This window comes from Cryptomeria japonica, chromosome 8 (assembly GCF_030272615.1).
Source record: "Cryptomeria japonica chromosome 8, Sugi_1.0, whole genome shotgun sequence".
Lineage (NCBI taxonomy): Eukaryota > Viridiplantae > Streptophyta > Pinopsida > Cupressales > Cupressaceae > Cryptomeria > Cryptomeria japonica.
Window position 1 is genome coordinate 93,331,138 of NC_081412.1, and position 72,089 is coordinate 93,403,226.

The window sequence follows — 72,089 nt, forward strand, 5'->3', positions numbered from 1 at the left end:
CTAGTTTCTTGGTTGAGTAAGAAACAAAGTTGTACATCTTTATCAATAGTAGAATCAGAATATGTTGCAGCAACAATTAACTGTACATAGGTACTATGACTTAAGCAAATGTTGAAAGACATAAAGGTAAAATGCAAGGAACCTATTACAATCTATTGTGATAACACTACAACAATTGATATATCTAAGAATTTGGTATTACATTCTAAAACCAAACATGTTTCTATCAAACTGAATTTTCTAAGGGAAAATGTTGAAGCAAAGGAAATAAAACTGGTTTATGTGAATACTAAAGAGCAGATTGTAGATATCTTTACTAAACCTCTACCTAAGAAGACTTTTGAATATCTCAGAGATCAACTTGGGGTCATACCCCCATCGGTAGAGACTTAGGAAGTTGATGATTTTCATCAACCGACATAATTAATAGAGAAATCTTTTTTCCGACTTTGATGGGAGGCTACTTCTCAGGGGGAGTAGTTGGTATACTAAATTGATTGGTATTTTGTATATGAACTTGATTTTGTTGTAACTTTGGCATTTGATGTCAAAGGGGGAGAGATTGGTATAGAAAAACACAAGGAAAACACATGTTGCTCCCAGGGAGAGAGATTATTACTCTTTGTATATGTATTTTGATTTCTGGTTATGATCTCTTTTTGGAGATTGTTGGTTTTTGGTATTTGGCATTTCTATTTTGGCACTTTGATGGTTTTTCCATCTTGTGTTGCCATCAATGCCAAAGGGGGAGATTGTTGGTATTTTGGAATGGTTTTCTCATTGATGTCAACACCTACTAAACACTTATCAACTCTGGCACTTTGGAGAATCAACAACATTCACTGGCAAGTAAGTGACTCATACACAGTCACTAGTATCTGGTACACCAACAAGATGTAATGATCACCGACACTTGGAATGATATGGAAAACACTTGGTAATGTTGAAGACATCATTTTGGATATCTTGTTTTGGAGAATTGTTTTTTGGTATATTCATATTTGCATATTTGCTATTACTAACAAATAGGTCCAGGTTACACCGGCAGGTTTATCTTTTCCAGATCAGCACGACATGCTACGAAGATGATTAATTATTATTGCAAATGCATTAAGCTGTCATGTTCAATCAGTTATTGCATCGGATATTGTATTATTTGTAAAATGTTTTTATTGTAATATCTTGTAGAGCCGACCTACTAAAATTGGTCTTAGCTTATGGTATAAATATAAGATCTTATTTGTAAGATCAAATGTGAAAATGCAAAAAAGGATTGTGTGAAGGTATATGTGAGAATAAGCAGAGCTATACACACAGACATCATTTGAAGATTGAAGGAGGGTTTTTGTGAAGACAATCATAACTACACCGGTACTGAATCCAGCATATGAAGATGCTATTTTGTGCAGTACATTCTTATTGGATTTAACCATCCAACTGTAGTCAGTGTGACTCCCATTTTGTGTTTGAGTAGTGAGCTCTAGGCGCTTGGCTTTCCTGCATGTGTAGACCCCATTTATGTACACTTACTATCTGCAGTAGTATCATCTGATTGTGGGTAAGGTTTCCCACCGTGGTTTTTCCCCTTACAGGGTTTCCATATACAAATATTGGTGTTATGTGTTGTGGATGACTTTGTCTTTATGTTTCATGCACTAATCCTTATCAGTATAGCAATTAACTATTAAAACTGTCTACCGGCATATTAAACTGGTTTACCGATATTAAGCATTAAGTTGGTTAAGTTGTTTTTGGTTTGAATTTATTTGACAACTAATTCACCCCTCCTCTCAGTTGTCTCTGGGACCTAACACTATCAAGCTATCACGAAGTCAATCTAAGCACATCACACACTTTTTAGTGGATAATATCTTTTGAATAATGATTGTAACATGATTGTTCAAATTTTCTATATTGCTTTTTGCTATCATGATTTCTGAGTGACTCCAGGATGTCATTGACTAGAGGAACAAGGAAGAAACATGATATTTTTCTTGTTTGCTGTCTGAAAATTAATCATTAATATTTGCAAATTTGTCTTGGGACATGATCATCAAAATATCATTGAAGACATTTCCGATTTGCGTATTGAAATGATTAATACTACCTGTTTTACACAAACAACACTCAGGTCATCTCGGTTCAATTATACCTCGATGCTTGTGTTAACTTGCCATATACAAATCTAGGAAAGAAGTGCTCAGGTCATCATGGTTTAATTATACCATCGATGTTTGCACTCACTTCCCACATTTCAAAAGCTCAATGATGACAAAAACACAAAATAATCCAGTGACTGGTCCAGTCATAGTTTGCATTCCTTTTTATTTTCATTTGCATCTTAGCTTGCATTTCATTCTTGCATGTGATCCCTACCAACTCCTTTTATCCAAAGTTAAATCTATCACAGGAATCATCAAAGTATCATCACAAGTGTATACGTAATCAAAATAACTCACATCTCTCTCATGATATTATGGACCCAACGAAAATGTTATGCTATCTTTCTCAACAGAATCAACAATCAACATATCCAAATTTTTGCAACTTGATATCAACAAACTGTCAGTTCTTTATCTAATCAACCTTATCAAATCAAATCAATCAATCAAACCTAATCAATTATATCATGTCTTATATAGGATGAATCCTTCCTAAAAACAAATGACCTAATTCAGATTCATGTCTTATACAAGATGTATCCTTCCTGAAACCAGATGTTTTGATCATGTCTTATACAGGATGAATCCTTCTTGAAACTAGACGCTTTGATCATCGTTGTCTTATACAGGATGAATCCTTCCTGAAACCAGACTGAATCTAATCAATCAAGAATTTTCAATCTTATCAATCTACGCAATCAAGCTAATCGAAGAACTCGCGTTTTCATCAAACCACAGTTACAAAAATCAAATCAAATCTATTGGGATATCAATCTTGCAAAACTCCAAAGATCAATTATCTCAATTGATCTCCTGAGGGGGCATCATCATACCAGAATTTAGCAATAAAAAGCTGGGGCATCCTATCAAATCAATATCAACATCAAAATGAGATTATTCTTTGAATCAACACGTCATCACACCTCGCTTCAAAGAGGGGCAAAATGTATACACCTAAAAATGGTCCGAAGATAATTAATTAAATAAGCAATTATTTAATTAATCTCCTTTTCCCCAATTTAATTGAATTCACTAAGCAATTTGATTGAATTCATTGACTTATTAATAAATCTAAGGATTTATTTAATAGGTTCATTTCATCCCCTTTAATTAATTAATTCAAATTAATTAATTCCCTTATCCAAATTCATTTCTTCTAAATCCCCTAATTAATTAAAAAAAATCAATTATGAGTTAATGAGATTAGTTAGCCATTTTCATATTATTTGAATTTTTAAATTCAAATTCTCCTAACTTCTACCACTCCTAAACCTAACCATTCCCAAACCTAACCCATTCTACCTACCACCATGTCCCCTTTCATCCAACATCTTCTAGAATCTTTGTGACACTTGTCACTAAGTGTTCCCTTTCATCCAACCCTTCTAGAAGCTTCTTGACACTTGTCACCATAGAGATGACAGATGTTCCCTTTAATCCAACCCCCTTTGCCATCCTCCTCCAATTTAACCATTGATATCTTCAGATCAATTTTGACTGTTGATTCTTGCCACATCACCCCTAGCCTTGAAAATCCTATAAATAGACCTCATTTTGGAGCTCAAAGGGTCCCAATTTCATGTCCCAATTTCATATCATAATTGCATCCCATCTCATTCTCATCTTCTGCAGTGTTACTATAGGCATCTAGCTTATAGTTTATCATCTTAGCAATATTATCATGCTCATTTTAGCTTAAATCTTAGCTTAATTTGCTTATCATGTAGCTTAATCATGCTATTATTACTAGATCATGCATTTTCATCATTCAAATCCTCCATCTAAGTGTAGTCAAGTCACTGGAATTTGCATAATCAGATCTGAGAGCATTTTCCATACTCACATTTACTAGGAGGCAATAAGTTGATTAGCTATGGTTTTGTCTTTCTTTGATTTAAATCTTCTAACAATGCTTGTAATGATTTATTGAGTGCATTGTGGTTGCAGGTACATGTACACTTCACAGAGCACGACAAAAAGAAGTCTCGCTGACTTACAAAAATGGATTATACAAATCCAATGTCTTGTACTACTTCAGATCAGCATCTACTATGCTAGATTCAGTACTGGTTTAAGCTCTGCTACATACATAAACCCTTATCCAATATCTGCCTTACAATTCACATATTAGGTCTTCATTAATTCTTCCATCTATCACACACTAAATGATCTACAATGATCTCATACATATATGAGTCATATTAGAATCTGCCAAGTTAGCTTACAAAAGATTTTACAATTAAATACAAAATACATTTAAACAAAATTCCTATCGGCCATGGTGCCGGTGATCTATATGCTGGCGTTGAGTCTGCCGGTGCCGGTGCCTACCGGTATCATAGGATTGCAAGGTTGCCATCAATGACAATACCTTCAGTCACTTACAATTTCTCATTGGAGTGTGCATTTGCCAACATATATAAGGGTAAGTTATGATGTACCTAATTTTATTCACTATGATAATACTACTGCTATTGATATGCCAAAGAATCTAGTATTTCATTCGAAATCAAAACACTTTTCTATAAGGTACAATTTTCTCAAAGGAAAAGGTTGAAGCGAAGGAATTCAGATTGGTTTATGTGCCTACTAAGGAGAAGATTGCAAATATTGTAACTAAATTATTGCCTAAAGATACTTTTGAATATCTCAGAGATCAGTTGGGGGTTACCAACCCTCCAAAAGAGACTTAGAGATGCAGGAATTCATCAATCCGATAAGCTTATCATATATTTTTCTTTGATCTGGGTTGATGAGATGATGCTACTACTCAGGAGGAGTAGTCAGCTATTTGGTTGAGTATTTTTGGCTTGGTATCCATCCTTTGTCATTGATGTCAAAGGGGCAGAGGTGGTATTCATGTGAAAATCAGTCATATCTTTGAGGGAGATTGTTGGCATTCCTTGGCACTTGGATGTTTTTCACATTCAGTGTTGCCATCAATGTCAAAGAGGGAGATTGTTGGCAATATAATAAATTTGGTTAAGTGTTGTCATTGATTTCAACACTGTATCCTAGTTGGACCTGTCCCAGTTAGTCTTGGTGATCATCTTAGTTTTGGCTATGATTCTAATCAGGTATGATCAGATCTCTGGAATTGGTTTTGGATGCTTTCTTTGGATGATTATATGCTTGCTATATTCTATTGGTTCATGATTTGGTGCTTTGGTTATTATCACTTTTGTTATTTACCAGTACCAGTTAGCTTCTGGCTTTCCCAGTTAGCTTCACTGGTGAGAGATATTTGGTGTTTTGGTTAGGCGATTTTGGTGTGACTTATGGAATCAGTTTCTATCATGCTAAAGGTGCTTCTTGATTATATTCCAAGTGTTTGGTGACTTTTCATTGGCTGGCGTGCTATTATGGTGGTCCTATTTGGATCCGATTAGACTTTCTGTGTTGCTTCACTAAGGGTTTCTACCGGTTGGTGAAGCGTGTTGGATTTTGGTCTTAGCGGAATTTTCTGTGGATGGAATTGTTTGGTTACTTGATTTACGTCCATGCTATGTAATGTAAATCATAATATTGGTCTGGTGATATCGTGTAATGTAATTTTTTTGTCATGCCCAAATTTTTGGGCAAAAACGGAACAACAATTTTTTTTAAACAACATAAATACATTAAATAATCTACATTTAAAATGGAATAGATAAGTTTTGTCTTAACTAAGGGTTAACTCTGAGTTGAATGGAATGGTTTACTAAGTTGGTTTAATTCAACTCTGTCATTATAGCATTAATCTTTAGAGTAGACTAATTATTCCCAAAAAGGGTCATCACTACTTAGTTAATTAATTAACTAAATTAGTTAATAACCCCTAATTAAAATTTCTCCAACAATTGTTCAAGAGACATTAATTATCTCAACAATATTAAAATACTCAAGACTAAATAATGTTAACTCATATTAAAAATAATTAATTGAACATACGCGATTACACTTTTAAATATAACTAATAAAGTTAACCAAATCAATTATAATATTTGCCAATTAAATTCATTTTATACTAAAGTCAAATTTTATGTCCCCTTAGACATTTAAATTTCAACTATTAAATATTCGGTCAATAATGACCTCATAGGCTAAAATTTTACATTATACATTTAATAAAATTCCATTAATAAAATTTCCCAAAGGAATTTTAATCCCAACATCCATATTTAATTAAATATGAAAAATAACTATATAAAATTCTCATTAATAAACTTTGTTAATAAAATTTAATCAATTATGAGAATAATATTGCTATTAAAAAATTAATCCCCAATTTCAATTATAATCCCTAAAAAGTCTTTATTAAGAACAAATTTTACCCTAGTCCATATTAGGGGTTAATTAATCCTACATATTGACTATAAATAAATGGGGGGAAATTCTTTTTCAAATTTTAAAAAGAATTCCCCCTCTCATTTTATTATTATTTTATTACAAATCTTGTCTAGAGTTGATTTATTTTTCTTAATACACCAACCCTATTCTTTTCATTTCCTTATTATCAAGCTAACCCTAACCCAAAATTGCTTGTTTATCTCTTCTCTTTTTTTTTTTTTGTGTGTGTGTACAGATGACGAGGGGGGGTCGAACCAGGGCTGCTTGCATGGGAGGCCGAAGGGTTCATGGAGGCAGAGGAGGGAGAGAGGTGGCGTAAACGATGAGAATTGCTAGAGATAGGAGGTGGGGCGACGGGTTTTAGTGGCCGTCGGTGATGCCGTGGCGCCCACAATGGGACGCCCCACTAGGTGGGTCGCGGCCCACTGTGGGAGTCACAGACCATTGGGTGGCCGTGACGCCCACTAGAGGGATGACCCACTGGGTGGGTCATGGTCCACATGGTGGTCGTGGCCTATACAGTGGCACAACCCACTATGGGGGTCACAGACCACCCAGTGGCTGCGACCCATGGGGTTTCCAATACCCATTTTTTTGTATATTTTTTTACAACTTTATTTAAAAATAGAAACATTAGATTTTTATTCTTCATACATACATACATACATACATACATACATACATACATACATACACACATATATATATATATATATATATATATATATATATATATATATATATATATATATTTGAATATATTTTTAACTGTGAGGGCAAACATAACTCTGGTAAGAACCAGAAATCTAAAAAAATGATAGTATTTCAATTCCAGATTATAATGTATCAAATAAATCTATATATATATATATATATATATATATATATATATATATATATATATATATATATATGTACATGAGCATGTTTATTTAATCTATTTATTTACTTACAACAACATACATGTCTATTTGATATCTTTTTTTTTTAAAGAACATCAGCTTAGTTTTATCTATAAAACCGTAGGCATTATCTCTTGTAAAAATATATATATGTACATATGAGAATATATATATATATATATACATATATATATATATACATATACATATATATATATATATATATATATATATAGATATACATATATGTATATATATATATATATATATATATATGTATATATATATATATGTATATGTATATATATATATATGTATATATACATATGTATATATGTATACATATATATATGTATATATGTATAAGTTTAAGTCTACATTTACATTTTTTTAGAGAAGGTTATTTTCAATAAACAGAGTAGATTAATTTTTATTTCCATTCATTAACATGCAATTTTCTTTTGATATGAAATAACAATATCTAGATCAGCCTATTTTCCACTTCACATGCTTTTTCCAGATTTAAAGGAAAATATAAAACAAGAATAAATGTATTTACATAATAGTAAATATAGTAGAAATGATTTTATTTACAGCTGCAATTAACCTCTTCTAAAATCCATTTATTTATTAACAACAAGATGCATTTGCCTAATAAATTTTGATGTTTAACTATAGACATAAATACTTTTTTTTTCTTATTTATTATTAACTACATTTTCGAGACTTATATTTGCAGAATAATAAAAGAAAACAGAATGGAACAACTTAGATATACCACTATTTATTTCCTTTTCAAATAGCAATAAGAACAACTATAACTTTTATACTTAATCTTTTCCTATAAATACATATCATTAAAAAGATAACTTCAACAATGCATTCTTCACTTTGCAAGGAAATATACTTCAAATAAAATGCATTTTATTTCATGGTAAAACTTAGTCAAATAATTACATTTTCTTTTCTGCAACTAAAATACAATAAGAAACTGTAATGCCTCGCCAGGAAACCCCGAAGGGATTAAGCCATAACACAAGAATAGAGTGCAATTTTTTTTAAAAAAAAGTTACACCACATAAGATACAACGAGATATCAAAGATTCAGATTACAAAGCGGAAGACTTCAACTAACTCCTAAAGAGTTTCCCAACGAGATTACTTAAATTTCACAATCCATTTAACTCACACGATTAATCCAATAAGCTAATTATCTTAACAACGAGATAATTCATAATCAGGATAATTTCTTTCAAAAGATGGAAATATAAATCACAAGCAAGGATTCATCATTAAGATCCATTCATAATCCTCATTCAATCTTTTCATTTAAAATTAACAAGTCATACATCTAACATTCTAATACACTAGGATTTCATCATAACAAAAGAGATCTTTCCAAGCATATTTAAATTTCTTAACAACAACTGAGTATTATTCATTACTCTAAGTTACATTCTTTCATAATCCAACTTATTGCATTTTAAAGGATGATTACCTACATGCATCTACGACACATCTCATCTAAACCACTTATGCATTCAATCAACATGGTATACCAGAAGGAACTGCATATAAGCATTTAAAGTTAATTCCATTTATCCACTTAACCATTCTAACATAAGCTAATCATACATGATAAAGTTGAATAAAGGAAACACAAGAGAATGCATCACATAACACCATAATGATCTCGGAGTTCACCCCTAAAGGGCTACATCTCCGGGTCTGCGCAACTGCAAGACCCCTCTGATAATTAATAAAGTTAAGAATACAAGAGGTTACACCATACAATCCAGCCATCAAGGCGATACATAAACAATATACAAACGACCACATCGGTCCATTAATACATAAACGATCCTTGAAAAGAACAGGATCCAGCTGAACATAATCAAAGCTAAAATAAAGGTCCAGAAGAGCATCCATAAAACTGAGCCATCACCACCCAAGATCTAACATGAAACCGACACTCACAAGGGCAGAGACAAAAGGACGACTCACAAAAGTACTCCTAACAGGACAAACAACAACACACTAGCGAACGTAGGGACAAGTGTCATCACACGACCTGGTATGGATACCATGGCAAGTCTTCATAGGTTCCGGCCCCATACACTGGGTCACCCTAGCAACCTAATCCGAACTTCCGGCCCATCCAAGCCTCATGTGGACCCACACATCCTCTCGTGAAGACAAGGAAGATGGTTTGCCATTTCAGGCCTTCTCACAGCATGTCGAATCTATGATAGCACTCGTCTCATGTGTGAGGCACATTATCTTATTTAGAGATTATTTTCTAATCTACTTAGGTTATCACTTATTAGACTCACTTTCGACGGGTTACCCAGCAGCCACTTTGGGCACGGCCCCCAATCGAAAGCCACTTTCCCATACGACACTAGACTAACTCAGACGAACTCAAACCAAGGAATACACATGGTCAGACGAACGGAGTTCAAGAAGAGAGAAACAATCATCTGGTCAAACACGACTCAAGATAATCACTTACTGACGATACTCTAATCTAGAGACCTGACCAACAACGGTCAACCACAATCATCATTCGACTCACACACAAGGAGGATATGATCAAGATGACACTACCACAATACAACAGCCAACTCAGAAAATAGAGGACTGGAACGGGTACCCTAAGTCAATCCATACGACAGGGTCCTATCAAACAAAGCACTCTTGCCATTTCATAATTAAAGGCGAATACAGAAATTAAACTCGCAAGGCAATAATCAGAAAAGACAATATTTCCTCAAATTGATTTAATCATTACAAGTCGATCAAGTTTTCTACAAGATCTAAAACAGATTACAGTTATCTACCTCATCAAGGGATAAGTTGTTCTTGGTTTTATAACTCTCTAAGTTTCAAAGCATAGAACAGACATATAAAGTCATAACGAGTTTTTTTTTTTTTTTAAACCAATTCATATTAATAGAATCCAGACAACCATTAATCAATTAAACAAGGTATTTAATCTCCAATCAAAACGTCATAGACATACTGATTCAAAATCAATCTCTACAGATTCATATTTTCAATTCCAGTTACATAATACGGATTACGGAATAAAAATGTAGAAAGAGAATCTAAATGGAGATAGTCATTCCCAATGCATATCGTTAAATTTCTAATGCCCAACGATAAATACTTCACTACTTTACAATTACTCAAATGATTTGTTCTACGATAAAATTTAACATCATCAAGTAGTAATTACATCGTATTTCAATGATCAAGATCTAGATTCATTAATCCAAGATCGATCAGAATATAAGCAACAATATTCAATTGCAAAACTCAACAGTTTTAAAACTTAATTAGGGAAGTGCATAATCCACAAAATGAATTTGAATAGTAATTAACTTATAAATTCCATTATAGAATTAATTAATATCCAAATTAACATATATCAAGGTATTGCCTTCTTAATCAAAATTAAGATCTAATTAAGACTAAGCATTAAAATAATATTTAAATAACATATGCATTTTTTTATTTTTTTATAAAAAAAATACATAAAAAAAAACGTTTAACAACGATGTTTTTAAACAAAACACGCATTTAAAAATGAACAAGGCGAGGGCTGGGTCGTGCCCTAGCCGCAACGCCGAAAAAGCACCACGGGCGGCGCTCACGGTGGTGCCTGTAGGTGCCGCGGCGCCTTGCGGCCACCGCGGCCCCTGCGGCCACCGCCGTGAGCCGCAGGCCACGCGGTTGCAAGCAAAAGGGAAGGGCGTGCGGGGGAAATGCGCGGGGGAAGGGGGGAGGAGCGGGTGGAGCTCCGCTCCCCGCCCTCCGACCCCATACCCACAGTTAGAACACATAAAAACGCCCAGTCCGAAATAAATAAAAAAAACGCCCAGTCCGAAAATTGCTAACTTGGTTTAAAACGCACAGACCGGGTTTGAACAAAAAGCCCAGTTCGATATAATCCATAATATTTTAAACACACAGTTCTCTTTTTTTTTTTTTAAAACACATAAAACGTTAAACAAAGAAACCCTTCGAATTAATATTTCGATATGCATAAATTCCGGTTCCAAAGAAATTTGTTTTGGTATCCCATTTTTTTTGGTGATTAACATTCTCTCCAAACACAAAGGGGTTTTCCCAACACCCAACAGCAATGAGGAAAATACACATTTCCATTTCAAACCAAAAACTAACATTGAGAGTTTGATCCTACCTGATCTCGCATTCCTGGCAAGATCGGCTGAAGAATCCCAATCTCCAGCTGCCCAAATCCTTCCTTCTCCATCCAAAAATCCTCCAATTTCATCTCCCAAAATCTTTTCCAACCAAAATCCTCCAAAAATGTCCATTCTTTTCAATTTTCCCCCAAATTGGGTTATATGGAAGAGTTGACCCAAAATTTCTATTTTTGGAATAAAAATTCTTATTTAAAAATAATACTCAAATTTAATCCATTTCTAACTTTAGCAACTAATTAACTTGCTATTCCAAATCCAAAAATCGATTTCTTTCATTTAATCAAATATAATCTTTCTAATCTCAAAAGCCAACAGGATACAGTTAAGTTTATCGCAATAAAATACAAAGCTTTCCTTTTCAACAGCATATATAAATGCATTTAATATTCAAAACCAGTTATTTGATCGAATTCACTCCCAATTTAAAACGAGCAACCCAATATCAACGAAAATCACATAACGGAAACCAGATTAATTTAATCCATTAATCATCAATGCACAAACGCATATTTAATCAAGATAATTACTAAGGACTAATTAATCAATTTAACCAAACACACCAAGCACGCAAAACGAGAAAGTCAACCAAACAGACGACTCGCAACCCAAACAAGAAGGGGATTACCGACGACGACCGACGATGCTCACTGGAGCACGACTAAGGTCGACTAGGGTCTTACGACCACCTAATCCAACTCTAAGGATTAACAAAGGTACATTCAAACCTGCACATCCAGGTGAAGGCGAACCTCGCACTCATGCGACTTCGTACCTGAAATCTCCTGCAACCAAAGATCATACATGCATACATATATAGAATTTAATGAAAGCGTCAGCTCGATGTAATACCACGAAATAAGAACACTAAACAACTAGCATAAAACTAGTGTGAGAACCACATCAATAGCTATGCGTAAAATCAACATCTGACTATAACATAATATTACGATAAACTAATCAAGATAAAACCAAGGTTAGAGATCGATTACGATAGGGGTACTACATTCTCCCCCCCTAGGTTCTGACTTACTCCTGGAAGTCGTAAGGCTAGATGGAGAACATGTCGTACGCATCAGCCCTGAAACTCATTCAACAAAGATCAAATTGCACATAGAAATATTTTCATAAATAAATGAAATATTATTGCAAATCCTTTACAAACGCCATTATCAATTGGCAAGATACATCTAAAACCATACATTCCTTAAAATATTCTAGGAATTATCCACAATCATAGCAGAGAAACAGGAATTTCTTCCTTTCATTACACCAAATTAAAGCATTACAAAGAGGTAAACAACAATTACCATGATCATCGACCAAAAATGACAATAAAACATGCCATAATGATCAATTTCCTTTACCAATCCATCTTTATCATAAAATTTTATTGAATAGAACTAGCTTCAAATATCAATTTCTACAGCCAAAAAAAATTTCATGAAATAAGAGCAACAAAAATAACTCAATTGATTACACTTGCCAGGCATAAGAAAACCTTTCCAATGACTATGTCCCATAACATAGCGACAAGCTAATACAATTTACTCCATGATACAAATAATAACCATCCACATAACTGGAATGCATAACAGAAAAGGCCACATGTGAGCATGTCTAATGCTTGGTCAAAGATAACATGCACGATCAACATCTCTATGCCTGATCTCATAACAACAATATGATCATAAATATCCAATATCTCACTCAAGGGCTCGATGGTGCTAGGCACACCATAGCAGTGCTACCTTCCATACAAGACCTTTGTGAATATCCCTTGTTGAACAAGGTGGTTAGCCTCCAAGAGATAGTCACCACACATAGGTAGGTAGTGGGTACTAGCTGCGTCACAGCCTCACATACCCCCTATCCTCACGGTTCCCTATATCAACTTCCTCGCACACACTCTACCAATTCCGTATCATACGTCCTTGGAGAGGAATTTCACATTTCGACACAAGACCAGCATCCAAAAACAATAATGATAAACCAGTTTAGCCACCAAAGTACAGATGAATAAAGATAATAAATCATCAATTCCAACAATAAGGTAAGAAAATAATCCAGAATTTCAACACCAAATCAAAGTGCAAAAGATCACAAGATCGTGGCCAAACCTTCAAAGTCAAGGTAAAATAAATTGCTGATCCCCAAAGAAATATAAAGAATATCACAACTGCACATAACAACACTGTGTGACTAGCATCTAGCCACCAACGAGGAAGGAAGGAACAACTGACTAGCTATTGCAGTAGCTCATCATGTGGTGCGACATAGTCACACTATCCACATGGCATGGCAGTATGCACCTCGACATCACCCCGCATCACGTCGTCACGTGGCATGGCAATACCCCAAGTGGAGAAAACACACAATGGACGTATCCTGCATGGTAGTGCACCTCGCGAAAAAAGCACGCGCAAGCCACATCCCGCATAGTGACATATCTAGAAGGATACTCGCCGTAAGTCAGAGGTATACATGACTATGGTCCACCCACATGCCCACCAACACATACTAACTGGCAGCACATGTGAATAAACCTACCTTTCATGAAGACAAGGCAAAGGATCCTCCAAATCATACCATCACAAAACACAAGAATCACCATCCAAACTGCTCAAATAAGGAAGAGGAATAGGCTGACACACATAAACCTATAAATAGGTTCATCAAAGGGAAAGTATTGAGTACACCTTGATACAGTTTAGTAGTACAACTATATCATTCCTCGAAGTAGAGAAGCTAGAGTCGCTTCACGCCGACATTACTCGTACGCCAATCCATACTATTCAAGGAACGGTCGCTTCGAATACTACCCCTTAACATACTGAGTTACCCACAACCCGAGGTTTGGTACTCAGTAGGGAAACAAATAAGCAACATCACATAAATAGTATGGTTTCCCATACTCATAAGCTACATATCCTCCATGGTTGATTACTTCACCAATCCATGGGCACAATTAATAAGCACTGGTTTCTTACAATACACACAATTACACCAATACTGGTTTAGTCACATTTACGGGGAGTACTTTTCAGTACGCTAACATCTATTCAAGGAAGATTTCAATTATGCTTTCTATATAAATACTAAATCAAGTTTACTCTAGATACAAGTACTGAATTATTAACAATTCACAATTACATAAGGAAATAACATCATTCCTATATCTTTCTCGAATCTCACTAAGCATTCATAATTAAATTACTAGCTAAGCAAATTTATTTCTAAAGCTTAAGACTTTCATCTATCACTATGAAGCCAAAAAGCAACATACAATCTCACATGTTTTATAGACATTTTATTTAAATCAATGCATTCTTAATACCATTTCTAAAATTCTTATGATTAGGCAAGGAGAAGGGAAAGAGAGTTTGATAATCAAACTGTTCCCTACAAAGACACAAGATCAATCAAGATCACACTATAATATTAAATTTCTCACTATAAGCCTATCATTTCAATTATACAGTTTTCATTTCGCTATCGTTAAAAGGATGACAATCAGTCTCACAAAACATTTTCCAAGAATTATGGTTGCAACAGGAGGTTCTAGTTTTCCAAACAAAACAGAGATCAAGAGAAGCAATCTTTTCGATAATGCAAGGCCTCTAAGAACACTCACTTAAATAATACAATATAGACACATGTCATAATTTGCAACCTATTAGAAAAGATCACATTACGATCAAAGATAAGCAAAGAGTTATTACCCTAAATAACACATATTAATGCACGCACATCAAACAAGCTTTTCATTCGCACTTTCTAAGCACATTAAGGTAATTACATATACCCAACAGCGAGTTCAATGGAGCATTTGCTAAAATAATTCTTCAATCAAACTGGTTTAATAAAACACATAAGACAATCTTTCGGAAAACACATGGAGAATTCTTTAAACATACACAACAGTTTTCTCCCAATCACCAAATAAATTTTCAAACCCATAGCCCCTTAATAATCTAAAAACATAAGCTTCATAAGGCTCGCACCAGGGTTCAAGGAGTCACACCCTTTTCTCTCTTGCAAACAAGGAAACTTGAATCAAAGATAATTACTCATATCCTAATCATTTCAATTTCCAGAAAGAGAGAGGGAAAGAGAGGAGAATGGTGATAATCATTTAATTTTCTTCAAAATAAGCATTCAACAATTGCCATATTAGTCCTTCAAGTGGACAACACTAAGCTAAATCATAATCTTTAAACAAACACAATTCGCACTTGCAGATTCTAGACAAGCACGGACCAATCCAAATGGATTAGTCTAACGAGCACAACACTCAATAAGGGAAGGTACATATGACTCTCTTCAGAATAAGAGTAATCGTAGACCCAGACATCAATAAGCACACAATGCGCATAAAAACACTCAAAAACACCAACATCAAGAAGGTGAAAACAAGGTGTGAACACACACGTTACACACCAGCTAAGGTCTGCTCAATCACTCACATGCAAAAGGAGGACAAGCATACACATAAGGTCGATACACCTCACACCAATAGAGGGCACACGTGACACCAGAGATCCCAATGTTTGCAACATGGGCTCTGATACCAAATGTAATGCCCCGCCAGGAAACCCCGAAGGGATTAAGCCATAACACAAGAATAGAGTGCAATTTTTTTTTTTTTAAAGTTACACCACATAAGATACAAGGAGATATAAAAGATTCAGATTACAAAGCGGAAGACTTCAACTAACTCCTAAAGAGTTTCCCAACGAGATTACTTAAATTTCACAATCCATTTAACTCACACGATTAATCCAATAAGCTAATTATCTTAACAACGAGATAATTCATAATCAGGATAATTTCTTTCAAAAGACGGAAATATAAATCACAAGCAAGGATTCATCATTAAGATCCATTCATAATCCTCATTCAATCTTTTCATTTAAAATTAACAAGTCATACATCTAACATTCTAATACACTAGGATTTCATCATAACAAAAGAGATCTTTCCAAGCATATTTAAATTTCTTAACAACAACTGAGTATTATTCATTACTCTAAGTTACATTCTTTCATAATCCAACTTATTGCATTTTAAAGGACGATTACCTACATGCATCTACGGCACATCTCATCTAAACCACTTATGCATTCAATCAACATGGTATACCAGAAGGAACTGCATATAAGCATTTAAAGTTAATTCCATTTATCCACTTAACCATTCTAACATAAGCTAATCATACATGATAAAGTTGAATAAAGGAAACACAAGAGAATGCATCACATAACACCATAATGATCTCGGAGTTCACCCCTAAAGGGCTACATCTCCGGGTCTGCGCAACTGCAAGACCCCTCTGATAATTAATAAAGTTAAGAATACAAGAGGTTACACCATACAATCCAGCCATCAAGGCGATACATAAACAATATACAAACGACCACATCGGTCCATTAATACATAAACGATCCTTGAAAAGAACAGGATCCAGCTGAACATAATCAAAGCTAAAACAAAGGTCCAGAAGAGCATCCATAAAACTGAGCCATCACCACCCAAGGTCTAACATGAAACCGACACTCACAAGGGCAGAGACGAAAGGACGACTCACAAAAGTACTCCTAACAAGACAAACAACAACACACTAGCGAACGTAGGGACAAGTGTCATCACACGACCTGGTATGGATACCATGGCAAGTCTTCATAGGTTCCGGCCCCATACACTGGGTCACCCTGGCAACCTAATCCGAACTTCCGGCCCATCCAAGCCTCATGTGGACCCACACATCCTCTCGTGAAGACAAGGAAGATGGTTTGCCATTTCAGGCCTTCTCACAGCATGTCGAATCTATGATAGCACTCGTCTCATGTGTGAGGCACATTATCTTATTTAGAGATTATTTTCTAATCTACTTAGGTTATCACTTATTAGACTCACTTTCGACGGGTTACCCAGCAGCCACTTTGGGCGCGGCCCCCAATCGAAAGCCACTTTCCCATACGACACTAGACTAACTCAGACGAACTCAAACCAAGGAATACACATGGTCAGATGAACGGAGTTCAAGAAGAGAGAAACAATCATCTGGTCAAACACGACTCAAGATAATCACTTACTGACGGTACTCTAATCTAGAGACCCGACCAACAACGGTCAACCACAATCATCATTCGACTCACACACAAGGAGGATATGATCAAGATGACACTACCACAATACAACAGCCAACTCAGAAAACAAAGGACTGGAACGGGTACCCTAAGTCAATCCATACGACAGGGTCCTATCAAACAAAGCACTCTTGCCATTTCATAATTAAAGGCGAATACAGAAATTAAACTCGCAAGGCAATAATCAGAAAAGACAATATTTCCTCAAATTGATTTAATCATTACAAGTCGATCAAGTTTTCTACAAGATCTAAAACAGATTACAGTTATCTACCTCATCAAGGGATAAGTTGTTCTTGGTTTTATAACTCTCTAAGTTTCAAAGCATAGAACAGACATATAAAGTCATAACGAGTTTTTTTTTTTTTTTAAACCAATTCATATTAATAGAATCCAGACAACCATTAATCAATTAAACAAGGTATTTAATCTCCAATCAAAACGTCATAGACATACTGATTCAAAATCAATCTCTACAGATTCATATTTTCAATTCCATTTACATAATACGGATTACAGAATAAAAATGTAGAAAGAGAATCTAAATGGAGATAGTCATTCCCAATGCATATCGTTAAATTTCTAATGCCCAACGATAAATACTTCACTACTTTACAATTACTCAAATGATCTGTTCTACGATAAAATTTAACATCATCAAGCAGTAATTACATCGTATTTCAACGATCAAGATCTAGATTCATTAATCCAAGATCGATCAGAATATAAGCAACAATATTCAATTGCAAAACTCAACAGTTTTAAAACTTAATTAGGGAAGTGCATAATCCACAAAATGAATTTGAATAGTAATTAACTTATAAATTCCATTATAGAATTAATTAATATCCAAATTAACATATATCAAGGTATTGCCTTCTTAATCAAAATTAAGATCTAATTAAGACTAAGCATTAAAATAATATTTAAATAACATATGCATTTTTTTATTTTTTAATAAAAAAAATACATAAAAAAAAATGTTTAACAATGATGTTTTTAAACAAAACACGCATTTAAAAATGAACAAGGCGAGGGCTGGGCCGTGCCCTAGCCGCAACGCCGAAAAAACACCACGGGCGGCGCTCACGGTGGTGCCCGTAGGTGCCGCGGCGCCTTGCGGCCACCGCGGCCCCTGCGACCACCGCCGTGAGCCGCAGGCCACGCGGTTGCAAGCAAAAGGGAAGGGCGTGCGGGGGAGCAAGCTGGGGGAAACGCGCGAGGGAAGGGGGGAGGAGCGGGTGGAGCTCCGCTCCCCGCCCTCCGACCCCATACCCACAGTTAGAACACATAAAAACGCCCAGTCGGAAATAAAATAAAAAAAACGCCCAGTCCGAAAATTGCTAACTTGGTTTAAAACGCACAGACCGGGTTTGAACAAAAAGCCCAGTTCGATATAATCCATAATATTTTAAACACACAGTTCTCTTTTTTTTTTTTAAAACACATAAAACGTTAAACAAAGAAACCCTTCGAATTAATATTTCGATATGCATAAATTCCGGTTCCAAAGAAATTTGTTTTGGTATCCCATTTTTTTTGGTGATTAACATTCTCTCCAAACACAAAGGGGTTTTCCCAACACCCAACAGCAATGAGGAAAATACACATTTCCATTTCAAACCAAAAACTAACATTGAGAGTTTGATCCTACCTGATCTCGCATTCCTGGCAAGATCGGCTGAAGAATCCCAATCTCCAGCTGCCCAAATCCTTCCTTCTCTATCCAAAAATCCTCCAATTTCATCTCCCAAAATCTTTTCCAACCAAAATCCTCCAAAAATGTCCATTCTTTTCAATTTTCCCCCAAATTGGGTTATATGGAAGAGTTGACCCAAAATTTCTATTTTTGGAATAAAAATTCTTATTTAAAAATAATACTCAAATTTAATCCATTTCTAACTTTAGCAACTAATTAACTTGCTATTCCAAATCCAAAAATCGATTTCTTTCATTTAATCAAATATAATCTTTCTAATCTCAAAAGCCAACAGGATACAGTTAAGTTTATCGCAATAAAATACAAAGCTTTCCTTTTCAACAGCATATATAAATGCATTTAATATTCAAAATCAGTTATTTGATCGAATTCACTCCCAATTTAAAACGAGCAACCCAATATCAACGAAAATCACATAACGGAAACCAGATTAATTTAATCCATTAATCATCAATGCACAAACGCATATTTAATCAAGATAATTACTAAGGACTAATTAATCAATTTAACCAAACACACCAAGCACGCAAAACGAGAAAGTCAACCAAACAGACGACTCGCAACCCAAACAAGAAGGGGATTACCGACGACGACCGACGATGCTCACTGGAGCACGACTAAGGTCGACTAGGGTCTTACGACCACCTAATCCAACTCTAAGGATTAACAGAGGTACATTCAAACCTGCACATCCAGGTGAAGGCAAACCTTGCACTCATGCGACTTCGTACCTGAAATCTCCTGCAACCAAAGATCATACATGCATACATATATAGAATTTAATGAAAGCGTCAGCTCGATGTAATACCACGAAATAAGAACACTAAACAACTAGCATAAAACTAGTGTGAGAACCACATCAATAGCTATGCGTAAAATCAATATCTGACTATAACATAATATTACGATAAACTAATCAAGATAAAACCAAGGTTAGAGATCGATTACGATAGGGGTAGTACAGAAACTCTTTTTCTTTTCTGCAACTAAAATACAATAATAAACTCCTTTTTTTTCTTCAACTAAAATACAATAAGCAATAGGATCATTCCAAAGCTTCCTTTCCAATCTTTTCCCAAGCAACCTACAATAAAAAGCTTGAGGTTGTGACCATGGAGGCTCACCTCCCAACCTAGGTTTACTAGAAGCCACCCCCAAGCTAGGAGAACCAAGGCTAGATGGGAAACACACATTCAAACACACACAAGCAAGAAAACTTCACAACATTCACACTCCCAACTCAAAGCTAAACAATATCACATATGTGACTTTTCAAGTGGGGTGAAGGTGGACTAAGTACCTCGAGGAGAATTATGCAAGTAGAGAACATAATGCCATAGCAAGGCTACAAATAAACACATCCACAAGTTCCAAACTTGTCCCTATTATCCCTTATGTCCCCCAAGGCATACAAGCCAAAAAAACTCCCCTTATGACCCCCATTGCATAAACAAATCACTATGCAGCAAGGGTCACAAAATCCCTTGTGAATCACTCTCTTCCAAAGAGAGCCTCTCACTCATAGGCTATCAAACAACCCTTCACCCCAAGGCCACTCTACCCTCCCAAGGGTGAGTTTGGCCTTGAAAAATCCCAAAACAATAACAGAAAAACTCAACCAAAAACACATAAGGAAGAACTCAACATCTTCCTACACATATTAAAAAAACAACAATAAAAAAACAAATACAACAATAATATTTTAAAAAAAAACAACATACATGAGATAGGAGTTCAACCAACCTTAAATCTGCCAAAAGGGTGAAAAGAAATTGTAGGAGAGCTACCCAAATCCACAATCTTTTTCTCTCAAGGCTTAGCCAAAATCCTCCAAGAAAACTTACAAAAGATGCTCAAAATTCTAAGTCTCTAAAATGGAGAGTGGGTGATCAAACTTCTCCCTCTCAAACTATTCCCTATGAAGACACTCCTCACTCTTTCCAACCCACTTGGGAAGGGTGAAGGATGTTCATTGGTTGGTCTTCCCAATACTTTACAGACTCTCTAGCCAAGACTCCTCAAAAAAGTTAAAGGAATTGGGAAGAGCAATACCACTCATGAGGAGGGTTATCTAACCTAGGAAGGCTCTTCTAAAGATGATATTCGGCCAACTTGGGAAACTCAATTTTTTGAGAGGCTAAATAGGCCCTAGGGAGTGAACACATGGCTAAATTTGGCCTTCATCCATAGGTAAATCATATGGCCCACTAAAAATGCCCCTAACTTGACCCTAGGAGTTAGTTTAACCCTTTAGAAAGTCACCCAAAGTTTACCTACGGGTCAACCTTGAGTTGACTTTTCTAATGACTCCCTATCCAAGGCTATCTTGGGACCATTCTAGGATAATTGAAAAATATGCATTGGTAAAATAAATTTCCTCAAAAGAGACATGTCATTGCCAACTCATCCTACAACACATGTGTCAAGTGACACTACAAAAATAATTACACATCACTAAAATACACATGGCAAATGTCCTTTTTTTGAATTTATAAATTAAACAATTTCCAAATTAAACACACATCCAAGCGTAACATTTACAAATTAAAACACATTTACAAATGAGGTGTTGTCTCTCCAAATAGACAACCCTTAGCTTCACAATCACACATAGGCCTAGGCTTGATTCTTCAAATAGTTTCCATGGTCACATGGAATAATTTTCATGCACATCTCATTTGCACATTAGTAATTCCAAAAATTACATATAATATTATAAAAAAAAATACAATTCAGACATCGCATACAATTTCAATTATAAAAATCAAGTATCCAATTATCTGATAACATCCACGTAAATAATCTACTAAGTGATCATCATCATAATCATGGAATTAAATCATTTATAGAGCAAACATCCACAATTTCTAGCATCAAAATAATGTACTACAAATCAAAGTAAATGACATAATCATAACAATGTTATCCAAACACTAGATCATATAAAATCTATGTCCATAATGCATCAAAATATAGTATCGATAATAGGTCCAACATGAAAATAACTGAAATGCTATGACGGCTTGGGGTAGGGCCTCACATTTTTATTATTATGGGTTTAGGGTTTAGCTGACCTTGTCAATAAGGTTGATGATCTGTATTTATAGGTGACTTATTCATGTAATTTGGATATCGATGGATGGAATAAATGATTATGTCTGCATTATCAAAAGAAGGTTTATGTGCAAACAAGTGATATATCATTTGGTAAAGGTTTTTGTATTGTAGGGCATACATCTATGTAACCAGATCTGTATCAAGCATTAGTAGATGCTACTTTTACAGTTTATTCTTTTTGGATTGTAGTCCGATGTTTTTGTAAGTCAATGAGACTTCTTTTTGTGATGAGCAGTGTGATTTAGATTGTTGGCCTTTTTGCAAGTGCAAACCCCATTGTAATTGTACACAATACTACTACAAAGTATTCATCTAATTGTGGGTAGGATTTCCCATTGTGGTTTTTCCTTTTATCAGGTTTTCCATGTCAAAATATTGGTGTTGTTTGTATTGTGCTTTCATGTTCTATCTTTCATTGTATTGGTTTCTTTGTGCTTCGGTTTAATGGTTTTGATATGCATTAGTTCTAATTTCTGATGGTAAAATGATTCACCCCTCCCCCTTTCAATTTACTCCCGGTATCAGATCTGTCTAACAATATCTATTAAAATTAGTCACTTTTTCTTTAACACCTTGCTTATAATGCATCAAATCATTCAAAGTAATTTTAGGACAAATATTATTGTGAAATTGTTGAATGAAAGCATTAGGCAATTGTTGAAATGAAGTAATATAATAAAGAGACAAAAAACAATACCATTGCAGAGCTTTATCCCTTAATATTCTAGTTAACAATTTAGCCAAAAGTCTTTGGTCATGAGCAAAGTCACTACACAAAGTTTGAAATGTTTTCACATGAGTCAAGGGATCAACTTTTCCATTATAAATCTCCAATTGATGGACTCCCATATGTTTGGGAGGGACAACACGAACAATGTCACTAGATAATGGGCTCGCTACATCAAATGCGAACACACTATACTTAGATTGGTTCATAGAAGTTATTTGTTGTTGTAGAGAAGAAATTGTTTGGCCTAGACTATTGATGGTAGCTTCGATGGAAGAGTTGAAATTGGACATATTAACTTGAGAAGGAGGAATAACGTTGCTAAAAGAGAGAGGGGTAATGTTGTGTATGAAGGAAGGGGTTGATAATAAAGGAGGCATATTGCTATATGAAGGTGGGGGTTGAGAATAAGAAGGTAGAACACTATCGTAAGTGGGAATGGGAGAGAATTTAGTAACAAATGGAAGGCTCAAATACCTCTAGGAGGAAATAATCAATAAAGAAAAATTCCCTTCTTGGCTCAAATACAAAATACAAGTTTAGGTAAAGGGCCTAATCAACTACTTATGAGTTCAATTACAAGCATCTTCCATATTGCACTTTGTATATTTGATATGAGATAAGATCTCTGAAAGGATGCCTATAAAACTAGAATTTACACATATTTCAATCCATAATCCATTATATTAATTTATCATAACAAGCTAAATTAACATATAACAATGTATAGAAATAAAAACATGCGTGTTATGTGCCCCTAAGGTTCCATCATTTGGTCTTCAGTTCGTGGGATAACTGGCTGCATCATTCTTTCTTTGTCTTACTTATCCCACAATCTTTTCCTTATCCCCATGAGAACGCGTGGGATATGGAAAACACTTTCCTTCACTTCATACTCTTATATTTCTTATCCTGTGCTGCACCTTTAGCATCTTGAAGACGCTGTGGGATAAGCCTTTTGTCCTCTTTCTTCTATTGGATTCTTATTTCCTTATCCCACGACCCTTGGTGATATCCTGTTTATCTCCACGGGATAAGCCCTGGCCTCCATCGACTTTACCTTTCCTTATCCCACGAGATAAGATTTACATTTTTTCAAATATGTCGTGGGATAAGCCTTCCCTTTGTGTAGTGTTCTCACCTTATCCCACATGACTAGGAATTACTATAAATACATTCATGGGATAAACTTTTCTTAACAATTCCTTTAGACTTGCTTATCTTGCATAACTATGATACCGAGGCCACTACTTAAGGGAAATATTTAGAGCACGTGGGGACCTATAATGGGTAAAGTGATCATGTGAGGGGTCTACCTAGGAGAAATTATGAGTAAGCTTTAGTCATCGATCGAAAATATAATCCTTGAGTGACTCTAAAAAGGCAATACTTTCTATTATCTGAAATAGAAATTGAATTTAATTTACTTGCCTCATCAACTATCCAATGTATCCATTTCCTTTATCTTATAACATGTCAAAATTAATGTGAGAGTCTTATTTTCCTAGCTCCGACATGTTTTAATTATTCATTTTCTTTGTTATCCTGGGCTTATCTTTTATCAATAGATTGGGGGTCCGGGATAACTCTTTTCACCTTGATTTCCATGTTACACTTGCCCCAGGCTGCCCTTTTATCACCCCAAAATACCCCTGGGGCAACACATTTTCCTTTTCTCTGTGCTTCAAAGTTATCCAAGGGCTTCAAAAATAACTCTATGTGCACCCTCGGGCAATTCTTAGTCATCTCTGTTTGCACTTCCAAGTTACCTCGGGGACTAAAAAATGGTCTTCTTGGTAGCTCTATGCTTATCCCGGGGGTCAATTTTGCTTTTCATGGAAACCCCAGGATAAAAATTATCCTTGTCACAATGCATTCACATATTTCCCCAGGGACACAAAAATGTGCCTAATGAGCTATTGGCATTATAACAAACAAGGAGAGATTGTTGACATTTCAATAAGGATATTGAGAAGGTTGTTGATGATTATGGATATAACTGATTAAGGATGTTTACTGTCTTAATATTATTATTTTGTCATTGATGTCAAGAAATTGATTTTCTAATTCAGTATGAAGTTGCCATATTTTAAGAAGTATGATTTGATGAGTATAAAGATGTTGGTAAAAGACACAGAAAGAAAGTGATGAATAAGAGGAGGAATAAGTTATTCAATGGGCAACTATTACCGAGTTAGACAATGATGAGATCATGATGTTTAGATTGTTTTGATATCCTACATATTTTGATTGATTGTAAGGTTAATACTATACTATGTTACCGAGCAAAGAACCTAGTCGGTAAACCCTAAGGTTATCGCTATCAGTTAATGAAGGCAGAATGTCTATTGAGTGAAGTTTATAAAAGCATTATTTAATGAAGGAAGCTGATGAGCTAGAATTGATTAAATGATTGGTATGACATGCATGAAGTTTGTTAAAGAATCAATGGTAAAGAAAAATTGGCAGGAAGATCTACAGCTCAGATTGAACCGCAATACCCTAGCACAAGTTCCAAGAAATGTATGCATGTTCCAAGGTAGAGTAAAACATTTTCAAATCAAAGGATACATTGAACCTGGTCAAGTTTGAAGATTTGATGGCTATGATTGATCATGGGATATATGATCAAGGAGATTAAGCGGTTGGCAAATTGTTTATAAATAAGGAATTGTTGATAAACAATGCATGCGGGCAAGTGTATGCACAGGGATGCTACATAGTGATTACCGAGCACTGAAGCTTGAAGACCTATTTGAATAATAGAGTATAGAGCCCAATAGATGGACAAGATAAGTCCTAGATTGTATTGAGCAAATAAGAATATGCTTTAGCATTTTAGATGTGAAGTTGCAGATAGATTTTTATTACTGTTATTTTGTGAAGTGACAGAAAATCTCTTAACCGAGTGGACTTAACAGTCTTATTTGTAAAACCCTCTAGCAAGGTGACATTTTGATTGAGTGTTTGAAATCCTTTAACAAGGTTACTTCTAACAAGGTGAAGATCCTAACAGATTTGATGGAAATCCCTTAACCGGGTCACATCTAGCAATGTGTTTGTAATCTTTAACAGGATTTTCTTTTAGCCGAGCATACTCTAGAAGAGTATATTTCTTAATGGGTCCGAAATCCCACAATGGTTTTTCCCTATTTGGGTTTCCACGTTAAATCTAGTGTTATGAGTTTTATGATGTTTATATGCTTTTGAGTTTGCATGTTTAGCAGTTTTGGTTATATTGCTGAAGTATATGTTATCGAGGTTGAATCTATTATTTTAATGGAAGATTAAGTTTGTATGATTCACCCCCCACCTCTCATCTTATTAGCTTGGCATTTGTACTTAACATTAAGTATCAGAACTATCATGAGCTCCCTAGGGTAAAAGTCAAAACTCACGGGGCCTCTGAAAAGAAAATTTAAATTCCTTATATTTGTCATTGAAATGCCAATAGTTCTTTTGCTTTGAGTCAATTCTGGGTCATCTGCCAGATTTTTTTGTTGTTTATTTGCCAATGTCTTCCTTAAGGGTTTGATTGAGATAAGGAAAATGTTTGATATCAGTATTCCCTTTAATTGACTTGACCTCATTATGATCACAACTCATGTTTGCTAGCCCATCAACCAATTTTTTGCCCTCTTTGAATGTGTGTGAAATGATATATGATTCAAAGGAGTTAAAAATGTCCCAAATTTGTTGGAAAACATAACTAATATGCCAATTCACGGATCTCCTTAATTTGAATGCATTAATGATTGGATGAGTTACCTTCAATGTGTATTCTCTATATCCTCATTTTCTTTGCTAGTGAAACCCCGAGTAGGAGAGCTTGGGCTTCTGCTATATTGTTCATTCCATACAGTAGTGAAGAGGATTTGAAGGCTAGTAGCTTCCTTGAATGATTCCTAATGCTAATTCCTGCTCTTGAATCTCCCGGATTACCCCTCGAGGCTCCATCAAAGTTAAGCTTTACAAAATTAGTTTGAGGGGATTACTAAACTGTATGTAAGATCACAATCCTTGAGTTACCAACAGATAGGTAATTACCCTTGACTGGTAGGCATAGACCCTTCCATGTTTTCATTAATTCCCCATCCCATGAAGTGAATAATGCATCACTTTTTTGGTGTTTCTGAACATACGTGTTTACTAGTTCAGTGACCAATTTTTCCATTTCATGAAAAAATTTCTCTATTGCTAATGTATGCTATCTAAAAATCCTCTTGTTAAGTTCCCACCATATTGACCATAAGACTGTAGCTGGTATAATTGTCCATATGCATGAGAAGGAGGACGATTTGTAGATAATAGGCCAGGTCTAAAAAAGTTCCCAAATTGTAAATGGCAGGGGCATAGAAAGTTCTAATTTTTGCATAACAAAAGACCAACACTAATTTGCAAAAGGGCATTGGATAAATAAGTGGTCCACAATTTCAATATCTTGGTCACACATAACACATTTATATTCTTGTGCTATTTGAAGTTTGGAAATCTTATCACTAGTGAGGTTTCTTTTCTTTAGTGCCAACCAAGAGAAGCACCCCGCCTCAAGCATGGCTGCATTATTCCAACAAAAGAAGAAGGCTTTGTGGTAATGTTGTTGGTTTGTAAAATGTTGGATTGCTGAATATCCATTTTGAACTATGTAGTTTCCATTCACAAATTGGGCCCATATGATTTCATCTTTCTTATTTGTCAAGTAGACTATTTTTTGTGCAAGCATTGAGTGGAGAAGCTTTTTTGGATCCTCTTTTTGGGCAGTGGGCCAGCCTCCCTCACGAAAATTCATGACATGGTTTAACAGATTCCTGTGGATTCTATAAGTATAGTGGTTGTATCGGGCATTGACAAGTTGATCTTTTGGTGCAATGACAACCCTAGCTTGTAACAAGTGGTATCAGAGCTTGGTCACAAGTTCGAATCACGCAGGCCGTGACGAGTGATGCTGGGAGGGGGATTGTTGGCAGTGGGCCAATGTCCCTCATGGAAATTTGTGACATGGTTTAACAACCTCCTATGGATTCTATAAGTCTAGTGGTTGTATCGGGCATTGACAGGTCGATCTTTTGGTGCAATGACAAACCTAGCTTGTAACACTCTTCAATTTCAACTTCATTTATTTCCTTCCAAATGATTTTCCCCAAGTAAAGAGTAGCTCCACTTACATAGTTAATTAAATTGTGTCCCCATTTCCCAGTGAAGATTGGGATTAACTGTTGTAAATGAAAGTTCTGAGCTAGAGGAGGATAGCCATTTCATGAATCATACCAAAAATCAGCTGATTCCCCATCATGAATTTGCCAAGAAATGTACTTTGTCACTAGATCCCTGGAGCATATCATAAAATTACACATTAGAGAACCTTTGGGTGGGTTTGATATGGAGAAAATTCTAAGTGGATTTCTTGAGTCTAAGTATTTTGCTTGTATGATTTGGTACCATTTCAACTCTAGATTTTTATACATACTCCACACTAGTTTTCCCCCAAAAGATTTATTTCATTTAACTAGATCATGCAACAATGTACATGAATATTAGTGTAACAATATGGGCAATACCACGCAAGATATCAACAACAAGTTTATCACTTTGAACCAAACTTTTTAATCCTTCAGTCAATGGTAGAGCCTCACTTTTTGAGTATTGTTGACTCATCCATTGTTGAAGATCTTCAAATTGATTGTCAATCTTTGCCAATTGGTCAACGAAAACCCTAGTTAGTGATTCATCCACATCATGAAAATTATGTAAAGAATAAGGATAAATAGGGTCATGTGAAGGATTGGAAGAACCACCAACATCCTCATGAAACAAAGTTTCCAAATTAGGCTCCATCTCCTCAGTAATTAAACCTTTGGAAGCCTTAATTCTACAACTTCTCATGAGGATATTATAGGTTGGACTAATAGTAGTAAAACTCATGCACTAAGGGAGGGGAATTGGAAATTTGAAACTTAAATCTAATCTGGAAACTTGCAACAAACAATTGAATAATGCAAAATTCTAAGACAATGATTATTCAATTAAATAAGAAAATTTATTGGAAAGCTAGAAATAATTATGAAAAATCATGCAACCCACGAATAAATTTAAATTTAAATATTAGGGGCTTATAAAAATAACCTCTTAATTTTAAAAATTTAAATTAGAATTATCCAAAAGGAATTTAAATTTAAAATTATGGACTTGTAAAAAGAACCTCTTAATTTAAAATTTAAAATTTAAAATTGTGCACAAGAGATTTAAATTTAAAATTATGCACAAGAGATTTTAATTTAAAATCAGGGTCTTGTAAAAAGAACCACCTAATTTTAAAATGCAATGTTGAAATTTGGAAATTAAAATAATTAAATTTAAAAAGTAGGTCTCTTTCAATTAACCACTTAATTTTAAAATTTAAATTTAAAATTGTCCACAAAAAATTTAAATTTAAAATTAGGGTCTTTTAGATCTAAGGTTGAAATTTTGAAAATTGAATTAATGCAAAATTGGGAAATGCACAAGATTAATTTAAATTTAAAAATTAGGGTTATTTTAATTAACCACTTAATTTTAAAATTTAAATTTGAAATAACATCCACAAGAGATCTAAATTTAAAATTAGAGCTTTGTGAAAGAAGACTCTTAATTTTAAAAATTAAATCTAAGGTTGAAATTTTGAAAACAAGATTAATTTAAATTTAAAAATTAGGGTTCTTTTAATTAACCACTTAATTTTAAAATTAAAATTTGAAATTAGATCCAAGATTGCAATCTAAATTTGAATTAAAATTAGCAAGCAATATGCGGTGGGAAACTCAAAATTTAAACAACCCACAAGCTCGATTTTTTAAGATTTTAAAAATTAGGGTTTTGAAAATGAACCACTTAATTTGAAAATTTAAATTTCAAATAAAATTTTGGATCGAGAAATATGAAGGATAGACAAATCTAAAAATGATTAATCAAAACTAAGCCACTCACAAGTTCAAATTTAAGATTAAAAGTTAGGGTTTAAATTCTTAATCACTAATTTTTCATAATTTGAATGAAAATGAAACTTGTAAATGAAAATTTGAATTGTAAATTGCATAAACACTTAGATCTGAAAACAAAAATCAAAAGCAAACATAGGACACGTCGGGTTCACCAAAATGTAAAGGGGAAAAATGATTTCCCTAAGGCTTCCATCCAAGGAATGAAAACCACTAGAGATTTTTTTCACTTGGGGCCTTTACATTCAAAAGGGGATGGAGAAATCACTAGATCTAGTCATGAATCAAATAAAGATTAAATGCTAACTGAATTTGGGATGATGGGGATTTCCTCTTTTGTGAGTTGAAATGCTCATGATACTGAAAAATAGAGGTAACAAGAATGAAAATAGTGAGCTATGGATACAGGATTTTCACACGCACTTGGATCTAAGTAATGTAAGTTGAATCAAATCTTCTCCCCAAAACTGCTAAAAAATTGTTGGGACCATGGCACATCACAATGGTCCTCTGAACTTTTTGCACACCAAAGGGAGATGATTCGTCGTTGTGAATGGAGACTAATCTGAAGAGTAAAAATCTGTACCTATTTTGTATGCACATAAAGAAAGGGAAATGTGTTGGGAATAGGGGTTTTCCTTAGGTTGAACCCCAATTTCGGAATTAACCATTAAATTGAGATAAAAGTAATTGAAATGACTGAAAAGAAAGGATCTCCTTTTTAGGCTGATGCTGAATTATAACTGAAAATTAAATTATGATATCTCCTTATGAAGTTTTTCTTGCCTCCATATAGAATTAGGGTTTATAAAGTTTTGAACAAAATATGATGAATAATGTCTCCCTCAATGCTTGAAACTTGACTTTACTGCTGCTCCTAAGCTAAAAGAAGACTGATTGTTGCTCAATTACTCTTGAATGCTTGATCTCATGTGTGCTTTCTTGATTGTTGTTCAAATGAGAGGGGAAATCCTCTTTATATATTTGTCTATCAATGAAATTAGCTAATTTTCTGACACGAGCTAATACAAAGAGGGAAAACTCTGTTGGGATCCAATAACATTGAGAGGGGGGGTGAATCAACATTCTACCAGAATGGAGAAATTTATCCTTATTAATACAACAACTCAGCAACCGGTAAACATAAAAGCATATAACAATAAGCAACAATGCAACCACAAAGATGAACACCATAACACCACAAATTTATACATGGAAAACCTCAAAGAGGAAAAACCATGGTGGGATTGGAGACCCACAATATTTATCTACTGATCAGATGAATAAATATTACAATAAGGGACCTACACATGCAGGAAGGCCAATAGCCTAGAGCACACTTCTCATCACAAAAGGAGTCTCACTGACTACATAAAACATTGGACAACAATCCGGAATGAAGATTCAACTGCAAGTAGCATCTCCCATGCCTGAGTATAGTCTCAGTTAAGCTCAATAATGGAGGCCTTAAACCTCTTCCACAAACCCAATTTGATCACCTATGATCGACCAGATCCTCTGCATGAATGATTATTACATTATTCGCTTGCATACCATGATCTACAATGAGATCATACACATATATATACAAACCATAGGCCTTAAACAATTAGGTCGGCCACCCAAACAATTAAACCTATTACATAATTATAAAACATGTCATCTTGAGGCCAAACATATATCATCCAAACCATAAGTCATCCCGAAAACACATCGAGAAGTTCCAACAACATGTTACATTAAGCCGGTCCATTACCTATATAGCACTGGACCCAATTTAGGTCCACACATGCTAAATCAATGATCCCAATTAGTCAAGGATCCAACATGATTGCCATCAACATTCTGAATCCCTACTAGAAGCCACACCAACACCACTTATGCATAATATCAAAAGATCTTCAACAAAGCTCTAACAGTGAAAACCCTCATCGAATCAATAAACCAAGCTTACCAACATATAAGATAGTATCCGATCACCAAATCAATACCAACTGACTGATCACATATCTGATTAGCATGAATAGAATATCTAAGTCAATTCCATAAGCCAAAGCATACTAGAGCATACCGGATCAACATGATCTTATCAACCAGAAACCAATCATCCTATCGGGACCAACTGGATACCAGTAAACAGTCAAAGAATCTAGTGCTGACATCAATGAAAAACATCAATGCAACACATAATCAATTCCTCCAAATTTCCAACAATCTCCCCCTTTGGTATTGATGGCAACACTAGATGTGAAAAACATCCAAGTGCCAAGAAATGCCAAACAAGTATTCCCCAATGAAAGACAACCAAGAATCTCCCACAAAATGATATGACAATAAGGTTTTGAACCAAATATCTTTGTACAAATTAACCATCCATAGACCTAAACCAAACTCCCCCAATGGGATACAACCAATTTGAAATTTTGTTCCTCCTCCTTGTGCCAATAATCCCCCTCTTAGATTGATATCTTTGTTAAGCTCTATTTTACACATAAATATCTCTGCCCCTAATGTATATAACTCCTTAATTTTTTTACATGAATATCTCTCCCCCTTTGAAATCAATGCCAGAAATCTGACATAAACATCAAAGAAAAATCACATATCCTCTGAACCATACAAGTGACTACTCCCTATGAGTAGTAGCACCAACACATCAATCCAGAATGATTGATGGCTCTGATAATGCATACCAGACTGATGCCAATCAACATCACTCAGGTTTCTATGGGAGGGGAAGAAAAACTTAACCTATCTCTCAAATGCTCAAATGATTCTTCAAACCAATCAGATTTCATTTGCTTCTACCTACTCCTTCATAAAATTATACTTGATAGAAATACTAGATTCTTTGTTATGTCAATACCACTAGAGTTATTACAATGAATAACTACTGGTACATTATAATCTAGCTTTATATCCTTCAACATATGCTTCATCCATAGAACTTGTGTACAATTAGTAGCAACAACAACATACTCAGGTTCATTAGTAGATAAAGAAGTGCACAAATTATTCTTGTTGATCCATGAAATAAGATTCTTTCCAAGAAGCTTCACCAGATGAGCCTATCTAGTTACCTATATCTCTAGTCCAATCCGCATCTAAACATGCTCAAGGTGTAAAGTCATCATAAAACAAAAACCATACCAAAAAATCCTTGAAACTATTTGACAATCCTAGCTACCAGAGCAAGGATTCAATATAATCAATTCCTTCCTTCTGAGAATATCCATTGCAAACCAATCAATCCTAATTCCAATAACATCCAAGTCCATGTGTTGTCATTTTCTAACTGATCCAATTCCTCTCCATAGCTTTCATCCAGCATTCATCCTTGCAAGATTCAATAACTAATGCTGGTATAATTAAAGAAATTAAGCATACCTCATTAGCTGCCAACCTTCTTCTTGTCCAATGATCTGATCTTCTGAATGATTCAACCTTACATACCTAGGAATCTTCTAACTTTCTGTTCCTCTTCCCTGATCTTTAGTTACTGTTGAATTTTCTGATACTACCAGGGTAACTGGTTCTGCATTCTCTTCTGTTAAAGGTGTTACCGATTTAGTTATGATCATTTCCATTGTTGGTTCTTGCTCATAAATTCTAATTTGACTTCTATTCAGCTCATCCACATTGACATTAGTGCTCTCCAAAATTCTTTGGATTCTCTTGTTATAACATCTATATGCTTTGCTTTCATTAAAATAACCAAGAAATATTCCTTCATCACATTGGGATGAAACTTCCAATGAAATCATCTCTCTTGATATAACATTTACTACCAAAGATTCTAAAATACTAAATTATAGATGTATGAACAAACCATAACTCATAATGTGACTTACCGGTAAATCAAACTAGATCCAAGATCCAAGATCCAAGATCCAACAAATCTTTGCTGGTTAACCTTCAAACTGACTTCCAAAGATACGAAGTAGTCTTTTAGACCACTACTAGGGGTAATGCAAGATCTGTCATCAATTTTGCTCCCCCTATGGTGAATGCCTTAGTTACGGGATGAGTTTCCTGCCAGTGCAGGAACATTCTGCTCTGCCGGGTGAGTAATTGTGGTATATCCTTCAGCAAAATGAACATCTGGGGCAATTGATTTTGTCGGTTGAGCCTCAGAATTCATAACTAGCTTCTTCTCATGCTCCTTCCGAATTTCATCAACATTTTGCTTTCCCTTCTCATTAGATTCATCACTTCCTACTAGTAGGTTCGTGCTTCTGCAAAATTTAGCAATTTGTCCTACTTTGTTGCATGCATAACAAGTGACATTGTTCTTCTAAATTTTTTTACTGTAACCTTGACCATTCCTTGACCTGCATTGATTAGCCATATGTCCAAACTTTCCACATGCATGACATTTCACATTCATTCTACAATCTTCTATCCTATGACCATACTTCTTACAATTTGAACACTAACCGAGAACTGCATTATTATTCTAATTTTCTCTATTTCTACAATGTCTTGCCATATGATCAAATTTATTATAAACAAAGCATCTACCATTAAATTTATGTGCATTGGGTTTCCTTATCGATGACCTCTAATTCTGGTTGACCTTTTGACCGGATGTGTTATCCCGATTTGTAGTACCAGAGCTTTCTCCATGCTCAAATCCAAGACCTCTAGTGTCTTCAGTGTCCCTTTGATCCTTCAATAATTCATCAAGCTTAGCAGAACTAACCTTGAACGTATCTTTTTATTCATTTGCAATAGTCAAATAATCTCTTAGGATTGTTACCATTCTTTCCAATTCTTGCTCATTGATATGTGATTGCACCAATTTAGTTCTCTACATATCATTTTCATGAACCAACCAGATGCATTCCTTAGATCTGTCTTTTAGAGATATAACAAGATTTTCTTCAATCTTCTTCCGATCTTCAATCTCCTTGGACATCCTCATAGTTACGGCTTGCATTTCATTCTTCATGACAATATTCTCTTGACTCAACTTCTGACATTGTACCTTAAGGGCATCCTTCTCTTCATCATCCCGATTTTGTAAAATTTCCTTCCTTTTAGCTTGGGAAGATGACAACCTATCCTATAGAGTAAAAATGAATTCCTTCATAGATCTCAACTCATCTTGCATCTTCATGTTCCTCAATCTTTCACCATCATAGTCTTCAAGTGCTACTTGAAGTTCCTTCCTTAAACTTATCTCCATAGATTCTGGATATAGGATCTTCCTCAAGCTGTTAGACTTACTCTGAGGCACGAAGCTTTGATACCAATTGTTGGGATCCAAGAACACTGAGAGGGGGGGTGGTGAATCAGTCTTCTACCAGAATGGAGAAATTTATCCTTCTTAATACAACAACTCAGCAACTGGTAAACATAAAAGCATATAACAATAAGCAACATTGCAACCACAAAGATGAACACCATAACACCACAGATTTATATGTGGAAAACCTCAAAGAGGAAAAAACATGGTGGGATTGGAGACCCACAATATCTATCCATTGATCAGATGACTAAATATTACAATAATGGGTCTGCACATGCAGGAAGGCCAACAATCTAGAGCACACTTCTCATCACAAAAGGAGTCTCACTAACTACATAAAACATCGAACAATAATCCAGAATGAAGATTGAATTGCAAGTAACATCTCCCATGCCCAAGTATAGTTCTGTTTAACCTCAATATGGGAGGCCTTAAACCTCTTCCACAAACCCAATTCGATCACCTATGACTGACTAAATGCTCTGCATGAATGATTATTACATTATTCGCTTGCATACCATGATCTACAATGAGATCATACACATATATATACAAACCCTAGACCTTAAACAATTAGGTCGGCCACTAAGACAATAAAACCTATTACATAATGATAAAACATGTTGGCCTAAGGCCAAAAAAATATCATCCAACCCATAAGTCATCCCGAAAATACATTAAGAAGTTCCAACAACATGTTACATTAAGCAGTCCATAACCTAGATAGCACCAGACCCAATTTAGGTCCGTACATGCTAAAGCAATTATCCCAATCAGTCAAGGCTCAAACATGATTACCGTTAGCATCTTGGATCCTTACTAGAAGCTGCAACAACACCACTTATGCATAATATCAAAAGATCTTCAACAAAGCTTTGCGGGTAAAACCCTCACCAGATCAATAAACCAGGCTTACCAGCATATAAGATAACATTTGATCACCAAATCAATACCAATTGACTGATTATATATCTTATTAGCATGAATAGGAGATCTAAGCCAATTCCATAAGCCAAAGCATACCAAAGCATATCAGATCATCATGATCCTATCATCCAGAAACCAATCATCCTACCAGGACCAACTAGATACTAGTAAACAACCAAAGTAGCTAGTGTTGACATCAATTACAAACACCAATGCAACACATAATCAATTCCTCCAAATTTCCAACAATCTCACTCAATTTTGAAATAGGACCAAGGAGTCAAATTAGGCCCAATTTAGGGAGGACCATGGTGTGGCACCATGGTCCTGCCCTATTTTAGGGTAGGCACAAGGTGCTAGGTGAGGTGCAATTTGAGTTTAGATGCCATTTGTGATGTGCAAGAGAATAATAGGGTCTTCAATCAGGCCGAGGGGCACAAACACCAAGGTGAAGACTCAAATATGCATTTAGTAAACACTTCCAATTGGAAGAGTTGTGATCCATATCTAAGTTAGCTAGAATGAATCTAGCTAGAACTTATCTTTGACCAAAATTATTTCTTAGTTAGAAATACTTATATTCACTTGTCCTAATAAGTTGGTCTAAAATGCAAAACAATTTTGTACTTTTATCCTAAACTATTCCCTCGTTACTGCACTAGTCAAAATATCATATGTACTAGGTATATCAACAAGTTACATATGTAGATCAATAAGTTTGATATTAATTGATGCAGGAGCATGCCTGGTTCATAACAATCTTGCATCAACCAAAAAAACATTTTCTTTCTATTTTCAGTTTTAGTTTTCCTTTTTGTGTGTCTCGGTTTTGGCTCACTGGATCCAGTGGAGTTGGACTCTACTTGAAGACTTCATCATCTTTCTTGTTTCCTGAGTGCATTGCATTTGGATTATTTTCCAACAAGATATCGCTATCGGTTTTCATGATAGTTTCCTATTACTGGTTAATAGTCCTTTGTTACTGGTTGCCTGGACCTATCTTGGCGATCTACCGGAACCACTTTCGAAGCTTGTAGAGCCTTGGGAGTTGATTTCAATGTTCCTTGGCATGTTGCCGACCTTTTCCCATGATCTACATTTCATCCTTTAGATTTTATAGAGGAATCTCTTAGCAGAGGCCGACCTTGTTGGTTTTGCACATTAGGTCTTGTTCCTAAGGTTTTGATCCCTTTTAGGCCAACTGGATCCCTTGGATCGATATATATATTTGTAATTATGCATTAGAATGGAATGAATCAGAGAATCAAGTAGCTAGACTATACATAGAAGATATGTCTCATGATTCAAGGTCCTGGTTGTGACCTATTCCATATGTTCTACTAGGCCTATGAGCCAACATGTTGTAACCCGGATGTTACCAGTTGGATTTTATCAATTTTCATGAAATAAAAGAAACTGTTCTGCATTGGCTCCATCATATCTTTGTGTTTTCATTGTGTTTACTTTTGCTGACTAGTCTAGATTGATCTCTTTGAGGTCCCTCCTCACTGGTGACTCCTTCAAGTGGCATCAAAGTGAAGTTTCATTTTGGAGGTTACGTGTCTTGAAATTTTGTTGTAGGGTGGCAGATTGCGAATTTGACCTGTAACTGTGAAGGACTGGCATGAACGATGGTGCGAAGAGGAGATAGGAATGGTGGAGCACATGGGAATGCAAACCTTGATGTGATGGAGATGTTGTGAGGCATAGCATTCCAATTATAATTCATGGAGATAGCCTAGAGAAGAGGCCGACATATTGAAGATGTGAGTGAAGATGAAGGAGAAGAAGCCCAGACAAAACAAGAAAACCTACCGACGGTTGATCCAGATGAGGAAAGGTTTTTGAGGGTTTTGAGTAGGGTGAATACTAAACCTCATTTTACCCCATTGGAATATGATGCGAAGTTAAGATTCAGATGAATTGATGGATTGGATCTTGGAGACGGAGAAGTATTTTTATTTTGAAAACCTTGCAAAAGAGAGGAAGGTGAAGTATGCCTGTACCCAGTTGAAAGGTCATGCATCTCTTTGGTGGGAGAATTTGCAAGTTGATAGACATAGAAGAGGTAAAGGGAAGATTAAGACATGGGATCAGATGGTTGCCAAGTTGAAATCAAAGTTTGTGTCGGTGATTTATGAAGTGGATCTGTTCTAGAAGTTGCAGAATTTGAGACAGAAGGAATCTAGTGTGAAGGAGTACACCAAAGCATTTTACAAGTTGAATATCAGATTCGGACATGTTGATAATGAAGTTGAACACGTTGCAAGATATTTGAATGGATTGTAGATGTCTATAAAAGATGAATTAAGTTTGATCAAATTGGAGATTATTGAAGAGGCTTACTAGTATGCCATAAAGGCGAAAGAGAAGTTAAACAAAAGACATGAGCAGATGCAGAGAGGCAAAAGTTGAAGATTTATCAAAGGAATATTTCAAGGAGGAAGAGGATATACCAAAGGAAGAGGAACCAGTGTAGATCAAAACAAGGATAAGGAAGTGAACAAGGAAGGTAATTTATACTGGAAGGATGATAGAAATTTCTATCGAAGGAGAGAACTAGATGGCTACCGGAATGAGGACTTTGGAAGATAGGACAAGAGGACATTTTGAGGAACTTGCTTTAAGTGTGGAGGAGAAGGACATCTTGCATTCAAGTGTAAGAAGACATAGAATACTGGAAGAGAAGCAATGGTGGAAGAAAACCCCACCAGATTAGATAATAAACCAGAAGATGGAGAACTGTTGGCGATGAGGAGAGCTTTGTGTCATACTGGAGGAGATGAAGAGCCCTTGCAGAGGAAGAATCTATTCAAGACTAGATGTAAGGTATCCAATAAGTGTTATAAAGTTGTTATTGATAGTGGTATTCAGATAATCTTATTTTAGAAGAGATGGTGAATAAGTTGAAATTGGAGAGATTGAAACACCCTAAGCCTTATTAGATAGCATGGATTAATGATGAACATAAGTTTCTAGTAAGTGAACAATGTCTGGTGAAATTAAAAATTGGGAATTATCATGATGAAGTTTTGTGTGATATTATGCCTATGGATATTTGTCATCTTTTATTGGGTAGACCTTGGCAGTTTGATAGACAAGTAGTGCATGATGGGAGAAATAATACATACACTATTGTGACCAATGAAATAAAGCAAACCTTGTTGCCTCTGGAGGAACCTGTGAAGAATGAAATCTATACGAATGCTAGAATCTGTTTAGTAGATGGAAGGAAATTCATGGATAGACTAAGACATAAGAATGCGTGTTTTGCCTTAATTCCTAAGAAGACTAAGAAACCAGAACTTGAAGGAGAACACCCAGAAGAGATAAAAGATTTGCTGATAGAATATGAGGACATCATTTTAGATAATGTACATGATGGATTGCCACCTGTGAGAAGTATTATTTATTGCATGGACTTGGTTCCCAAAGTTAGTTTTCCTAACAAAGCTGCACATTGGTTGACACCGATAAAGAATGAAGAACACAATAGACAAGTTCAGGAGTTGTTGAAGAAAGGTTTGATTAGGGAGAGTCTGAGCCCTTATGTAGTACCAACAGTATTAGAACCTAAGAATAATGAAGAGTAGAGAATGTGTACTAGTTCCAGAGCAATAAACAAGATCACAGTGAAAAAACAATTTCCTTTTCCTAGGATGGATGACATAATGGAATGTTGAGTGGAGAAAAATACTTTATAAAGATATATTTGAAGAGTGTATATCATCAGACCAGGATCATAGAAGGTAATGAGTGGAAGACAACATTTAAGACAAATGAAAGACTGTATGAATCGTTGGTGATGCCTTTTGGATTGACTAATGCATTGAGTACTTTCATGAGGCTGATGAATGAGGTATTGAAGAAATTATTGGGTAAGTTTATTATTTTGTATTTGGATGACATTTTGATTTTCAGTAGGACAAAAGAGGAGCATTTGTTGCAGTTAAGACAAGTTTTGTAGAGATTGGCAGAAGAGAAGTTGCTGATCAATATCAAGAAGTGTACTTTCATGAAGGATGAGTTAGTCTATTTGGGATTTGTGATATCCAAGGATGGTTTGAAGATGGACCTTGAGAAAGTGAAAGCTATTGTTGAATGTCCTACACCAAAAAGTATTCGAAAGGTAAGATCATTTCATGGATTGGCTAGTTTTTACCAGAAGTTTATCAGAAATTTCATTTCAGTTTGTAACCCTATGACTAAGACCATGAGGGGAGATCAGAAGGAAATCAGGTGGACCACCAGAGTGAATAAAAGTTTTGAACTATTGAAGTAGAAAGTGATGGAGCAGTCTGTGCTAGATTTACCAGATTTCAATAAAGTATTTCAAGTGGATTGTGATGGAAGTGGAACAACAATAGGAGTAGTCTTGAGTCAGGAAGGGAGAGAAGTAGTCTGTTTCAGTGAGAAATTGAATGATGTCTAGAGGAGATATTCAATGTATGATCAGGAGTTTTATGCCATAGTTCAAGCCTTGAAGAAGTTGAGACATTAATTGTTGCCTAAGGAGTTTGTGTTGTATACAAATCATCAAGATTTGCAATATTGGAACAGCCAAAGTAAGTTGAATCAAAGACATATGAGATGGGTAGAATTATTGTAGAGTTACACCTTTATGTTGAAGCACAGAAGTGGGAAATCTAACAAAGTTGTTGATGCATTGAGTGGGAGAAGAAATTTGCTGACAGAGATGAGAGTGACAACATTAGGATTTGAAGATTTGAAGACCTTGTATGATGAAGACCCAGATTTTGCAGAACCTTGGAAAGCATGTAGAGAACCAGTTATGGTGGAGAAAAGCAAGTGGTTGGATTATTTCATTCAGGATGGGATGTTATTCAGAGGAGTTTAGTTGTGCATACCTAAGAGTTCTATGGGAGAGAATATGATAAAGGAGAAACACAGTGGAGGACTAGCCAGACATTTTGGCATTGACAAAATAGTAGCATTGCTGGGTGAGAATTACTTTTGGCCCTAGATTCATAAGGATGTTAAGAGATATGTGTAGAGTTTTTCAAGTTGCAAAAGGTAGTAGTCAGAATGTGGGATTGTATAAACCTTTGACAATACCAGTAAGACCTTGGGAGGATATAAGAATGGATTTTGTACTTGGATTGCCTAAGACACCAAGAGGGAATGATTCTATATTTGTGGTAGTGGATATATTTTCAAAGATGGCTCATTTCATACCTTGTAAGAAGACATCAGATGCATTGCATGTAGCAGACCTATTTTTCAAGGAAGTGGTGAGATTGCATGGATTACCTAAGAGCATAGTTTCCGACATAGAGACTAAGTTTGTTGGCTATTTTTAAAGAACACCTTGGAAGAAGATGAAGATAGATTTGAAGTTCAGTTCTACTTTTCATCCACAAACTGATGGATAGACAAAACTTGTTAACCAGACTTTGGGAAACTTTTTGAGATGTTTAGTAGGAGATAAAATTGAAAGTTGGGATTTGATCCTTACACAAGAAGAGTTTGCATACAAAAATTTAGTTAATAGAAGTACCAAAAGAACACCTTTTGGGATAGTTAACAAAGTGCATCATAGAGGTATATCACAATTAAGAGACATTAGCAGTGAAGATCAGAGAAGTTCAGAAGTAAAAGACTTTGCAGATCACATGGCAGCATTGCATATTTAGGTTAAACAACATTTGGAAGACATGAACATCAAGTATAAGGAGAAGGAAGATGAGAAGAGGAGACATAGGGAATTTGAAGTTGGCAATGAAGTGATGGTATATCTGAGAAAACAAAGATTCCTAGTTGGAACTTATAACAAGTTGCAAATGAAGAAGTTTGGACCTTGCAGGATTTTGAGGAAGTTCACTTCTGGAAATGCATATGAAGTGGAGTTACCAGATAGTCTGAGTATTTCACCTATATTCAACATTGCAAATCTTCATGAATATCATGAACCAGAATTTAGTGAGGATAGTGTTGCAGACTTGAAGAAATAGTTCCTCTGGAGGGAACCAGATCATATTGAAGAGATTTTGGATAGTAGGATTTGATGAATACTAAGAGGGGGGGGGGTGTGAATTAGTATACCCAAAAACCTTACCAAACACTTAAGAAATTTTACTACAGACCCGTATAGCCCTTTAAAGAATAAACCAGTTTATATGTAAACAAACCAAATAGCAAATAAAGAATTCACCCACAATAACACAAGATATTTTGATGTGAAAACCCGAATGGTAAAAACCACGATGAGTAAAAATCATAAGTCTACTATCTGCAGAAGAGCAACCAGACCAGTTAAGGTCAAACCAATTAAGGCCTTACAATGTTCTTCACTAGAACAGATCTTGTTAGGAATCTAGATCTCTGTTACAAGATAAGTCCTGTTAAAGACTACATTGTTAAAGGATTTCAGATCCACAACTGCGAACCACCTTGTTAGAGGATTTAGAATAGGCTTAACTGAGCCTACTCGGTTAAGGGTTTCTGACTTGTCGAAGAGATTAGTAATAAACAAGTAAGTGATCTACAAAGTAGCACAAAATGCTTAGTTAGATCCTTGATTGCTCTTTGTTAATGCATTGCAGCATTACTTTAGTCTTCTGTCCTTCGCACGTTCAATCTCTGTCGCAAGATACTTTTTGCAAAAACCTAGTCTTCTTACACAACCCTTCTCAAAACCCTAGACATGATGTCCTCATATAGGAATCTAATTTCATGTCGGTCCAATGAGATTAGATTACAATTTCCTAGGTATAATGCATCTAGACATAATTTGTAATACGACACAGAATCACCGCATCAGTGTCAGTGGATGATAACTCATCACACTTTACAAGTTTGTCGGTTAACAAAACAAAGTATACCGATTACCAGTTTACAAACAAAGACTGGTAAACTGGAACATAGTGTTCTGATCTTAAAAAGATTGGCTGCCGCTTGGGGTCCTCGTACTGCTTGAGGTCCTTGGTCATGCTTTGACCGGTAAGCTCCTTCTGCAACACTGATAGTCTTCTACAAACAAAGACTATACATACATTAGCATATATAATACCGGTTTGAACAATACATCACATACTACCGGTTGAGAATAACGCATACAACAAATAAGTGTGTGTCCATCAATGACAATTACAACTGAGTACAAACATCATCAAAATGCCAACAATCTCCCCCTTTAGCATTGATGGCAACACTTAGGAAAATTTGACATCTAAGTTCTTACAAAACAAATATGATGCCATAATCAAAATTACTCCCCCTAAGCATATACACTACTCCCTTTGCCAAAATTACAAGTATGTACTACTTCCATTTGCATAAAATTTTCACAATACCACTCCCCTTTTGCCAACAATGACAAAGTAATGCAAACATTCTGCAAAGATTTACCAAAATCATATTGCATAAAATGAAAACAGAGTATATGTTTATGACAATAATGAGTAAAAATTTTCAAAAATGAATTTAAAGTTTTTCAGAAATTCCTTCATGTCTGTAGACCAAGTATCTAAGAGCGAGGTAGAAATTTCACTTTGAGTCTTCATATGGAATGTTAACTCCTCCATGGCATCCATAGTGCTCATATCCTAAGTGACAATAATGGCTTCAATGTTTAGAAAGCACTTCTGAAGAATCTGCAACTTAGATAACAAAAGCAACTTAAGCTTTTGTAGATCTTGATTCCGCTTGCAAATCTCTAAATCAATCCTAGAAATCTATTTCCTGTGAGTCTGTACAGTTTTCCCATACACTATGAAGGAATCATATGACACTTTGAAGGTCTCCATATATTGCTTTAATTCCAATTGGAGTTGACCTTTCTTCTTTAGAGCATCATCACAAAATAGATTGGGCTGGTAGATTTTGCTCAAAAGTTTGTCCTTCAGCCAATGCTAGACTAATATCATCTCTTTGATGGGTCACCTTGGCTCTGTCTTCGTCAATTTGCTTCACAAATGCAACTTTTAGTGCTTTTTCATTCTTTTTCTTTGTAGTAGCAAGGGCAAAATCTTCCAATGATTCCACTTGATCACCCACTATTGTGCATAGAAGCTTCAACTGGGCCAGTGAGGAATCGGTACTGGAAAGATCAGTATCGGGGACTAAGTTTGAAAGAGTATCAATAGCAAATCGAATAACATATTTTTGTTTCTTCTTTCTTAGTTCCTCCAATCCTTCTTGAGCAAGTTGAATACTTCTAAGTAGCTCATTTTTATGTATGGATTTGGTAAGATAGGCAAGAGTCAATTCGTTGTGATCGGTGGGATCAACCTATTTAAATTGAAATTGATGTTCGGTTGCCTTGGGAATCTCAAAAGTCTATCCTCCTTCCTTTGCTTTGATATCCTCTTGTCTCTTGTTCTCCTGCTCTTCTTTTTCCTCTTTCTCCTTCTCTGCTTTCTCCTTTTCTTCTTTCTCCTTCTCTGATTTCTCCTTCCCTGCTTTCTCTTTCTCTTCTTTCTCCTTCTTTTCTTTCTCTTTCTCTGCCTTTTCCTTCTCCGCTTTCTCTTTCCTTTCTTTCTCTTTCTCATCTTTTTCCTTCTCTGCTTTCTCCTTCTCATATTCCTCCAGTTTAGTACCTTTAGCATCTAATGCATCCAAATCGATAGGATCATTTTGCTCAGCTACTCTTTCTCCTTGATCATCGAAGACTTCTTCCAATTTTGATTTTGATAGGTCAAACACTTGCTTGGCCTGTAGATTTTCTTTAGATACCTTTTGCATCTTGACAACTTTTTGAGCCCGCAGATGAGTGTCCTTTTCTACTTCAGATATTTTCCCATCAAGTAACTAAAGTATTCTCTTTCTCATGAAAAAGATGCCTTTGTACTGATCAAGAATCTCAAATAATTCAGAATTAGAAGCATCTGGGAAGTATTGAGCAAAAAATTGCTCCCTAATTGTTTGCTCCTTTTCAATGACAATGCGCCATTTATTGTGCAAAGAATCATACAAATAATTAGAAACTATAGGTTTAATATCGATTGTAGACTGATCATTATCACATAAATACTTAATGAGTTCTTGCTCCACCTCCTTCTTTTCAGTATCGTTAAGATCATCAAAACAATCTTTTAGATCATCAAGAATTTTCCTTCTAATATTCTTTATAATCCTTTGATAATGTCTCATAGGCTTGTAAGAAGCAATGTGTATATTTACCGGTGCAGAGGTTACATGTACATTACCAATTAGCTTGGTCTTCTTACCCGATTGCCTTATCTTCTTCATTTCAGCTTTTGGTTTAGTGTCTTCTGAATCCTATGCTTCATTCTTGGTTTTCCTCTTCCTCTCAAATACCTTTTGCAAAATAGCCTCCAGTTTTTTCTTGGTTGGTGACCTCTTGGTCACTTTTGGACTGGCAGCAGATGTAATTAGTGCCGATACCAATGGCACAACTTTCTTCTTCCTCTTCTTTAGTACTTTAGTAGGATTAACCCTCTCAAAGTAGGTACTGGTCCTCTTCTTCTTTGGATCAATCGATGAAGCAAGTAGGGTAGAGGCATACCCAGTGAGTATATCGTTCACCACTTCATATCCCATAGGCTCAACTTCATCTTTTCTTTGCTCAACTACTTCCATTATGAAATGATCCACTTTGATCGTGAAACAAATATCATCTTCATACTTCTTAACTAGGTCACCTGATAGGCTTGTTCTCTGGTTCATATTCAATTTGAACTCATCAAAATATCTGTTCAGAGTCTCTGGATAAGTAGATCCCACTGCTTGCAGACTCTCCTTGATTTGTCTTGTAACTGGTAGGTCACTTGACCATTGAACATCACCAACTCCCATAAAATAACCTTGAAAGTAGAAAAACAACCCGACAAGTAGTTGACCAAACTTGAACCTTAGTGCCTTGTCCTCTTTGATGGATTTCAAATTCTCCATGAGTTGTTTTTGCATGTAGGTACACAAGTCATACTCTGCATCTTCCTTGATCATTTGATAAGAGACATGCATCGTAGCTCTATGAACAAAATTCATCTCGCTGGCATAGAATACTCTATACCCGAGCACCATGCACATATACTTCACCAAGTCATCTCTAATGGTGTTGACAGTCATTGCATGCTTGTCACTCACAGAACTGGTGAGCTCTTCCACTTTGGATTTTGTGATCTTACGAAGAACATGGGCTTCTCCAATATTGCAGAAACCAGTCACGACATGGATTGCTTCTGGTGTGATATCATGGGTTCGCTCAAGATACATCTTGTCACCATGAACCCTACTAAGAATAATTCTTATATGATCTTCTGTGAATTCCTCAAGAAAATATGCTGCATTGTGGAAATTCTTCTTCTCGATCATGTTGTACTCTGGTTTAATATTCTTATCTTTTCCACAAAATAAACTCAACTGGGAGTGAATCACTAGAGACCCTAGGTCTTCCAGTCTACAATCAATGTAACCAAAAACAACCCCTTTGACAATGACTCTGATGGGAATTTGAGATAGGGCATTTTAATTCAACCTCTTCCTAAGAGATTTGGATGACTCCTCAGGTGCAAAAGAACTAGAAGCGACTTTAGATGGATAAGCAATGTCTAAATAATTCTGAATGATAAGAGTGATTCGACAAAAAATACCTTTTCACTCTGAACTAGGGTTCACCGATGTCGAGCACAATACACTTCTATAATACACTACTAGGTGTTGCACAAGATTTCTATCTGTATTTCTTCGAATGCAAGATTTATCACTTTTGTTGCATTGCTCAAGTTAGACAAATGCTTCTTCAAAAATAGGTAAGCGAAAATGACTACAAGAGTCATGTTTATACATGCTCCTACCTACCATAATAAATGCATCATCGATAGGGTACAAACCCTAATTTTACCTTTTACCACTTCATTTATTCTATCGATCGACAGGTAACCAATACTGATAAAATCACTTTACCAATATACTCTGGGGGTCCACAACATTGTTACCGATATGTTCCCCCTTAAGCTTTTTGAATCTCAATTTACTGATTCAGGGGTCTCCACACTGGGTGTGGAAACTGGTACATCTTGTGGCTTCTCTTTAGATTTCTTTTTCCAAGTTTTATTCATATCTTCTTGAATGGTTTCAACATCAACCTTTCCATTACCTTTTGGGTTGATCGATCTATCTTGTGATGGGTTCTGTCTCAGTCTGCATGATCTAGAAAGATGTCTTAGTTTGTGACAATGATAGCATACCATATTGGGTGCTCTCCATGGTACGGTGTTCACATTTCCATTCTATCTCCTACATGTTGTAGTAGGGTGACCACTACCACGATAGATCATATAGGTTGCACGCCAACTATTTATTGCTCCATAACAATTTGACTAGTGGTCATAGGTTCTATATGGGTTTGGGTTCTGGTTCATAAGGGGTTCTTGGGCAACTCCTTTTGATCTCTATGCATAACCTCCAGGGTTGTTCATAACTGATCTGCACTCAAAATATCTATGCCCAAACTTGTTGCATGCATAACAATGACCATTAAATCTACCAGTTGTAGCCTTGTGGTTATACACATTGTTTTGCATGTAAGGAAAATTATTATAAGTCTTGCTCCTACATACATTGGCAGTATGTCCTTCCTTATGATAGTTAAAGCATACAGGTTTGAACTTTGACTTACCTTTGCTTTTGCTTCTGTTCTTAGATACCGATTTGTCTTTTGGTACATCAATCTTGGTTCTAGAGGATTCACCTTCCTCATGTGCATAGAAACCAAGTCCAGTGGTATCCCTTGATGGTTTCATTGATTCTAGCTATTGGTCTAGTTTTATAGAGCTCAGGTTGAACTTTGCAAGTATCAACTTCATCTTAGAAAGTTCTTTCAAAAGACCTTCATTGGTCTTCATTAGGGTTTCATTCTGAGAGATGGCTACATTGAGTTCTTCTTGCATTTCTTCTTTCTCTTCCTTACCTTCTTGCAGATAAGCAGTAATGGTACCAATTTATTTATTCAACTTAAAGATCTTGTGCTCCTTGTCCTTCACTAGATGCTCAACTTTTCTTCGGTTTTCCAGTTCCTGACTCATCCTAATGGCTAGTGTTTCCAACTCCCTCCTCAGGTTAGTTTTGGACTCATTTAGTTTCTCCACTTCTTCGACTAGGGCATCCATGTATGCTTCATCAGAAGAGCTATTTTCAGTAATTTCCAACATTTGCTCAACAAGTTCTCTTCTTTTGGCTAAAGAGGCTTTATACTTGACCTTAAGTTCATCATAGGCTCTCTCAAATTTAGCCAGATGGTGAGTGAGTTCCCTCATTGCTGTATTCCCCCATATCTCCTTCAAGTGGTTAAACTTAAAGAAAGGTTCGATTTGATACCAATTGATGAATACTAAGAGTGGGGGTGAATTAGTATACCCAAAAACCCTACCAAACACTTAAGCAATTTTACTGCAGACCCGTATAGCCCTTGAAACAACAAAATAGTTAGTATGCAAACAAACCAAATAGAAAATAAAGCATTCACCCACAATAACACAATCATAATAACACAAGATATTTTAATGTGGAAACCCAAATGGGAAAAACCACGGTGAGTAAAACTCACAAGTCTACTATCTGCAAAATAGCAACCAGACCGGTTAAGGCCTTACAATGTTCCTCACCAAAATAGATCTTGTTAGGAATCTAGATCTCTATTAGGAGATAAGTCCTATTAAAGACTACCCTATTAAAGGATTTCAGATCCACAACTGTGAACCACCTTGTTTGAGGATTTAGAATAGGCTTAACTGAGCCTACCCAGTTAAGGGTTTCTGACTTGTCGAAGAGATTAGTAATCAACAAGTAAGTGATCTACAAAGTAGCACAACATGATTAGTTAGATCCTTGATTTCTCTATGTTAATGCATTGCAACATTACTTCTGTCTTCTATCCTTTGCACGTTCAATCTCTATTGCAAGATACTTTTTGCAAAAACCTAGTCTTCTTACACAACCCTTCTCAAAACCCTAGACATGATGTTGTCATATAGGAATCTGATTTAATGTCGGTCCAATGAGATTAGATTACAATTTTCTAGGTATAGTGCATCTAGAAATTTGTAACACAACACAGAATCACCACATCGGTGTTGGTGGATGATAACTCATCACACTTTACAAGTTTGTTGGTTAACAAAACAAAGTATACCAATTACCAGTTTACAAACAAAGACTGGTAAACTAGAACATAGTGTTCCGATCTTAAAAAGATTGGCTGCCGCTTGGGGTCCTTGTATCGCTTGAGGTCCTTATACCGCTTGAAGTTCTCAGTCATTCTTTGACCAGTAAGCTCCTTCTGCAAACACCGATAGTCTTCTACAAACAAAGACTATGTATACATTGGCATATATAATACCGGTTTGAACAATACATCACATACATACAATAAATAAGTGCGTGTCCATCAATGACAATCATAAATAAGTACAAACATCATCAAAATTCCAACACAATTGGGTGTAGTACCTGGAGCAGTCAGTATAAGGAATATCTTGTAAAGAGGAAGGATGGACCGGTTGAAGATTCATCTTGGAATTCTTAGGCAGAGGCAGACCGCCTTGGTTTCCCTCTAACCCCAACAAAGTGAGAGGCTCACTTTTTCAATAACCCTAAATATTTGATGAAGGAGCATCTTCGGTTCATAGAAATCTTGCATCAACCAAAAAAACATTTTCTTTCTATTTTTCTTTTTGTTTGCAGTTTTAGTTTTCCTTTTTGTGTGTCCTAGTTTTGGCTCACTAGATCCTGTGGTGTTGGATTCTACTTGAACACTTGATCATCTTTCTTGTTTCCTAACTGCATTACATTTGGATCATTTTTTGGCAAGATATCATTACTGGTTTTCAAGACAAATTCCTATTACTGGTTGACAATCCTTTATTAACGGTTGCCTAGACCTATCTTGGCGATCTACCAAAACCCCTTTTAAAGCTTGTGGAGTGTTGGGCATTGATTTTGATGTTCCTTGGCATGTGACCGACCTTTTATCATGATCTACATTTCATCCTTTGGATTTTCTGAAGAAATCTATTGGTGGAGGCCGACCTTGTTGGTTTTTCACGTTAGGTCTTGTTCCTCGGGTTTTGATCCCTTTTGGGCCAAGTGGATCCTTTAGATCTATAGTGTCATAAATTGTGACCCTAGCAATTTTAACCACATTTGAGGTCCTCACCTTGGTGACACCATCTTCCTTCCCAACCAGAGACCCCTTTCTGCGCTTTCACCTTGAACCTCTCCTTGTTTAAGCCCTGATATGGACTCAGGACCCTGTTCAGACCCCAAGATAGGGCAGGACAGGGGCATGATGCCCCTGTACCCCCCTCTTAGGGTGGCCACAAGATAGGTCCCTTCGGTCCTCTTAGGATTTTAGGATTCCAAATCTCCTCGATGTCGGCCTTTGGTGAGATGAATTAATCTTCTGAGGCATGTATAAAAAGGGAGTTAGTCCTCTCATTTGCATATACACAAAATACATGATAGGTGAAATTCAAGTAAAAGGTCTTCATCAAGCATTCAAGTCTTCAAGCATCCATAAAGTCTTCTTCTTCATGTGTCTTCTTCATTCATCCATTGGAGCAACATTACAACATTCATTTGCAAGCATGTGTGTGTGTGTTAGGGTTTTTTCATGTTACATGCCATTTCATGTGACACTTGTGATTACATTCAATAAACAAAGCAACCAACAAAGAAACCAAGGATAAGGCTAGGGCAACCAAGGATGATCCTTTGATCATTAACACTCATATATCTGAGAAATGCAAAGTCTTTGACTTGAATGGGGATCAACCCAGCACCCCTACCCATAAAAAAAAGAAAGTTGAAACAAAGCATGAAGAAAAGGAGGTGCATTGTGATGAAGAAGAGGAAAAGGATAAGGACACTGATACTGAAATGGAGCCAAACAAGGATAAGAACTATGGTGAAGGGGAGGAAGGGGGTAATTCTAAGAACCCTCACTCTAACCCTAAGGGTTTGGAAAGCGAGAATGAGGCTCTGAATCCTAAGGAGTATGACAACCCTAATGCCGAGGAGACTGAACAGAGAAAGGACTCTGTGGATACCATCTTGGACATTGTCTGCAACTGCACTCTTGAATTCTTTAATTTCCAGAAATGGGTTGTTGAAAACATCACTAGTATGCAGGGTAAGCAAAGAGAGCTAGAAGATAAGATCAATAAGCTGATTAAGATGTCTGACTCTGGGAAATAGAATGAGGATACGGAAAATAGTGAAGCGGAGGAGGAAATGGAGATGGAGGACTGGTTGGAGAAAGATCTAATAAAAGGTGACTTGAAACATTTGGAGGATGTTATTCGAACTATGAAAGAATAGGTGGAGGAGGACAAAGACAACGTCAACACCCAAATTGCCCGTAATGAGAAGGCATTGAAAAGCCTTATGAACCACAACCTCCAGGTCCTTAAAGTTTCTTCCTAGAATATGAATGCACTGGTGGATCATTTGGAAAAGAAAAATCAGGAGAAGAACCTGGTAATTATAGAAGATGCTCCAACTTCCAGCCCTACCCACCAGAACCCCAGACACTGAACTAGGCAGACTACTGCTGAGAAGGACACGAAAATGAAAGAGAGTCAAATTGGATAGGAAAACAATGACCTGAGGGAAGTGGCCAAGGTGATGATGCTCTTGGTATAGAATGTTGAGGAAACTATGAAGAGTTTTTAATTTTCTTGTTATGCTGGGCTTGGGGTCAATTTCTTGCTGGCCTCTTACTGTCCTTTTCTCTGCTGCTGGTTTTTGCTGGTCTTTTGCAGCTATCTTGTTTTGTTTCCTTCCTGAATATCTTTTGAATGTAATCAGGTTTCAGGTCCCTTAAAACCTATTTTTACTTAATCAAAAACAAATTTTAGATCTACAAGGTATACATTTCCATTATTTACATTTAAGCATTTGCATTTACTTTCTTTTAGGGTTGATTCCTCAACTGGAGTTTGACTGAGGCAAAACCCTATCCGCAAACCTTCTTCCCTTCTTTTCTCTATTTAGGTTGTAGGTGCGCAATTATAATTGCAGGTTTGGGCTTCATTTGTAAAGACGAGAAAACCCTTTTCATTTTGCAAATTTTTTGAAGGACTGTGTGCACTTTCAAAATGGTCTCGATGAATTTTCTCCAAATTTGCAAGGCACATATGTATCAGTCTAAATATCTCAGATCCAAAGTTACAGCACGATCCCAAACTGGTAGCTCCTCATTTCACCGATTTTATCTCTCTTTTCTGCATAGTCAATAAGTCAACTCTTCTACTTACAAAAGAGGGAAAATTACATTCCAACACTTGCAATCCACTGAGAATTCACATCCTTATTTCCCTTGGATTTTGATCTAGTGGATTCAACCCCTCTTTTGAATGTAAAGTATCTCCCAAGTGAAAATCATCCTAGTGATTTCCTTTCTCTCTCCTAGGGGGGGAATCACTAGGGTTCAACTTTCCACTTTATAGGAATGATATATATATTTGCAATTACACATTAGAATGGAATAACTCAGAGAATCAAGTAGCTAGACAATGCATAGAAGATAGGTCTCACAATTCAAGGTCTCGATTTTGACCTATTCTGGATGTTCTTCTAGGCTTGTGAGCCGACATGTTGTAACCTAGATGTTACTAGTTGGATGTAATAAATTTTTATGAAATAAAACAAACTGTTATGCATTTCCTCCATCATATATTTGTGTTTCTATTGTGTTTACTTTTGCTGACTGGTCTGGATTGATATCTTTGAGGTCCCTCCTCACCGGTGACTACTTCATCAATGATAACAAGAACTCATATTTATAAAAATATCCCCTTTGTCATTTGAAAACACTTGTGCCTCTTTGACATCAAAGACAAAGGGTGTTTCCTCAGCATAAAATAAAACTACAAAACTACAACACAACTTCCCCAATCTACAACAATTCTTCAAAAATGAAATACAACCAAACGATAGTCCAAAACACCATCTACATATCTGCATATATACAAAAGAAAAATTGCCTTCCCAATAGGAACTTAGGCACCTTGCAGAGAAGGAGGAATAATACTCTTATGAATATTCTTAAGCTACAACAATTTATTTTCCCATTCATCTCCCACAAAGGCCAATAATACATATTGACATTCAATCTTCAACAAAAGATCCTCTGCCTCTTTGTAGATAAATAGAAACATAATTGATTTATCTAACTTTTGAGAATATTCAAGTAACTTCACCGTACCGATGAGCTTTATATCCAATACATCTCTTAGAAATGTTAGACTTGTGTGAATATTGTCATTGTTGTCATTGATGTCAAATATGGTTATCCGGTTAGGACTAGATAGTGTATGATGTTGGAGAAGAAATTTTTGTTATTGCTGGAAGATAGGTATATATGAGATGTGAAGTAGTAAGGTATAGATCTACCAGATTTTTTCTAAAATATCCTTACTTCCGAAATCCAGAATTGTGCACATTTTGGTTTGTGTCCCGTTTCAACATTAGTTGTGTGTCCCAACACTGGTTATATTAGCTATATCAGTTGTATTTGTTATGTTTTGTGTTTTGATATCTATATTTTGGAGTTAGGAGTTGTTGTGCTTGGATTTTTGTGCTTATGGTTATGTATCTATGGGTCTAGCTAACCCCTATTCTATTCCAGTAATTAAGGGTATGCATTGGTAAATGAAATATGTGAAGGAAGCATGTAGAGGTCTTGCAGAGGCCAACTTTGTTATCATATTTTTTGGTTAAGGGTTTATTGGATAATGTGTTGATCCGAGCATCATATTATTGTGTAAACCATTTGTTCTTGGTCAACATATTATCCTGGTGTATGAGATTTTCGATATGTATTAGTATGTGAATTTAGTAGTTGTATGAGAGAAGGTGTGAGATGGTAAATGAGAGTGTAGTGTGTGAAGTAAGAGTTGTGGATAGTGGAGCAGTTCTCATAGAGTCAGAGTGTAGACAATGTTGCAGTAATCCTTTATTAGATCTGTTATAGGTGTTTGTGGAAAACATTACAAAGATCCCTTATCAGATCTATTGTAAGTTTTGTGGGTTTTTACCTGATCTTAATCTAGAATTGATTTCATACATTAGGAGATGCAATTTTCCTCAATTCATTAATTGTCTATTGTAGTGAGCATTCTAACAATGAGCCACTTTTGTAATTTGACAGTGAGCCATCCGACAGTGAGCCACCCCTTTTGTAAACATCATATAACTAGTTATATTATCTTGAGAGCTAACAGTCTTCGTGGTTTTTCCCATTTGGGTTTTCCACATTCAAAATTCAGTGTTCTATTTGTGGCTATTTTATTTGTTTACTTTTCATTTTCTATTTCATGTTGATGAGTTTAAGTGATGAAATTAGTATATCTATTGAGGCTTAGAAATTGTGAAAGTTTTAGTTTCTGTGGGAAGGCTGATTCACCCCCACTCTTAGTATTCTGGTCTTTTCAACCAATTCAACAAGAAACCCAAATTGTTTCTTTATCTCCTCCCTTTTATTATTAAGTAGATTCAAATTTAAGTATGAATTTTCTAATTGAGCTTTGCCATTGCTACCAATATCTTTCTTCAAATCTGTCGTACTACAAAGCTGTATAATTTGTGCCTCTACATAATCCATCTAATGTTTAATTTCCTTAGTGGATATTGGCCATTTATGAAAAAATTAATACATGGCCACAAGATCATCCACAATATTCTTGAATATAGTTTTAATATCTCTTAGTTGGGTGTGTGCATATGTACACCTATCTACTATTTCCTTTGTCCTCTTCTCATCTACTCTCTTTTTTACATCATGAAAAATTGTTGCTTATAGGTTAGAAGCATGATATTTATTTCTTTTGTCCTTTTCTTATCTACTCTCTTTTCTACATCATGTGAAATTGTTGCTTCTAGGTTAGAAACATGATCTTTTAGACCTAGAAGTAGAACCTACAACTTCTCCGCATCACTCAAGGATTCATCTAACATCATCTTCAGAAGTTTCTCATGAAGAAACATCAATGTTTCATTAATCAATATTGTACAATCTACCTGAGATCATCTGATTAATTTATTTCATGTTGAATGATGGAGAATGTCACCCAAATGTAGCATATGGAGGGGTGACAACCAATTGTGGCCCATCTAACCTTCGGACATGGGTACCTAAAGTACAGTATAAAAGTTGTGATACAAAATATCCAGAAGGTCTAAAATATTCTCCACCAATCATACTCCTTTTCTATTCTTCTATTCCCTTCTCCTTCTCTAAACTCTCCTTTTCTTTTGTCTTCTCTCTCTCTCCTCTCTCTCCTCTATCTTCTCCTTTTTCTACTCCTCAAATGCTTCTGCCACATTCTCATCTATGTTCATCTAGTCATCTAGACCAATTCCTACTTTGGATCAACATCTTCACTAGTCTACATTTCTATTTTCATCTCCGAATAAAGTTCTGATGCCAATAGCTAACAAGATGAGAAGGGGGGGGTGAATCATACAAACTTAATCTTTCATAAAATCAACAGATTCAACCTCAGTAACTTAAACTTCAACAATATAACCAAAAACTGCCAAAACATGCAAACTCATAAACACATAATTATCATAACACATATAACACTAGATTTAAAGTGGAAAGCCAAATAGGGAAAAACCACTGTGGGATTTCGGACCCACTAAGAAATATACTCTTCTAGAGTATGCTCAGTTAAAAGTAAATCTTGTTAAAGATTACAAACACATTACTAGATGTGACCCAGTTAAGGGATTTCCCTCAGATCTGTTAGGATCTTCACTTTGTTAGAAGTGGCCTTGTCAAAGGATTTCAAACAATAATTTAGAATGTTACCTTGCTATAGGATTTACAAATAAGACTATTAAGTCCACTCGGTTAAGAGATTTTCTGTCACTTACAAAATAATAGTAATAAAAATATATCTGCAACTTCACATCTAAAATGTTAAAGCAGATTCTATTTTCTCAAAACAATCTTATCATAGGACTTATCTTGTCCCTCTGCTGGGCTCCCTACTCTATTATTCAAACAGGTCTTCATGCTTATGTAGCTTCCCTATGCTTACACTTGCCCGCATACATTGTTCATCAATAATTTCTTATTTATAAACAATTTGCTAACCACTGAATCTCCTTGATCACATTTCCCATGATCAATCATAGCCATCAGATCTTCAATCTTGACTAGATTCAATGTATCATTCGATCTCAAAATGTTTTATCCCGCCTTGGAACTTGCATACCTTCCTAGGAACTTGTGCTAGGTTATTACAGTTCAATCTGTGTTGTAGATCTTCCTCTTGATTTTCCATTGCCGTAGATCCTTAACAAACTTCATGCACGACATACCAATCATTTATTCATCTCTAGCTCATCAGCGTCCTTCATTAAATAATGCTTTTATCCATCCAATGTGATCTATTATAACTCGGTTGCAACTCGGTAAATACTAAACTGTACTCGGTAGACATTCTGCCTTCATTAACCGATATCGATAACCTTAGGGTTTACTGACTAGGTTCCTTAGGGTTTACCGACTAGGTTCTTTGCTCGGTGACATAGTATATTATTAACCTTACAATCAACAACATATGTAGGATATCAAAACAATCTAAACAACATGATCTCATCATTGTCTAACTCAATAATGGTTGCCCATTGAATAACTTATTTCTCCCCTTATTCATCACATTCTTTTTGTGTCTTACCGACCTCTTAATACTCATCAATACATACTTCTCAAGATATGGAAACATCATACTGAATCAGAGAATCAATTTCTTGACATCAATGACAAAATAATATTATAAAGACAATAATCATCCTTCTTCAGTTATATCAGCAATCTCCAACAATCTTCTCAATATCCTTAATAAATATCAACAATATCCTTCTATTGAAATTCCAACAATCTCCCCCTTTGGCATTGATGGCAAAACCAACAATTAAATGGCAATAACAACTTGACTTTTTTCCAACTAATTTGGATTCAGATTGCTGTTAGACTTCTCCTGTTATCCTTGAGCTATTAAAATCTTCTAAAGTCTTCTAGGCTTTCTCCCTCTTTCATTAGTCTTCTAAGCTGTCATCTTGCATTTAGTCTTCTCCCTTTTTTAGTAATCTTCTCCCCCTATCATTAGTCTTTAGTTATCTTCTTCATTTAGGGCTTTACCATTTAGTCTACCATTTAGTCTTCTCCCCCTTTGACAACAATGCCAAAAAGTAAAAGAACTAAATCATGAACTCTTCTACTATGAAATGATTGCTTTTGCTGAGTTACACATGTATCATCTCAGTCTCGGTCAGAGCAACTTGTCTCTATTCACTATTTCCTGCACACCTTTAGAAAACCTCCTAAAGTGCACAAATCAACATCAATCCATAAATAATATTTGATAGAGTCATCGAATTGATGCTTTCACCAAACTCTATCAGTGAGTAGAAGATAGGGGTAGGACCCCTAACTTGCTTCTGAGATACTCAAAAGTGTCCCTTGGTAGTGTCTTTGTGAAGATGTCTTCTATTTGCTCCTTTGAACTGATATATTCCAGCACAACTTTCTTCTCTTGAACTTCTTCTCTAAGATAATGATACTTTATAGAGATATGCTTTGTCTTAGAGTGCATTACTGGATTCTTTGAAATGTTAATGGCACTAGTATTATCACATAATATAGTTATTGGCTCGGTAACTTTCTCATTTATTCCTTCCAACAGTTGTTTTATCCATGCTATATTAGTGCAATTCAATGTTTCAATGACATATTCAGCTTCAGTTGTTGACTGTGAAATGCATCCTTGTTTCTTGCTAAGCCAACTTACTAGTATTTCTCCTAAAAAGAAAGCTCCACCACTTGTTCTTTTCCTATCATCAATGTTGCCTGCCCAATTAGCATCAGTATAAACTTTTAAATCAAAATCATTTCTCTTTTCATATACTAAGCCATAATCTTCAGTGCCTCTCAGGTATCTGAAAATTCTCTTAATTGCTGTCATATGGGTTTCTTTGGGATCTGCAGAGAATCTTGCAACAATACCTACTGCATGTGCTATATCTGGTCTACTATGCACAACATATTGCAACTTTCCAATCATAGATCGGTAAAGTGTCTCATCAACAGATACAGATTCATCATTCTTTGATAGTTTACAGTTAGTAGTCATAGGAGTACTTACAGGTTTAGAATCCTCCATTCCAAATTTTTGCAAGATTTCCTTTATGTACTTGGATTGAGTAATGAAAATCCCATCTTTCATTTGCAGTATTTGTAAACCTATAAAATACTTTATCTCACCGATTAATGACATCTCAAATTCTTTGCACATTTTATTTCCAAAGTTCTTGCAAGGAGTCATTACCACAAAAAATAATATCATCAACAAATATGGTTGAGATCAGTATTCCATTGTCCTCATCATTCTTCATGTACATATTGCTGTTTTCACTTGTCCTTATAAAACCAATCTTGATCAAATAAGAGTGTAGTCTTTCATACCATGCTCTAGGTGCTTGTTTCAGACCATATAAAGCTTTGTTTAATTTACATACTTGACCTTTACTCTTGTCTTCAACAAATCCTTCAGGCTATTCAATATCAACTTCTTCTTCTAGTATACCATTCAAAAATGTAGATTTAACATCCATTTGATATACCTTGAAATTTTTGAAAGAAGCATATGCCAACAATGTTCTTACTCCCTCAAGTCTAGGCATAGGTGCGAAAATCTCACCATAATCTATTCCTTCTTCTTGAGCATAACCTTTGCAAACTAGTCTTGCTTTGTTCTGAATGACCTCACCTTTTTCATTTAGCTTGTTTCTAAAAATCCACTTTGTACCGATTACATTTTTGTCCTTCGGTCTTGGGACCAGTGTCCATGTTTCATTCTTCTTGATTTGATCAATCTCTTATGTCATAGCATTTACCCAATCTTCACTGTTAAATGCCTCTTTTACTATTCTCAGTTCAAATTCAGATATCAGACATGTGTTCTGTCTCAGTTTGTTCCTTGTCACCACTGGATCATCCTTATCTCCTATAATTTGACTTGATGCATGATGTCTTCTGACATATTTGGCTAATATAGGCTCGATAGGCTCTGTATGATCTTCTTCATCACTCGGTAACTGGACATTCTCTTCATTTTCTTCAGCAACTTTCTCGGTAGGATTTCTCAGTTGAACATAAACAAATTCTTCATAATCTTCTAGTTCTTTGGAATTTCCTTCATCATTTCTTTTTGCAAATTCATCAATTTTCACATTTTCACTTTCTACTATTTTGTTAGATGATTTGATCAGGCATTTAAAAGCTTTACTTCTAGAAGAATAACCAACAAATGTTCCTTCTTCACTTTTCTGATCAAACTTTCCATTTCTATCATCTTTGTGAACATAACATCTACTTCCAAAGATTTTAAAATAGCTTACATTAGGTTTCTTGTTATACCAGATCTCATATGGTGTCTTCATAGTTCCTTTCTTCAGTTGTAATCGGTTCAGGGTGTAAACTGCAGTGCTGATTTCTTCTCTCCAAAATGTTTGAGGTACCCTCTTTTCTATCATCAGGGTTCTGGCACAATCTACAATTGATCTATTTCTTCTCTCAGCTATCCCATTTTACTGAGGTGTTCTCGGGGCAGACACTTGCCTTTTTATACCATGATCATTGTAGAATAAGTTAAATTCATCAGAAGTGAACTCTCCTCCTCTATCAGATTGAAGACATTTCAGCTATCTTCCTGTTTCATTTTCAACTCTTGCCTTGTACAATTTAAACATTTGAAAAGCTTTTGATTTTTCTTTTAAAAACATAACTGACATCATCCTTGAGTAATCATCTACAAATAATATGAAATATTTATCACCATAATAACTTTGAACTTTCATAGGACCACAAAGATCAGTGTATACTAGATCTAAAATTCCTTTAGAAATGTAGGACTTACTTGTAAAGCTTGATCTTGTCATCTTACCCATCTGGCATCCTTGACACATCACATTCTTAGGTTTTTCTAGACTTGGTAGACCTCTTGCTTGGTGCTTCTTACTTATTTTGATCAGATTATCAAAATTTACATGACAAAACCTTTTATGCCATAACCGGGTATCTTCTATTTTTGCATATAGACATTTGTTTCAAGTTGAGTCAAGATGAAATGTATTACCTTTTGTTTGTGTCTCAGTAGCAGCCAACTTTCCATGTTTGTCATGAACTTTGACAATTCCTTTCTGAAATTATATTCTTTAACTTGTATTGTTTAGCTGTGCTACACTCAACAAATTGTATTTCAAACCTTCAACCCAGTATACATCATCACATTAAGCATTGTCAAGAAGTGTTATGGATCCTTTACCTTTCACCGGACATGGTGCATCATTACCAAATCTTACATAGCCTCCATCATAATCTTCTAATTTAACAAATTTGTGTTTATCACCTGTCATGTGATGTGAGCATCCACTGTCTATGATCCAACAATCATTCTTATTTATGTGAGATATTAGGACTTTTTCTTCATACCTTTCTTCATCTAATCCATCTTTAATAGCCATATAAACAACTTCCTCTGTATCAGTTTCATCAGATTTATCATCGTTGGATTCCTCATAAGCTACTAGACATGTCTTTCTGTCTCTCCTTCTGAAGTCTTGGTGTCCTCTGTATTGGTTGTCTTTTTGCCTGTTATCTTGGTATTCTCTCTTTTCAGTTAGAAGCCATATGTCCTATTTTATCACAATTGAAACATTTTAAAGGTAGCTTTCCTTTATACTTACCTTTTCCTCTCGGTAACCTTCTGGCTAATAATGCTTCAAACTCTTCTTGTTTTTTGATTTCTTCATATAGTTTGTATACCTCTTCTATGTTTTTGTGAAATCTTTCACTTGCTCCTTTGTGATTCCCTTCAGACTACTCACTCATTCTATCATTGTAATCATCAGATTCACCAATATGAAAAGAACTGAATGCAAATTCTACTTTATTTACTGAAGACCCACTGTTATCAAAATTGCTTAACTCAAATGCATGTAGCTTACCAATAGTAGCATCCAAAGAAATTGGCATATTTGGTACAGACCTTAGTTCATTGATTGTAGAGACTCAAATGGCATAAGCAGGTAGAAGTGTTCTAAGCAACTTACTTGTTACATCCTTTTCTTCAATAGTTCCTCCCACTCCTTTGATTTGATTGATAGTCTCCTTTAGCCTTGTACTATATTGGGTTATGTTCTCACCTTCATTCATTCTCATGGATTCAATTTGTCCTCTTAGACTATCTACTTTTTCTCTTTGAACATGTTCATCACCACCATATACAGATATAAGCTTGGTCCACATTGCTTTTGCATCATTACAACCTTCTAGATCATTAAACTCTGAGTCGGTCAATGTTGATGTTATTTCAATCATAGCCCTAATATGTTCTTGCTTTTCCTTTATCTCTTCCAAGGTCATCGGGTTGGTGCTTGGTGGTATGTAATCATTTTCCAGATAATATGTTGTATATTCTCCAATTCCTAATAAATGCAACTTCATCCTTTTCTGCCATGTGGAGAAACTTGACTTGTTCAGCTTTGGTGCATCCCTTTTATACATCTTTAGATCTTTGCCTCAAGTACCTTTAAAATTTTCTTCTAGAGTCCACAACTTTGATATGAATTGTAAAGTTTTGATGCTAATAGATAACAAGATGGGAGGGGGGGGGGTGAATCATACAAACTTAATCTTCCATAAAATCAACAGATTCAACCTTGGTAACTTAAACTTCAACAATATAACCAAAAACTGCCAAAACATGCAAACTCATAAACACATAATCATCATAACACATATAACACCAGATTTAACATGGAAACCCAAACAGGGAAAAACCACTATGGGATTTCAGACCCAATAAGAAATATACTCTTCTAGAGTATGCTCGGTTAAAAACAAATCCTGTTAAAGATTACAAACACATTGCTAGATGTGACCCAGTTAAGGGATTTCCCTCAGATCTGTTAGGATCTTCACTTTGTTAGAAGTGACCTTGTCAAAGGATTTCAAACACTCATTTAGAATGTTACCTTGCTAGAGGATTTACAAATAAGACTGTTAAGTCCACTTAGTTAAGAGATTTTCTGTCACTTACAAAATAACAATAATAAAAATATATCTGTAACTTCACATCTAAAATGCTAAAGCAGATTCTATTTTCTCAAAACAATCTTGTCATAGGACTTATCTTGTCCCTATGTTGGGCTTCGTACTTTATTATTCAAATAGGTCTTCAAGCTTCTATTCTCGGTAATCACTATGTAGCATCCCCATGCTTACACTTGCCCGCATACATTGTTCATCAATAATTTCTTATTTATAAACAATTTGCTAACCGCTGAATCTCCTTGATCACATTTCCCATGATCAATCATAGCCATCAGATCTTCAATCTTGACTAGGTTCAATGTATCCTTTGATCTGAAAATGTTTTACCTCACCTTGGAACTTGCATACCTTCCTAGGAACTTGTGCTAGGTTATTGCGGTTCAATATGTGCTGTAGATCTTCCTCTTGATTTTTCATTGTCGTAGATCCTTAACAAACTTCATGCGCGACATACCAATCATTTATTCATCTCTAGCTCATCAGCATCCTTCATTAAATAATGCTTTTATCCATCCAATGTGATCTATTATAACTTAGTTGCAACTCGATAAATACTAAACTGTACTCGGTAGACATTCTGCCTTCATTATCCGATATTGATAACCTTAGGGTTTACCGACTAGGTTCCTTAGGGTTTACTGACTAGGTTCTTTGCTCGGTGACATAGTATAGTATTAACCGTACAATCAACAACATATGTAGGATATCAAAACAATCTAAACAACATGATCTCATCATTTTCTAACTCGGTAATGGTTGCCCATTGAATAACTTATTTCTCCCCTTATTCATCACATTCTTTCCATGTCTTACCGACCTCTTAATACTCATCAATACATACTTCTCAAGATATGGCAACATCATACTGAATCAGAGAATCAATTTCTTGAACTCAATGACAAAATAATATTATAAAGACAGTAATCATCCTCATTCAATTATATCAACAATCTCCAAAAATCTTCTTAATATCCTTAATAAATATCAACAATCTCCTTCTATTGAAATGCCAACAAAATCCACTACTGCTTGCACCAAGAGAACATTATCCTAGACCAATTCCAATATTTGTCTTCTCCTTCTTTGAAGGAGAAGACAAAGTCCTCTTTAAATCTTCTATAGCCTTAATAGCAACATCCTCAATCTACCTAAGCATCCTTTGAATAACATCTATATTTTCTCCCATTATAAAATTTACTCTTTCCTTTGTCCTAAATCTTGTATTTAGTGCCTACACAATCATTGTTCTATCCCCCTTACATAGAGGGATGCACACCAAGTCCAATGATTTTGTCCTCATATTGGACTCCTTCATTACTACATCTTTTCTCCTTGCTGTCATAGCTTGTAATAGTTCCTTGGGGAACTTGTAAAAAATGTCACGAAGCTCGTCTTATCAAAAGTATCTAGATACTACATTATTGAAATTTCTATCTTCTCCCTATTAGCCTTAGGGGACTCAACATATAAATCTATAGTATCTTCTAATGAATCATGTACACAAATAACATGTATCAAACTATCCAAATCAAGTAGTTGATAATTAGGATCAATTGGAGGTATCCCATCTTCTTCTTCACCATTTCTTTGTTCTTCACTTGCTTCCTCTTCTTGGCTAGGGTCTCTACTGAAGAGACAAAATTTATTTTCCTTTCACCAAGAGGCACCTTAGTGTCTTCACTCTCATCATCTTCAATATTGACTTTTTCTTTGCTGGCCTTTTCCTAATTACAAACTTTACTTTTACAACCTCTTCATCAATATTGATCTCAACTTTCTCAAATGAAAGTTCTAGACCTTTCTTTCCTCTAACTTAACCTTCTTTTTAAGTCTTAGTCCTTCCTTTCCTTTTTTTACCAATCTAGCTGGGTTTTCAAAGGAACTAATATTTACTGGAGGAGAGGCTGCGACTAACCTAGTTGGTGCAGGGCACCTAGTAGTCTAAGAATGAAAGATTTGATTTCTTTTAAGTTTGTGTGTTATTTTGTGATGTAATAATGGGCCAACCATTGAGGACTCAGTAGAGCCATGGTTGAGTTGTCCAAATTTTGGTTTGAGTCAATTATGCTCAGGATGCTATTAGCCTGAGAAGTGAGATGCATAGGTAGTTCACAGGTAAAATACTCCAGATGAATGTATTCATGTATTGTGAGTCAATTGAGTTGTTCTTAGGTCTTCTAGGGTGTTTGAGGACCTTTAAGAGTCTTAGAATGTAAAATTGCATCCTGGAGCAAAAGTTGTTAAAAGTTGCTAAGCAACATTTTACAATTTCTTGCAAACATCGTGCTTTTGGTTATGGGCATTAGGAAGTTGGTTGAATAAAATGAAACAAGTGGATATAAGCCAAATTTCACTTCAATTTATGGGTTGGAGGATTGGAAATGCAAGAGCAAGTTTTTGGTTTGTGAAGCAACCTTGTTTCCATCGGTTTTTTTGACAATTTTGTCTTGATTTTCCTTGCTTGTATGGTCCTGTACGGACTAGATGGTGTAAAATCATTGCCATATTTGTATGTTCATTTTATTTTCTTTCATTAAGGTTGATTTTCATGTTTGATTGTCCCAGGTTGTAGAGATTTCTTGCAATCTTTGCAACTAGGAGCAAAACCCTTGCAAGTAGGGTTTAAGAGCAAGAAATGGCTCTAACCTAGGCATTCTTTGATGGAACCTATTGAAATAACTAAGAATGATAGGTTAGGGTCTATACATATCTTAGGAATAGGGTGTGTGATGTTGCAGGTCTAGGAGGAGGAGAAACAATGAAGCCCTAGGCTCATAGCTGGGAATAGGTGAGTTAGGATAGCAAGAGAAGTGCGATTTGTGAGCACATGAAGATTGGTGCAGGTCCAAGTGGAATATGAATTTAAATTCCTTTGAGTCCCTTTGAAGTTTCCCAAGGTTTTTTGAGTAGGATATTCGACTGGTGAAGAGTTCTAGACCCATCTTGCCAATTCACCGACTAGGCCTAAAACCCTTCAAAATAGTGCAGCATTGGAAACCCCACTTGTATAGATAACCTAGATGAATTTTACTAGTATTATCTATAACTTACAAAAGGGTACTCAAATACATGATTTATTTCTAGGATTTCTTGGGACTTTTTAAAAGTAAACCCAAAAAATTGCCTAGGGAGGGCTAATGCAATTAAGCCTAATTAGGTGCCGGTAGAGACCTAGAAGGGATAAGGAGCCAAGTAGATGGATTTGGTGAGTCTTAAACCTCAAAAAATATTTAAGACACCTTGTTGATGCATTGGGAAACCATAGGAAGAGGTTGTGTGTTAAGATCCTTGCAGGAGTGGTTGGAGCCAAGGAGAGGAGTGTGTGAGTAACTGAGGTGGCAACCTCAAGTGGAGGTGTTGATTATCCAGAAACCATTGGCTATACCTAGGAGGCAAGTCAAGAAGGTTTAGACCTTGGAGGTCTCATTATCATAACCCCTTCCAAGTGCCATAGGAAGGACTTGAGTAGTTGTAGGGTTGAATAGGACAAGTCACTCAAGAAGGTGTATCAAACAAGGCTCCAAGACTCTCTGCATTAATAGTCTTCCTCAAATATTGCTTTCCAAATCCTCTGCAACTGTAGTCAAATTTATTTTTTGATGGATCTTCTCCATTCTCTTTGGATGTCCTTTGTCCACTTTCTACTTGATTATTTTGTTAAAAAAATCTATAGTAGTTCTAATTCTCTTTCATTTGGATCGACCTCCAATTTTAGTAAAGTGTCAATATTCTTCTCAACCTCTTTCAAAGATACCTCATTATGTAACTTAGGAAACCATGCTATCCTCAAATCAATAACCTCTATATAATAATTATCTCTAGTCACCATAGAAGTAATCTCACTCTTGTATTTCATAACTAATTCACTAGGGATCCTCACTCTAGATTGCATTTTTCTTTGAAAACTTTTAAACCAACCCCTATACTGTTTGTTTTACTTATTGATATTATTGTCAAAGCTCCTAATATGAATTTTTATTTTCACTACAATAGGATGGAACATGTCCCACACCTGATTTCATACACTAAAAAATCATTCATAAACATGAAAGCTAAACATATGATTGGAGACCTATACCTGAATGGATACTTTATAGTCTTGGTCTTATCAACACTATTAATCAGTTCCTATCTCAACAGTTAACATCGATCAACATTTTCACCTTGCATCACCATTTGATATGCAACATAAACCATAGTGACAATAGCAGATTCCTCCTAGTTCTAATAGTAAACCTTATATGCCACTCCCTTTGTAACATACTTGACACCCATATTAACTATAACTTGTACTATCATCAAATTCTTATCCAACAATCAACTAGTCAACTATTCTATTATATCATTCTTCACCATCTTCATCACTAGGATAGTGTCAATGGAGCACAATCGAGTCAAGGCCCTAATGGCATCCTTTGTGATTTTGTGAGACTTGTCAAGATATATCACATTTTTCGTGAATCCAACTCAAAATAAACTGTATCCATGCATATTTGTAGCTAAAGTGGGGGAAATATTTCCAAATGTTCAAACCCAGCTCTAGAGTATACTTGTATTGGGGTTTTCATGTGATGCAACCATAATCAGTAAAAACCCTCAAAAGAGTCAACCGACTTATGCAACAAGAGAGACACAAAAAATTTAGTAAGAAAACATAACAAATTCACATAAACATATCAGATTACAGCCTTAGAACTTCTGGCAATCATCCACCAATCTTTATATTATCATCAAAGAACATCCGATAGTTAACTAGTTACATGCAAGCTTCAGGCCAGATACAATCCAATAGGGACTCTAAGAATCTACCAGATCACAACATGTGAATCTCAATCCTTATTCTCTGTTCTAATTCCTCTTCCCTTACAAATGATTACATAACCTCATATTTATACCCACCGGAACATATCCGGGTTGGACTCAAAAGATTACATTCACCAATGTAGGAAAATAAAATGTGTAATTAGGTCAGCCCTAATATTTAAGAAATCTTTTCGAAAAATAACAACCAAGTGATGTAGTTTAGTAGGAAGGTCGACCACACACCAGAGAAAATTGGACAAGACCCAAGATGGATCCACATGCCAAGAATCACATCGGTAATGGAGGAAAACAAACCGATAAGCACATGAATTATTTGAGGAACCCAAAAACAACCAACCTGAAGCGATACCTGACTGGAGAAGAACCCAAATGAACTAGGAATATGGAATCAACCACATGAAACTGCCAGGAAACTTCAAACAAGATCTACCACAAAGAACAAGCAACCACCGGTACATACTCATAAGAATACTAAAAATGCACAAAGAACTAAACTAGAACAAAATTGAAAGGAAATATTTTTGGTTGATGCAAGATTGCTCATCAAGTGGGGATGCTCCTACACCAAACAACCTAGGTAGAAAAATATTCCATGAGAGGCAACTCATGAACATCTAAAAGGATTTAGAATGAAGATCCCATGCTCATTTCTGATCCAAACATCTTCTTTATATGTCAATCTCTGCTCTATCTCTCCCAATGCTTCAACCGGATTCTCTAACCTATGACTCTCTTTATTTCTCTTTCTTTGTTTCAGATCTACACATTGCCTTTGTTTCTGCAATTCTGATTTGGTTCTACCATAAGACCTTATCTGGTTTGTTACCACTAGCTCCCTGTCATTCGGTTCCATCTGTCCATAAGACTCTTATGTTAGATCCTTCTACCAACTCATGTCACCCTCTAGTATAATCTCTGCAACTGGTTCTTTCAAACCTTTTGGTATAACCTCTACCACTGATTCCTTCAAACCTTCCGGTATAACCTCTACCATCGGTTTCCTGCAATTTTTTCTCAGGAGTCAGATTCTTCACCTCCTTCTCTTTCTCCTTCAAAGAAATCAATGTGAAATTCTTCCTATCCTTTTCAATAGTAACTAGGTTTCTTCTATAGTCATGAGTAACTCCTCTATCATATTGCCAAGGTTTTCCCAACAAGACAAGACAAATTTTCATTGACACAATATCATATAATACTACATCTCTGAAAGGCCCAATATTGAAACTCACCCAACACTGCTCCTTTATATCTATCTTTTGATCATCTTGTAACCAACTTACCTCATAATGACAAGGATTATCAAGCCTCTTCAACCCAACCTTCTCAACTATCTCCTCAGATACTAAATTATTAGTACTTCCACTATCTACAATGACCTTGCAATACTTACTACCTGATTTGCATACCGTCTAGAAAAGACTCTTCCTCTAAGTAGATCCGATGTCCTTTCTTCTAAACATAAGGGATTCTCCTTGCTTTGGTGCATAGTCAGATCTGGTACCATCTAGTTCTTCGCTTGCCACACAACTTCTTGCCATTCCTTTCTTACATTCATAAGATCTATGTTTGGTTTCTCCACACTCAAAACATTTGCCAAGAAATTATGTACCAGTGCTGCTGCTACCTTTCCTTGGTGTCTTCTACTCTAGTTCTTTACTCCACTTAGGTTTTGTCTCCTCTTCTTCAACTAGGTTCTTCATACTATCATTCATATTGAATTTATCCTTTCCCTTATTCGGTTGTGTAATGTTCGCAAAATACCCTAGAGAAATACTCTAAAATCTACTAGAAAATGGAGATATTTTTTTTTCTAAAACATTCGGTACACTATATTATCATTAAAATGCATCCATGCAACATTACCCATTGAAAAATCACATAAACCAACATTTACATAATCATAAAACTATATTACGCAAGCAGATTAAATCTTTCTTAATATCAACATATCTTCTAATACACTCTTGCAAACACATTCTTTACCTAGGGTATATTAACATCACTACTACACATTATCTAAACATAACACTTACCTAGAAGATCATAAGATACCATGCATATAGCCAATTACTTTCCATGCAACTAGATTAACATTAATATAGATGCATAACCCTTCACATTGCATTTCCTTAAGTTCTTTTAAAAACACTAATCAAATATGTCTAAGTAGTATCTTGATTCATCAATCACTTAATGCATAATTAATCTAAATATATTTATCATGCTACTTCATATAGGACTTGTTTATTTCCTTAATCGAAACCTGGATACATCTCACCAATAATACTATCCATATTCATATGCAAGGTTATAATAATAAGCACTAATTATTATTCAAGTAGGATACCATACTACTAAATAGTTTCAAGAATCATATTCAATATTATAAACATAATATCCTCATTTAAATATAGTATGTCAATCCTAACATAATGACCATTCCTTCGATATGAATAAAATAACAATACCACATCTTATTACAAGATCATTGTTTCTAATTCATCAAGACTTTATTACATAGGAGTACATAGAATAAGCACATGGTCTCTACTACTACATCACATCCTAATGACTTAATATTACAAGTAACATAAGTACGCATTCTTATATCCTTTTATCATATTGCATCATAGATTTTACTTGACCATTCATTCTTCATAGGTTCTTAACTACTCAAGTAAAGCTTTAGTGCAACTAAACTATTCTTTCATCATCATTCTAAGGCATAATATAACTCAATCCTAATGCATGAATATAATTACAACTCAAAATAATATGACTACTCCATTTCACAATCACATTAAATCCACACATCTACATATTAATCATTCTATACATCAAGGAATCATCAAACATTCTTCCTGACCCTTACATCACATTCCTTCTTCATTTCATTTATATTCCTAACACAAAGATGTTTAATCTTTAGTCAAGTCATCATTGCCTACTATGAAAAGTTCCAAACACATAGTATACCTTATTAGAACATTATGAAAATCATTTAACCTTTAGTGTCAATGATCACCTAGTTACTCAAGCACCAATTAATGATAAACCATTCCATCTTACTATCATTCATTCTATAACATAACATACTACTACTCATCACAAGAATTTAATACATATCAAGTACAAATAATTTAATTCATCCACATGATTACTTTAAACTTGTACAAGTATCTTTTACATCATAAAATAACATAATAGTACAACATAAGATTACATCATTTCTTTTACATAAAAATTACATCATGATACAATGTCTTCTTTTCACAAACATAGGAATCCAATAGCATAAACTCATGAAGAAACCAACCCACACATGCAACACCAAGAAGAGTGTCCCAATGGAAGAAGGCAATCAACCACCCAACCATGTTAAACCAATGAAAGAACCACCCCCCATGCTAGGAGATGAAAAAGGTTCCAACACACACTCATGACCTAAGCTGACACCTATCGACCAAGGGATACAACATGACTCCACGAAACCCAAATATAAGGATACAAAACCAAAGTACAACAAGTGGCTAGATCAATGCAAATATCCTCCAGAGGCAAATCAGTAAAACATGGCATATGGAAAATGGATAAATGTGGGGTGGAGTGTCATCACATTCTAGACTCATGTGGCATCAGTCTCCACCTTGGAGTAACTCAAGGGAGATCGGGTATAGCGCTCCAACGGTCTTCCCAATCTAGGATCCCAAAAATCTCTCCCTGGGTTTGTCCAATTGGGGCATACAATATCATATTATTTATCTTGATTAGGTGTATTCCTAATACCCATCCCTCTAATCAATTATTATTATGTTATCACTTTCAATTATACCATCAACTCTTCATGTGGTTTCCTAGGTTTAGATCCCCTTGCTAGAGGTCTAGTACTCACAACCTAGTACCAACACATGCAAGAGCCCACTCCCCCATCCATGAACCAAGGCCATAGGGTAAAGATACAAATAAAAAAATAAAATAACACCATCATCAAATCTCTAGAAGGTACAACAACCATAACAACAACTGAACACAAACTGAGCACAAGGATGCAAGGGTCAACTCAAGGAAGGAAACCTTCACAAATGCAATATCAACATAAGACAATCATGAATGAAAAACATAAAAGAGATCCAAATAGCATCATATCCTCAAAAGTGAGGCATAACACATCTCACTAGAGTCACATAAACAATCCCTCAACAATGAGGCATTCTCCCTCTCGTCGGAGCGTCAAATTGCATAGGAATACCTCAATAGTAACACATGAACCGTCTTACTAGACCACAAGAAACATCATGGAGAATAAATATACACCAAATTTGACTCAAAGAAGCATAACACAAATAACCCATGCCTCTAGAGAACATACAAACCCCAACAAGACTCTAACATGGCCAAAAACTAACTTTTTAGGACCTCTAGAACAGTTTGGGGCCCCCAAAACATAGCTCAGTGCCCCTAAAATGAAGAGTGGCACCCTTGGTATGTATCATGGAGGTTTTGGTAGGTATGGTGGCATTTTTGGTCCCTATGGTAGCATTTTTGGTCATTTTGCTTGGATCTGCAGTTTTAGGACCTTAACTTTCTTTGTGTGTTTGACAGAGCATATGGTATGAACTGTGGCATTCCTGGCATGTATGGTGGCATTCTTGGCATGTAGGGTGGCAT